The 72089-nt window shown below is 30.6% G+C and overlaps 4 protein-coding genes across 11 annotated transcripts; 3 read left to right on the top strand and 1 right to left on the bottom strand.

The window, feature by feature from the left end:
- The first annotated feature begins 32150 nt into the window (after positions 1-32150).
- On the top strand, positions 32151-39133 carry LOC118036892 (uncharacterized). Of its 5 annotated transcripts, XR_012170003.1 has the most exons (5): positions 32159-32715; positions 32807-33727; positions 33814-33933; positions 34648-34783; positions 38832-39133. XR_012170003.1 is itself a non-coding variant. In XM_035042746.2 (4 exons), exons 2-4 carry the CDS (start codon positions 32558-32560, stop codon positions 33914-33916), a joined length of 1182 nt encoding a protein of 393 aa, XP_034898637.1. In that variant the 5' UTR covers positions 32151-32306; positions 32553-32557; the 3' UTR covers positions 33917-34185. The 5 variants fall into 5 exon arrangements, 4 of the variants coding, with proteins under 4 accessions (XP_034898637.1, XP_073265705.1, XP_073265707.1 ...); XM_035042746.2 differs by lacking the exons at positions 34648-34783; positions 38832-39133 and having other exon boundaries at positions 32151-32306; positions 32553-32715; positions 33814-34185; XM_073409604.1 differs by lacking the exon at positions 38832-39133 and having other exon boundaries at positions 34648-34875.
- An 11324-nt stretch (positions 39134-50457) lies between these two features.
- On the top strand, positions 50458-53034 carry LOC118036937 (polygalacturonase At1g48100). The gene is made up of 7 exons (XM_035042804.2): positions 50458-50806; positions 51267-51398; positions 51490-51663; positions 51777-51815; positions 51904-52111; positions 52204-52394; positions 52485-53034. The coding sequence occupies exons 1-7, from the start codon at positions 50498-50500 to the stop codon at positions 52851-52853; spliced, it is 1422 nt and encodes a 473-aa protein (XP_034898695.1). The 5' UTR covers positions 50458-50497; the 3' UTR covers positions 52854-53034.
- Positions 53035-55009: 1975 nt separating this feature from the next.
- LOC118036929 (peptide deformylase 1B, chloroplastic/mitochondrial) lies at positions 55010-60017 on the bottom strand. Of its 4 annotated transcripts, none has more exons than XR_004685475.2 (7): positions 59786-60017; positions 59554-59692; positions 59171-59363; positions 58371-58481; positions 56584-56646; positions 55360-55541; positions 55010-55281 (listed from the first exon to the last, which is right to left on the bottom strand). XR_004685475.2 is itself a non-coding variant. In XM_035042790.2 (7 exons), the coding sequence occupies exons 1-6, from the start codon at positions 59985-59987 to the stop codon at positions 55440-55442; spliced, it is 810 nt and encodes a 269-aa protein (XP_034898681.1). In that variant the 5' UTR covers positions 59988-60016; the 3' UTR covers positions 55010-55281; positions 55408-55439. The 4 variants fall into 4 exon arrangements, 3 of the variants coding, with proteins under 3 accessions (XP_034898681.1, XP_034898682.1, XP_034898683.1); XM_035042790.2 differs by having other exon boundaries at positions 55408-55541; positions 59786-60016; XM_035042791.2 differs by having other exon boundaries at positions 55408-55541; positions 59554-59689; positions 59786-60014.
- Positions 60018-66663: 6646 nt separating this feature from the next.
- LOC118036928 (MYB-like transcription factor EOBII) lies at positions 66664-69538 on the top strand. The gene is made up of 3 exons (XM_035042789.2): positions 66664-66799; positions 67253-67382; positions 69086-69538. Exons 1-3 carry the CDS (start codon positions 66664-66666, stop codon positions 69390-69392), a joined length of 573 nt encoding a protein of 190 aa, XP_034898680.1. The 3' UTR covers positions 69393-69538.
- Positions 69539-72089: the final 2551 nt, after the last annotated feature.

Here is a 72089-nt window from a genome sequence, read left to right as displayed (position 1 = left end):
AACCCTGGAACAATAAACAATGCTCTCAAAATGCAAAGAATACTTTTTCATAAGATTCATGACATCAAGAAATAAACTATTCATTATTATTCATGCTGATAAAAATGAATGATTCAAAAAGAGACAAATTTTTCTCATATAAAACCTCGAGCTTTTTCTCGAGCCCTTCACTTTGAAACAAAAGGTCATCTCATGACTGAAGATCTCATTGCCAAACACAAGAGCAAATAACCTCTTTTTCCAAGAAAGAAAATAACCAAGGAGTTGTAAGATTTAAAAAGCAAATTGTTTTAGATTCACATCGAAATAATTTTTGTTTTCAAAATGCAAGATCAAGATTTCAAGATTCATTCAAGACCCATATTCCTTCACCAAAATGAACAAAAAGAGAAATGAGAAAATGGTCTTTTAAAACCATTATTTGTCTAAGTCGCTGGCAAAGTACACTTGGGGGCAATGACCAGTACAAGGGGGCAACATTGTATTTTCTCTTCTAGAAAAAAAGAGGAATATTTCCTACAACAAGACAAGGGGGCATTTTGGTTTACGAAAGACAATTTGATCCTTTCAGCAAGTGACACCGAATGTTTTTATCAGTGAAACGAGGGGCAATGAATAAGTCCTCTCAAATTATTTGACGAGTCAGAAATCTTCAGCAAATAAGTGGGTCACGATGGGCACCATAAATGATAAGTTGTGCAAATAAATCTGGAAATAGACATACATGGGCCAACTTGAGTGGGCTAAAAGCCAAGCGACAAAAATGACCCAAATCAGAGGTAGCAAGTCCTCATCAGTCAAGCAACAAGAAGACTAAGAAGAAATGGGGACCTATATTTCAAAACAGGTAAAGATGCATGCATATCATCTAAAATTTGAGACATTGGACAATGAGTTTTGCAAATCTCATTAGAGAAAATTCCAACGGAATCCATCGAGTGGAAGGCCAACTTGAAATGGCCAAAGATTGAAATTGTTGTTGAAAATTTTTCACTTTTGAGAATTTTTCATCCCGGGCAGGCCGCCCATGAGAATTAGGTCACCTAGAAAAATCTCCGTGCTCACCATCCTCCTCGAGTGCCTTTGAGCACTTGCATTCCTTTCAAGTGCCTTTGAGCATTCGTCTTCCTTCTCGAGCGCCTCTGAGCCCTCGCTTTCCTCTTTGAGTGCCTTTGAGCACTAGCGAGCGCCTCTGAGCCCTCGCCCTCCTCTTAGAGCGCCTTTGAGCGCTTTTCGCTTCTCTTCGAGTGCCTTTGAGCACTCGCCTTCCTCCTCGAAGGCCTCCGAGCCTTCGCTTTCCTCTTCGAGTGCCTTTGAGCACTCGCCTTCCTCTTCAAGTGCCTCCGAGCACTCATTTTTCCCTTCTAGTGCCTGTGAGCACTCGCTTTCGCCTTCAAGTGCCTTTGAGCACCAGTGCCTCTGAGCACTCGCTTTCGCCTTCAAGTGCCTTTGAGCACCAGTGCCTCTGAGCACTCACTAAACCCTTCAAGTGCCTTTGAGCACTAGTGCCTCTGACCACTCACTTTACCCTTCAAGTGCCTCTGAGCACTCGCTTTCCCCTTCAAGTGCCTCTGAGCACTCGCTTCACCCTTCAAGTGCCTCTGAGCACTTGCTTTACCCTTCAAGTGCCTTTGAGCACCAGTGCCTCTGAGCACTCCCTTTCCCTTCAAGTGCCTTTGAGCACTCACTTTTCCCTTCAAGTGCCTTTGAGCACCAGTGCCTCTGAGCACTCCCTTTCTCTTCAAGTGCCTTTGAGCACCAGTGCCTTTGAGCACTCATTTTTCCCTTCAAGTGCCTTTGAGCACCAGTGCCTCTGAGCACTTGCTTTTCCCTTCAAGTGCCTTTGAGCACCAGTGCCTCTGAGCACTCACTTTTCCCTTCAAGTGCCTTTGAGTACCAGTGCCTCTGAGCACTCGCTTCCCCTTGAAGTGCCTTTGAGCACCAGTGCCTCTGAGCACTCGCTTTTCTCTTCAAGTGCCTTTGAGCACCAGTGCCTCTGAGCACCAGTGCCTCTGAGCACTCGCTTTTCCCTTCAAGTGCCTCTGAGCACCAGTGCCTCTGAGCACTCGCTTTCGCCTTCAAGTGCCTGTGAGCACCAGTGCCTCTGAGCACTCGCTTTCGCCTTCAAGTGCCTCTAAGCACCAGTGCCTCTGAGCACTCGCTTTCGCCTTCAAGTGCCTCTGAGCACTCGCTTACCCCTTCAAGTGCCTCTGAGCACTCGCTTTTCCCTTCAAGTGCCTTTGAGCACTCATTTTCTTTTTGGAGCGCCTTTGAGCACTCATTTTTTTCTCGAAGTGCCTTTGAGCACTCGCTTTCCTTTTTCGAGCACCTTTGAGCGCTCACTTTCCTTTTTGAGTGCCTTTGAGCACTCATTTTTCTCTTTGAGTGCCTTTGAGCACTCGCTTTCCTTTTGGAGCGCCTTTGAGCACTCGTTTTTCTTTTCGAGTGCCTTTGAGCCCTCACATTCTTTTGAGTGCGCCTTTGAGCCCTCATTTTTATTATTTTTTTATTTATTTTTTTTACTTGGGTAGGTCACCCATCATAATGAGACCACTTCTAAAAAAAAAAAAAACAAAAAACAAAATAAAAAAAAAGTGGGTCGTCTTCCAAATGACTTGTTTCTGGATTTCTACATCTCTCTGTAAAGGTCATGTGTCAATCTACTGTTTTCTAAGTTTTCAAGAAAAAAAGAAAAAAAAAAAGGGTTCTTTCTCTATCTACTTTTCTTTATAAATTTACTACATAAAGATAAAAGAAAATGAAATTTTCCAATATCTTTGCATAGTAAATATTATAAAGAGGGGGCAACTGTCATAACCCAATTTTTTGATCATTTTTATTTTTATTATGATTATTATTTTATTTATTGAAAAGGATAAAAAAATTAAGGAAAAAATAATAATGATGATGAAAAAAGAAGTAAAATGAAATAAATGAAGAATGAATTAAAATTTGGGTTAAGGGCAATATGATTGGAAGTTTTTGGAGTTTAATTAAACTTTAGAATTAATCTAATTAAGCTTGGAATTAATTTATTTAATCTAATTAAGGGTTTAACTGGAGAATTGATAAATTTTTAGACTTAATTAAGCTTGAAATTAAGTTAATTCATCCAATCAAGGATTTAATTGGAGAATTAATAAGTTTTGAGACTTAATTAAGCTTGGAATTAATTTAATTAATCCAGTTAAGGGTTTAATTGAAGAATTGATAAGTTTGGAGACTTAATTAAGCTTGTAATTAATTTTATGAATTCAATCAGGGGTTTAATTAGAGAATGGATAAGTTTTAGACTTAATTGGACTTTGGATTTAATTAAATTAACTTATTCAGGGGCTTAATTGAAGAACTATTAAGGTTTGGGGTTCAAATTTCGAAATTAAAAATCCAAGGACTACATTGGAAAAGCGCCGAAATAAAGGGGTCCAAATTTAAATTTTATCCAGGGGCTTGATTGCACGATTTCAGAATTCCAAGGACCAAAATGCAAATGGCCATTGAACACAACACTGTTCATCTTCTTCAACGTTTCAGCTGCCGGCCGCCACCATTACTCCTGCAATAACAGTCGATTAATTACCTGGTAACGGTGGAATTCTGTGGCTATAAAACTAGAGAAAACAACGAAGAAAAGAGGAGGAGAAAACACATCAGAAAAAAAAAAAAGAAAAAACAAAGGGGGCGGCGAACCCTATACCAGCTGCCGCCCCCTTCAGGCTCTTTTTGGCTTTTCTTCTCCAGCCTCAATCTCTTCCCCCGTCAGACACTTTTCACTCCTCAATCTCAACCCCTAGGAGCTGCAACTCCTCGTCGAGAAAGAGCACATCACACGGGGAAAATCATTGTGCACAGCCACCTCATCCTCACACACAAAAAAAAAAAAGCATAGTGTTTCACCTTCTCCTTCCACCGTCATGTTTTCTCCGGTGTCGCCAGAAGAAACCCTCGTCTTCTCTTCCCCCATAGACTACATAATTGACAATCATCCATCAACAACGACATTCCCAGCCAGGGCAGCCGAAAGGGCATGTTTCCTTACAATTCACAGCTGATCAAACCGTCAGCTCTTCGTCACGTCAACAACAACATCTCATCCAGTGTACAAACTGCTTCTTCCTCAGGTTGACAGTTCTGCAAGCAGTCCACCAGCGCAGCTTTTGTTTCATTCGTTCTCCACAGCATCGTGACCCTCGCAAATTGATGGTCCTCTTTCAGCAATGCAAACAAACAGCTGCATGTTCATCTCCTGTGTGTTAGCTGCTATTTTCAGTAGCCGCGGACCACAGCCACAACAACAACTGCACCAGAACCTGAGCTCTCTAGAGGAGAACCACAATAGATGACCAAAACAGAGGAGAAAGAAGGGAAACGGAAGAAAACCGAGAGAACCAGCAGACTCACAGAGGGGAGGAAAACATACGGAAGAAAACTGAGAGAACCAGCGGATGAATAGAGGAAACCAGATAACAAAACAGGAGGAACAACACAGGGGGGCGAACGAAGAAGTACAAACACAGACATGAGAGAACAGGCGACCCAAGGAAGTTGAAAGAGGAGAAGAATCAGAGGAGGGAGGAGAAACCGAGGGATTGAAAGCAAGCCACTGTCTGTCTGTCTTCAACTTCGCCTCCTGCACAGGTAAGTTCTTCATTTCCCTTTCCTTTGCAATTATAATTGCATGGGTACTGTACATAGGCAAATTTAATTCACTTCTTACCTGTTTGTGCATGCACGTGTGAAGCTTGGTCCTTAAAAAAAAAAAACATCAAACATAAAAAAAAAGTATAGTTTTCTTTTCTTAGAAAATTCAATTTTTGTAAATTTATTCACTGATATCAGAATAAAAAAAAAAGAAGAAAATATACTGATTTTTTTTTATAGCTATGAATTTTTACCAACGCCAAAGTTGGAATTATTCGAGCTCGAATATTCACTGACGCCAGAGTCAGGAATATTATAAACAAATCATCATAGCATAAATTAATAAATATTTAGCAGTTTAAGACAAAACCAACAATGCAGTCTGCCTTAGGCAGAACGTTTAAGGGGTGATAATATCTTCCCTTTTACGTAACCAATCCCGAGTCATAGAATCTCTGTTGACCAGTTAGGGTTCCTAGTGACCATAATACTAGGTGGCGACTCCTCAAACAAGACATTTTTTCCTAAAAGAACCGGATGCCAGAATCTGTTCTTTTTTTCAATAATTCAAGAGAATTATTTTTAGGGCCGCCGCGATGTCGGGTGCGACAATGTTATTGCCACAATGTTATTATGGATTGAAGATACTAGTTTTCTTAGTGATAATTAACTATATTTTAATGTTAATATTATCTAAAACTTAATTTTTTATTTTAACAAGTTAAAAAATAAAAGTGAAAGAATAAAGTATTAAATTTTAGATGAACAAGACAATTAGGGAGATTAAGATGAATATACTCAAGTAGAGCCAACCATGGAGAGTTCTTAACATGTCATATCTATACATTGTTCATTTTAATGATAACAATATATTAAATGTATTTAATGTATATATCAAGATATTATTGTTGTAAAAATTATTCTACATCAAATTGCAATTTTAGACTCTTTGGAATGAAATATGACTTGAAGATTCTCAATCTTATATTTAATACAATCAAGTCTTTAAGGAATATAATTTGGCATCACAAAATGATTTTCATCAACCTACAATATTTTATTGTCATATTCATTCCAAAAATATTTTTAATGCATAAAATACTCCATAATGAAAAATATCTCATGAAAAAATATTGCATCATATATTTTGGTATTTTTTTACTAAAATGAAGAGCATGATACTTATTATGTGCTCTTACTATATAAAATATTATATAGTCCACTTGTAGTTAAAAATTTTATCACATTGGTTTTCACACCACTTGTTTATTATTAACTAAGGTAACAAACTTGTAATTTTAAAAGAAGTATGCTTGATACCCTTTTTGTTCTTGTAACAACTTTTTCTCTCTCGAAAGCTTCAATCTAGTTGTTTCTCACATCTTGGAAAATCACTTGGAAGAGCAAATGTTTTTTTTTCTTCTTCTTATTTTGTATAGCTAGTAACAACTAGTTTTTGAGTTTTTCTTATAAATACTCAATTGATTTCAATGTAAGATCTCTTTCACACCCCTACTCTTTTACAATCTTACATATTTGATGCCTTGAATTTCTTTTATTCTAAAAATCTTTTATTCATCTTTGTACTCTATTCTGAAGCTTTGAATCCTATATTGAATCAAATCATTTATCCACCCTCGTGAGTTAAATTACATTCTATAAAGACTTGAGCTTAATATTTGTAATCTTCTCTTTTAAAAAGTGAATATCTATTGCGAGATAAATATTATTTATAAAAGTATAAGTGGCACTTGAAACCACTTAAGTAATCTTTGGTTAAGAGTTATTTAATGATTGGTTTAATCTTGAGTCTTTAAAAAAATTATGATTGGTTTTCAATTTTGATCCTGTCAGGATATTTTGATAGATTTGATCTTATACCCGTAAAAAGATTGTGTAATGTTTAATTTTGAGCTCGTAAAAAGATTGAATTTGATCTTGAGCTTGAAAAACGGATTGTGTTAAATCCGAAACCCAAAAAGGATTAAAAAAATATTTTCAATCTTTGACATATGAAAAAGATTGTGTATAGATTTAGTCTCACATGAAAAAAGACTATGCATGATAGTGAATACTTGAATAGAGATTTAAGAAATGGAGTAAGCAGTTGTCTAAACCACTATAAAAATTTATGTATCTCTCTCTATTCTTATCTCTTAGATTTATGCTTAATGATATTGCTTTAGAATTTTGGCTATCTTGGTGTGTTAAGAGATAATTTATGTATTTTGGTATTAATTGTTGATTTGAGCATTATTAAAGAAATTAGGTGTAGTTTTGGCTATCTTGGTTTAATTGAAAATTAATTTTTAAAGTGCCATAAAATTAGATAGAGCCATAATTCACCTTTATCTTAAGCATTTTAAGTCTTTCAATTGGTATTAGAGCTTGGACTTCTTGTTTGAGGTAACCTAGGAGAAAAGATCATGGCACAAAAAGGTCAATGTTTAGCTAAGACTTCCTTATTTAAATTTTAAAATTATGCTTATTAGAAAGTTAGGATGCAAACTTTTCTTAAATTTGTTGATACTAAATAAAAAGATATTGTTGAGAGTGGATACACTTACCCCCACAATGGTAAATTTGGATGGATAGTTTGTTTCAAAACCTATTAATGAATGAAATGACAATATGAATACATTCTATAATGCTAAGGCTATGAATACTGACATGACCAAAAGATTGATGTCTTCTTCTAAGTGCAGGAGTGTCGAAGTAATAAATAGCCCGGCAAGACCGAGGTCGAACCACATGGAGGTTAAATATAATAATAATAATAATAATAATAATAATAATAATAATAATAATAATAATAATAATAAGTTAAAGAGGACTTTGAGATGTAAGATTAATGTGATGATTCAACAATGATAAAAACAAATGTCAAAGTTAGAGGATCCACTAATAGTATTAGAAATAAGTATAGTATAAACTTTTTTTTATTAATCAACTGGAAACCACACACAAAGGAGGTTCTAATCAGATAATTTATCCTTAATAGTTCATTATACATTTTTAACATGATCATATTAATTATCTTTTTTAAGTAACACCAAACTTTCAAATATTGTCAGAAATTCATGATACTAGCTTATGTTAACAACAAATCAAGTTCCTTTCATAGTACATATGTACGTTATACCATACGGTTGGCTATGAAAGTTCCAAGCATTTTTTGTACCAATTGTTATACAACACAAATCTAGATTAACCATTTAACAAGCAAGGTATTAAGAATTAGTAAGATAAAAAGATAAGACATATTAATAACAAACTTATTGGATATAAACATTGGAGTCCATGTTGAGTTTATATTATACCTATTCTAACACCATTAGTGAAACCTTTTCACCTTGACATAATAAACTTAGCTAAATATTATGAAGAAGAGAAACATAAATAAACAAGAGGAGAACATGATTGTATAAGTATAGTAAAGCAAATGAAAGACATAAATAAGATATTAATGAAAATATAACATGGAATAAAACTTGAACATTACAAAATATAAATAAAGAGAGCAAGAGCAAGATCTTGATTTGAACAATCTAAATACCTAAATGCATGGCAAATGCCTCATTTCATAGGCCAAAATTTGGAATTATTGATTTGATGAGTAATTGTTGAATGGGTGGCCATATTTTGACTTGGTGACAATCCTTATCTTCTTATCTAAACAAAACGTCATTGATAAGGTTAGAATTGGAACAGACTTAACTCATGAAAGTTTTAGGAAATTGTCTCAACTTTCCAGAAAAAAAAATAAAGGTCATTTGAACTTTTAAAACTCAAGATATGGGTTGAACACTGAACAGTGTTTGGGATGCAGGACAGATTCGGACTTCTCCATTATTGTTATAATTTGGACTTGAAAATGGCCTTTTTAAATCTTGGACTCCTCATGAAAGTTTTAGGCTTATGTCTTATCTTTCCATCAATATAGAGCAGACCTAAATCCAAGATCTATAGCTTCAGATATGACCCAATGACCGAACAGTGTTCCAGTTTGAACTGAACCAACATCTCTTTTCTAAATTTGGCCCTCTATTTGTGTTTTAAATTTCAGTAATTAAACTCATCAAACAATCCTTTGATTTATGTGATAGGCCTGCATTTAAGATGAACATTTACTATAAGTTAAAGGTATCGTATAGTATCATATTTGTTATTATAAAACATGCTTTTATTAAGAAGTTATCGATACTTCAAGTGCAAAATGATGATATAAAACCTTGATAAAAAATACACTTTTAAGTAATAATCAAATACATTCTTTTGTGCTTTAACAATATGGAGTTTACTAGGGTTAAGAATTGTATCACAACCTTTGAGATTTGAAAACTTTTGGAAGTCACCCATGAGAGAACAAGTCAAGTTAAAGACTCTAAATTGATTAACCTTACTAGAGAATATGGATTTTTAAAAATGGAGCCTAATGAAAGTATTTATAATATGTATTCTAAGTTCATCACTTTTGTTAGTGAACTTGTTAGTCTAGATAAAAAGATCACAAATGAGAAAATGGTTGGTAAATTTTTAAGATCTTTACCTAGAGCTAAGGAACCTAAATTCACAACTATGAAGAAGGCTAAAAATCTTAAAGCTCTTAACTTTGATGAGTTTATAGATTCATTTATTGCTAATTAAAATGCTTAAAATGGAAGATAATAACGTGAAAAGGAAATCCTTAACTCTAAAGGCTGTAAATGACAAAGAGGAGAAAAATATATATAATGGTGAAGAATATGAAGATAAAACCTTAGTAACCAAAATCTGTTCCAAATATTTGAGGCTTAAGAAGTATGGTGCAAATCAAAGAAGTTTTAGAAGAGAAAAAGGTGATAATGGAGAATCAAGCAATTGGGATGTTATTATTTTCTATGAATGTGAGAAGCCAAGTCATGTGAAATATGATTGCCCAAATATATATATATATATAAGATCAAGATTAAAGGCATTAACTTGAGATCACAAAGATGATAATGCAATCTCTTTGGAAGATGATGATGATGTTGAATTGGAGGAATTAGCAAACTTATGTCTAATGGCTAGTATTGACATCACCAAAGAAGAGATATACTTGATGGAAAATAACAATAGTAACATTGATAAGGTAAATGATCTTGAATCTCAATTTATTTTTGATGAATTGCAAGATGCTTTTGATGATCTTTATCATGAATACAAAAAGTCACATAAAAAGTATCTTACTTTAAAATAAATTAGAAGGTATCTCAAAAGATTTTGATATTTCATTGATTATGAATATTGACCTTAAAAGGCAAATATATTCTTTAAAAGAAGTATCTAAATTATTTATTTGCAATGAAAATTTAGTTAAGAAAAATGAGATTTTAAAAGCTCAAGTTATTGATTTAAATTTTACCTAAACTAGATTTACTAAAGGAAATGAGAACTTAAATATAGTTCTAGGTAATCAAAGATGTGTATTTGAGAAAAGTGGTATGTGATATAATCCAAAGAAAAATAAAAAAAATCTTTAAACTTATTTGTTAAAAGCATCAACATTTTTGAACTTGTACAATTCTTATGGTAAAAATGGTTTTCATGAAAAATAATGCATGCACAAGAATATCTTAACTAAAGTCAAACATATTTCGGTGTTAAAAAACACTTTTTCTAACCAAAATGGACCCATGAGATTATAGGTACCAAAACAAATTCTTGAGATTTTTCTTTGTAAGAAAAAAAGGACATGTGATATTTGGATGATGGATATTCAAGACATATGTTGGGTGATTAGTACTTAAAAGTGCATTTTTATCAAGGTTTTATATCATTATATTGCACTTAAAGTATCATTAAATTCCCTAACTTACACGTGTTTTATAATAACAAGTCTGATAACATAAGATATCTTTAATTTATGGTAAATGCTCATTTTGAATGCAGGCATATCTCACAATTTAAAGGATTGATTGATGTGTTTAACTATTGAAAGTGAAAAGACAAAGAGAGGGTTAATCTTAAAGAAGAGATGCTGGTTCAATTCAAACTAGAACACCATTTGGTTATTGGATCATATATAGAACATGGATTTAGATTTGGTTTATATGAATGGAAAGCTAAGACATAAGCCTAACATAAGATATACAATTTTTTGTTTTTTTATTGCTTATTGAGTCTGTATATTATTTTGGATTACACCATTAAGTAGTTAATTGTTTTGATTTGTTGTGAATTAGTTCCTTAAAGAACTAATTTTAGATTGAGTGGTAAAATACGAAAGGTGAGCTTACTATAGTGAAAAGCTAGAGATTTATGTGAAACGCGAAAGGTGTGACATCTATCGAGTGTAAATAAGTGAGGGTGTGTGTGATGGTATATTTCTCTTGCTAGTAACATGATTTTCAGATCTTGATAATATCAACTAAAAGTGGATCATCACCGTCAAAGAAAAGAAATAATCCAAAATAAAGTTATTTGTCTATGCAATAACAATTAGAGATGATAAACATGAGGTTTGGAAAGGTTATGAATGTGATGACTAGATTGAGAACTGAAATAGTTAGCCTTCAAGATAGGCCAATCCATAGAGGTCTCGATGGTAGAATCAATGTGAGATGAGCTATTTTATATACAAATGAATTTGTAGCTGTAAATACAGATAATGAGACTAAGAATTTTGATTATGAACATGGAGCCGGATTTTAGTAGCATAGGACCCACAAACATGGAGGAGTTCGACTATATGATTATTTTAACCATAAAAGAGTAGATAAAAAGGATGGTTTTTGTGATGGTTTGGATAGAACTTTAGGGAGTGTTAAGATGAAGATTCCAACTTGTCAGAGTAGAAACAATCTTAAAGCTTACTTAAAATGGAAGAAGAAAATAAAGTTGATTTTTTTTTATTATCACCATTACTCTAAGAAAAAAAAGGTAAAACTTGATGTTATTTAGTTTATTAACCATGCTATTATTTGGTGAGATCAAATTATTTTAGGTGGAAAAAGGAATGAAGAGAGACCTGTAGAAACTTAGAAATGAATGAAAGCAATCATTATAAAGAGGTTTGTTCTTGGATATTGTTATAGAAAATTGTTTCAGATATTATAGATTTTAACTCGAGGGTTTAAGATTCTGGAGGATTATACTAAAGAGATGAAAATTGCCATGATTAGATCTAATATTATGAAGAATGAGAGGCTACAATGGAAAGGTTTTTGAATGGTTTGAATAGAGAGATATCTAATATAGTATAACTATAACATTATATTAAGTTGATGATATGATTCATATGACTATCAAGGTAAAAAGACTATTGAAAAGAAATGGCATTACACACTAAACACAGAATTTTTGTTTTTTTTTTTTCTAGCTTAGAGGCTAAATTATAAAGGGGGGGTTGCCTTATCAAAGACAAATACAATGGGAAGTAAAGCCGAACCACCAAAAGCTATAAAAAAGGATTCAACCATTGTTATCCAAGGTAAAAATGAAATTTAAACTAATCATAACCATAATATTACATGTTTTAGGCACTTGGAAAATAAACATATAACTTCATAATATCTAAACATAAAAGTTATGGTTATAAAAGAACATGTGGAGATTGAATTTGAATGTGGCAAATTCAAGGACAATGATATGCCAACATTTAAGGATTGTAGTGATGTAAAGTAAATAGAGAACATCATCCATACTAGATTACACATTAATCACAAGGTATGTAGTATAATTATTGATAGTGAGAGTTCTATTATTATTGCTAGTATTATACTTGTTGTAAAATTGAATATTAACACTAATAAGCATGAAATGCCTTATAAACTTTAATGATTGACTAAATATGGTGAAATAAGAGTTATTAAATAGGTTTTGATTGCTTTTTTGGTTGAAAAATATAAAGTTAAAGTTTTATATGATGTGGTTTCTATGCATAGTACTTATCTATTATTTAGGCGTCTTTGGCAATTGAAAGGAAAACTAAGCATGATGAGTTTAAAAACATATATTCTTTTAAAAAGAATGAAAAAACTTTCATACTTGTATCATTATCACTTAGACATGTTTATGAAGATCGGTTGAAGTTGAAAAGGAAAGGTGAAACCTAAAGTAAAGAACAACTATGTGAGGATGTAAGAAAGAATGAATATAATGGAATTATTGAGAGAATAATTTTGACCAAAGTAGAGAAAAATATGTTTTTGGCTGAGAGAAAAGAGAAGAAAAAAAGGGTGAGAAAGAAAAGAGTGGAAAAAATAAAGAAACAAATTAGTTTTTATGCAAAAGAAATTAAATTAAGAATGTTTATTTTTCTAACATACTTGTGATTTTACTTGTATACAAAAATGCATATTTTAACACTTATGAACTTGATCTTTGTATTCCTAGTGTTTGTGTTTCTTTGTTCTAGGATTATGAGGATGTATTGCCTATAAATGATGTTTCTATTATTGATTCAATAACAAATCATTTTGAGAATTGGAAAAATGATGCGAATCAATGAGCATTACTAAAATATTTATTAGAGGTACCAATTAAGCCTATTACAAGGTCGGAAACTAAGAGAATTCGAGAGGAATTTATTTGGGCTAATTATGGATATTTAGGTTAACAAGTTGCTAATATGCCAGACTAAACCTTTGTGTTCTGTTTATGCCATATCTAGAGCTACATGTAGAGTTTTCCCATAATTCTAATTGGGATGGAAACTACACATCTTAATCTTTTCGTTCATATATGATAGGCTTAGTAATTTATCCTTACAAGAGAGAACGATGTGTTTAAAGTTAGGCTAGAAGTTATTATACGAGTTTTGCTACCTGTTTCTTTATAATTTATGGACTTCTTATTTAGTAAGAATTCCTTTTCTATAAGGACAATATATGTGACAATAATTGGGATCATTTTAGTAAGGGTTTCCCTTTCATCAACTTATGTTTCATTTTGTTTTATGGATTTGCTTATTGACAATGTTTCCTTATCATTCAAGGACATTAGATGTGGTTTTGAAATTATATTTCCTAATGCACAATTTTATACTGATAAGTATAATTTTTAATCCAACAATTAGATTAGGCTAAAATATTTCCAAAAGATTCTAGAGGCTTTGTTTATATAAGGTTAAAATTTTGTGATAAGGTCTAAAAGCTACTATACATGATTTGTGTTAATTTCCTAGTTGATTTATGATTATTTTTCTTATTTTATTTAGAACTTATTTTATTTTATTTTTTTAGCTTTTGTTAGGACTTTTTACCTATTATAAATTAGGTTTTTTTAGCTTATATTTAGATTTTTTTTATAGACTTTGATTTTAGAATAATCCATTGTGTGTGAGAGAAAATTCTTTTATTTTTGTTCTTCATTGAACTACTCTGACTTATCAAAAAATTAACCAAGCTTCATGGCATCTACTATACTTGTTGTTCATATCTTTCTATAGGCATTGAGTGAGGGTTTTGTTTTTATAGTCTTGGTTCCTCGTACATGTGATTGTTATGTCAAGTTCAATCACAAGTCTGAATTTAACTTTCATGGAAGTGATGGATTTGACTGTGAGTTTTTGGATCTTTATATTCATATGGTTTATATTAGTTTATAATTATAGAACTCTAGTTGTTAAAGAATCTATATATGTTGTATTTAATAAGTCCAACCCTTTTAATCTTCAAAATACAAAAGATGTTGGTGTAGATGTTATCCTTGACAGACTAAATATAAATGAAGATCATAATAACACCACTATTAAGGATGAAAAAAAATGGAAGATCCTTAAAAGATGACTCAATATTTAAATCAACATAACCAAAAGAAACCATCACAAAGTCTTCTCAAAGTTATCCAACGTCTAAGAAGGCTTTTGTAAGATGTAATCATAGGTAATATATCAAGTAGAGTTCAGAAAAGATCACTTATGATAAATCAAGTTGGTAATGTTGCTTTCATCTCAAAACTTGAACCTTATAATAATGATGATGAAACCTTGGGTGATGAGTATTTGATACTCTCAATGCAAGAAGAACTTGATTAATTTTAGAGAAATCAAGTATAGGAATTAGTCCCTTGGCCCAAAGGTCATTCCATTATTGGAACCAAATGGGTCTTTTGCAATAAACTTGATGAATAAGGATAAGTTATCCAAAATAGAGTTCGATTGGTTACACAAGGCTACAATAAAGAAAAAAAAAGTATATACTATGATGAGGCCTATACCCTTATAGCTAGAATAGAATCAATACGCATGTTTCTTACTTTTACATGCTTTAAAAAATTCAAAATTTTTCAAATTGATGTTTAAAGTGTATTTTTAAATGGTTTTATTGAAAATAAAATTTATATTGAGCTACCAGCTGGATTGGAAAGCTATAATTTTTCAAATCATGTTTTTAAACTTAAAAAAGTTTTGTATGATCTGAAGTAAGATCCTAGAGCTTGGTATGAAAGTTTGAGCAAAATTTTTATTTCATAATGCTTTAATATGGGAAAAATAGACTCAATATTATTTGTTAAGTACAAGCATGATGAGAGAATTGACCTTCTTCCTTAGATTTTAAATCAAGCAAGATAAAGATGGTTTATTCATAAGTCAAGTCAAATATGCCAAAGAGTTGATCAAGACATTTGATATGAAATTTGTGAGGTTAAGCCCAACGCCGATGAGAATCTTTACCATAATCGATAAAGACGAACATGGAAAAGAAGTGGATATGAAGAAATATCAAAGTATAACCAGAATGCCAAGCAATGTTGATAGGCTTATAACAATCCAAGGTATAATTGACAAAACTCATTAGTAAAAATATTTATTGTTTTGGTGTTTAAAGACTTAATTTTATTTTTAAAAAGGTCTAATTATTTAATTAAGGGTTTAATTGCAAGAGAAATCAATTTTTGGAGGTCAATTTTGAAACAATTGATGTTAGGGACTTGAAAGTTTGATTTAGTCAAATCAGGGGCTTAATTGCATAAAAAGTATGGTGAGAAAATATGGGCATAATTGAACTTTTTATGGGCCAATGATCAACTTGCTAGACACGCGCGACTTCAAGGACAGAAATCAGTGAGAAATTAGGGGTTAAATCAAAAAATTGAAAGTTTAATGGTCATTTAGGGGCATAATTGAACAAATTAGAAAGCAAAGAACAACTTATTAAAGACGCTCAAAATTAGGGGTGACAAATGAAGTTGACAGGGACACAATTACATGAAATTAGAAAAAGAGAGGGAAATTAAGGATAAAATAGAACGAAATCAAAAGATTAGGGATTGAATTGAAATTTTAGAAATCCTAAATCAAAAGAAAACCATAGTATATATGAATTAATCAAAATGACGTCCTTCAAGGTACCGTGCTCCTTTTTTAGTTTTTGGCTGATCTTAGAGGCACTTTCAAACGACTGAATGCTATATTTCTGACCACCTCAAAGGTCGAAAGCAACACCATTCAATCAAGAAACACCCCCTCTACAACCCTATGTTTGTAATATCAAATGTTTACGTCCCATTTTCTCTATGGATCTCCATAACATATTATCCCTAGTTAGTCAAAACCATAATTTCAAACATTATATTGTTTGCGTATATATTTTCAAACATTTGAATTTGAAGTTATAGATCTCCAAATCAAACAAGAATGGGTCCGATCAAAAGGCATGCATCCCCTCTACCAAATCCAGGTGGTTTTAGGGGATGTTGACATCGGAGATGCTCCAACGAAGTCCTGAAAGTTGTCAACCCAGTAAGCTTTGATAAGAACATTTAATTATAGAAGAACGTCTAGCCTTTTCGTTTGTTTCCACTTATAAGCCTTTAGAAGGGTTATATCATGGGTTTAAAACCTTTCTTTTAGGATTTAAGGGCAGGAAACACTCACCTTGGTCACCAAGCACCCTACAAAACCACCTACACTTAAAACCATCACCTCCATGGCAAAACCAACTAGGTTTTAGTTTGTTGGAACCCTAGACAACCCATCCAAAAGACCTAAACTTGTTTATAAAAAAGAGGTAGAAGAACACTAGAGAGGGAGAAAAATAAAAGAAAAAAAAACTGGGGAGAACACAAAAAGAAACACAGGGAGAGACAAGAAAAGAGAAGAGGAAATAAACTTAGGCTAAAGGGCAGGGGTAACAAGAAGAAAGGGAAGTAATATCAAGAACTAATCTAGATTTGGATTTTCAAAACTAAGAATGTATACACGTTCTTACCTTGAAAGTGGAGTCCATGAGGTTTGCTGAATTCTTTTTTTTTTCAATACCAAGTTTTAAATGCCATGACGTGCTTTTGATTGCTTTTTTGTCATTCCTTTACAAGAAACTTAGATTTAAAGAATGCCAAAGGTGGCAGCAAAGGGGCAGGGGTACTTTCTGTTACTGAAAGGTTAACCCTTACTTCTAAGTAGTTAATCTGACCATTTCAAGTGATAATGGTTATATTTTGAAGCTCTATCTATCAAAATTTAATTGCTTTTCTGAGTTGATAGTTATTTAGCTTTGGAATCAATGCATTTGTTTTTGTTTTTATGTTGTTTTGTTTGTCCATAATCATGTTCCTTATCAATAGTGTGGTTTGTGGAGATAGGAAAGCCATAATTTATAGGCTAGAAATGGCCTTTCTGAGCGCATTTGGTATTTGCCAGTTTTCTTGTCAGAATTTCTGCACTGAAGGCCGATTCATCCATTGAATCTTGCCTTAAGTGCTACTTTCAAACCTTATTTGGTTTAGTTTATGGTTTAGATAGGTTCGCTCATCATCTTTGATAAGTAATCTAGGAGTTTTTAGCATCAATAAAAGGTTTTAATGGTTTTAAATCCTAGGGTTTGGTTTCGAACTAAAACCCTTTTCGGGCAAAATCATGTGATTTTATTAATTATTAAGATAATTGAACCCTTGATACTTGATCTAGGGAGGATTATGAACATAAACATCCTCTAATCGGCTCGAAATCTGCTTAGTATTGAGAACCACGTATTATGAGGAGACAAAGAACATTCATCAGTTTTGTTTTGTTTTTCTGTTTTGATCCATTTTTGATTGAAAAAATTTGAGGTTTATATATATATATATGTGTGTGTGTGTGTGTGTTTTAACCCTTTTGATCTATTCGTCCTTATTTTCTTTCCTTCAATTCGTTTCTGAGTTGACTTGGCCGAGTTAACCCCAACAAGGTCAACCCTATTCGGCTTGACCCTACCACACAAAAAAGATAAAAAAAAAAATATATATAATAAAAAAAACATAAAAACAACTTTTTTAGTTTGTTTAGTATTTTCATATGAGAACAAAAATATATATGTGTTTTGGCATGCATTCTAGGATATAGTAATCAATTTATTAAATACATGAGAATTTAGCTAATATTTCAATAAACCATCCTTTTTTTTTAATTCAAGAGAATTAATGGTTAAAAATCCTGGTGTAGAATACTAGACCTACTAGTGAGGCTGATATTTGAAATATCAAAGGTGACCAGAAAATACTTAGAGTTCTTTTAAATATTCATCAATTTTAATTAGGAGTATTTTCACCATAAAATTCAAGTTATGAAGAACTTTTTTTTTTCTAAGAATTTATTTGGGTACACAGTCTATAATATATTCTTAAATGTCGGGTTTATTCATATTAGTAAATCTCAAATTCTAAACAACAGATAGATCACCAACCAGAAAACCATCAAAATCTCTAAACCACATCAAACTACAAAATAACTTACCTTAGGCAATGTTTGTTAGTGGTGCTAATACCTTTCTTAGCTGCAACTAGTCCCTTACCCTTGAATATTTAATAAGACTAGTATACCCAAGTTTTCTAGTGAACTTGAACCAAACAACTAGGTGGTGACTCCTTCAGCCCCTAAAATCCGTCTTTTGCCCATATACAACATGATTGTTAGCCTTTTTTTATTTAATGGTAAGTAAACCAGATATCATATTCAATGTCTATTTATGTTTTTGTTTTCAAGTTAGTCTTAAATAGTCACACCTTCGTGCTACCGAGCATATATTTAGATATTTAAAAGGCATAAATGATTTGGGTCTCTGGTACTTATAGATAGATATTTTTTAGTTGACTAGTTATTCAGATTCTGACATCGTGGATAAGAAAAACACTAATAGGACTTACCTATTACTAGGATATGTATTAGTTTCACGGTTTAACGAAAAGCAAAATCCAGTGGCAATTTCCACTATGAAAGATGAATATATTGATGTTGGATCATATTGTGACCAAACATTATGGATAAAACAAATCCTTGGACTTTGGTCATAAGTTAGAAAATGTTCCTATTTATTATGATAACACTAGTGCAATCAACTTGACCAAAAATACAACCCAACACTCTAGGACCAAGCATATTGAAATTAGGCATCATTTTATTCGAGACTATATGAAAAAAAGTGGTATATCTCTTGAGTTAGAGATTACAGATAAGCAAATTACATATATCTTTGCAAAGCCATTAAATAAACATCAATCATATGTTTTTTTTACTTGAAATAGGTATGGAAATTCCTCCTTGAATCTTATTTTACTATTTTTATCATGTGCTTATGTTGTTATGTTGTGAACAAGCATGCTTAAAATCCAAATTCTCTGCATAACTAGCATGTTTGCGCAAGCTTGTTTATATAATTGTATAAAGTGCATTCAATGTGTTCTACATGCATGTACATGTTGATGAAAATAAGCTTAGTTGGAAGGAAAACTTCATTTTGGTCTTTCAAAAAAGAGACAAATATTTGGATCATTAAGCTTTGATAAAATAAAGAGAATTTGGTTGGACTTATATGTTCTCTTTTGGGCTGAACATAAAAGAATATTTTTTGATATGAAGAGAAGATTTGGTTTACAATCTTTTGACCAATAGATATTGGTTTCAACTATGTATAGATGTTCTTTTCATTAAAGAGATGTGATTATGTAAAGCCAGACATTACCATTCATCTTTGTGTAACGATATATTCATTATCTCTTTTTTACTTCAAAAATTATTAGCACATTTCTTTGCCTTTTCAAATAGAGCACTTAATTGGTATCAACCATGCCTTTTTCATCTAATATTTTTTTTTTAAGTGGGATGAAGAAGCTAATGAGTTTGTCTACAAGAAGGTTACACCCTTAATTTCTTAGCTAACAATTTATTCCCTCAACCAACACATTAATGATCTTACATATATTATAAGAGGGAAACAAAAATATATATGGGATTTACAAGCATAAATGTTTCGTTCTTATCCAATTCCATTCAAGATTTTCCTTTGGGTTATAGTCCAAATACAACCATGGATAACGTTGAGGAGGAGGAGAATAGGGACGCCCTATATGAGTCATCATGTATTGTTCTTGCGAACCATTAAGCTTAAGTTCATAAATAAGTGCAATCATCATATCATGTATTATTATCATCTTTTTTTTATTTGCTTAAGCTAAATGTGATGTTGGTTGGTTATATGTATGATTTATTGTTTGTTATGACTATAAACATATATATTTTTTTATGAATATGTTTTTTGTGAGGGCATATACACTTTTTAATATTGATTGTGACATATGACTAAGATATGCTTATAACTGCATGGAAAATTGTTGAATTTTTTGAAATTCCATAAAATAGTTAGCCATATTTTTAGAAACAGTCAAATAGTTTCTCCAAAATAAACAGACCATTTTGGCTATGGGAAATTCTAGCCATTTTGCCCGTTTTGTTCTTTTCTTGGTCCTTTTATGATATTTTGTTTTTTCGATAGATTTGCATACATTTAAAACATGTTTTATATCATTATATATGCATTTTGGGTGGGGAACATATATTTTTATTCCATGCTTATGCCATTTGGCACTTAATGTTTTGGCTATGCTTATGATTATTCTCCATTCCTTTTTGATATGACAAAAGGGGAGATCTATGAGGAAAAAAATAAATAAACATATAGCATGTGATTGTGATGGAGGAGTTATTAATTGTCAAAGGAGAAAGTTATAGGAAGTTATTAAATAGCATTTGATTGAGAAGTTATTAATTGTCAAAGGAGGAAGTTATAGGAAGTTATTAAATAACAATTGATTGTGATGGTTTTGCATGAAAAATATGGATATTGTTATAATGTGTGCATGAATTTAATTAATCTTTATGACATGCTATTTTTTAAAACCATACACATACAAGGGAGAGTCATAATATACTGTGACACATATTGTTTATAATAGGGGGAGATTTTTTATTGCTTAATAATTTTTATTTCCTTATTATACATTATGGTTGCCATCATAGAAAAAAAAGAGATTATTAGCCTAAAGATCATTCTGTACCTATGAATTATTTGTTTGGATGATACTACATGTTAAATGCATTTAATGTGTATGTCTAATTATTATTGTTGTAAGAATTATTCTACTTCAAATTGAAGCTTTAGACTCTTTGCATGCAAACTTGACTTGAAGATTTTTAAACTTATACTTTATGTAATCAAGTCTTTATGAAATATAATTTGGCATAACAAATTGATTTTCATCAACCTAAAATATTTTATTTCCATCCAAAAATATTCTTAGTGCACAAAATATTATATAATGAAAAATATCTTATGAAAAATTATTTCATCATATATTTTGGTATTGTCACTAAAATAAAAAGATATTTATTATGTGCTCTTGCACTATAAAATATTTTATTGTTCACTTGTAGCTAAAAATCATTTTACCTTGGTTTTCACAACATTTGTTTATTATTAGCTAAGATAACAACCTAGTGATTCTAAGAGAAGTGTACTCAATACTTTTCTTGTTCTTGCAACAACTTTTTTTCTCTTAAAATCTTCAATCTAAACATTTCTCACATATTGTAAAATCACTTGGAAGAGTAAACTTTCTTCTCTTATTTTTGGATTGTTAGTAACAACTAGTTTTTGCGTTTTTCCTATAAATACCCAATTAATTTCAATGTAAGGTATCTCTTACACTCCAACTCTTTTACAATCTTATATACTTAACACTTTGAATTTCTCTTATTCTAAAAAGCTTTTATTCATCTTTGTATTCTCTTGAAAAGCTTTGAATCCTATATTAAGTCCAATCATTTTTTTTTAACCTTTGTGAGTTAGATTATATTCTATAAAAACCCGAACTTAATATTGGTAATCTTATCTTTTAAGGAGTGAATATCTCTTGTAAGATAAATATTATTTGTGAAAGTGTAAGTGGCATTTGAAACCACTTGGGTAATCTTTGGTTGAGAGCCATTTAGTGATAAGTTAAAAAAAATATTATGGGTTTTGAATCTTGATGTTGTAAAAAGGTTGTGTAAGGTTTAATTCTTAACTTGTAAAAGGATTGATTTTGATCTTGAATCTGAAAAAAGATTGGGTTAAATCTTGAACTTGAAAAATAATTAGGAAATCTTTTCAATCTTTGACCTATGAAAAAAATTGTGTATATGTTTGGTCTCACCCGCTAAAAAGATCATGTCTGATAGTGATTACTTGAACAAATATTCAAAGAATGGAGTAGGTGATTGTCCGAACCACTATAAAAATTAGTCTCTCTTTATTCTTATCTCTTAAATTTATGCTCATTGATATTGCTAGGGTGTTTTGGCTATCATGGTGTGTTAAGAGATAATTTGGGTCTTTGTATTAATTATTGATTTAGGCATTGATAAAGAAGTTGATATTAATTTAGAATATCTTGGTTTAATTGGAAATTAATTTTTAAAATGCTATAAAATTAAAGAAAGCCCTAATTCACCTTTTTCTTAGACTTTTTAAGTTTTTCAATAAGTTTTATATAATTTTCAATTTCTCCCCCATCCATTTTCATTTATTAAAATATCATAAATTTATTTAAGTTTCAAATTTATCCTAAATTTTACAAAATATATTAATATACAAATAATAAAAAATAAAATATTAAAACTAAATTGAGATTATAAAAAATAAAAATAAAAACAAAAAATAAAATGAAAAACATTTTCTCAGTGAAAAGGTTATATGAAAACTTAATAAGATTAAGTCGTATTTACTATCAAAAATATATTCCAATTTTTTATAAACTTTTTATAAGAAAAGAAGAATGATTGAAAAACTTGTTTACTAATAATAATAAATGAAGATAATTTTCTAATAAACCTCATTTTTTTAATTTTCCATTTCTTGTAGAAAACTAGAAAAATACTTTTCATCTTGTCTCCTCCAATTTAGAAAATTGAAAAAAAATCTCCTCTCTTTTTTTAACACTTTATGTATTTTAGTATTTCCTAGATTTATTTTTCCTCTTATTTTTTTAGTTCCTTTTTAACAGTCTTCTTTTCATCTCGATGTGGTGCCTCTTTTACTTAGTCATGATCAATCTCAATTTGTAAATTTTTATTTCTAAGTGATAATTTCTATTCTAGATTTACTAATATTAATTTTTTTAGTAGATTCTTAAGCTTTATTATTATTATTATTATTATTATTATTATTATTATTATTATTATTATTATTATACATAGTGCCTTTCTCAATCAAGGAAATAATATAAATTATTTTATTTCTCTAGTAATAAAAAGCAAATGTATATTATATTTGATAGTTTCAAGTATTTTTTTTCGGAAAATGGCTCCATGTATTTTTATATTTCAAATGTTGTATCCAATCTATTCCTAAATATTTAATTGCATCTAATATATCATTCAAAAGTTTTTTTAATTTTTAATTTATCTTTTTGCTAGATTTTCTCCATCCAAAAAAATAAATTATGATATATGACTTGCATTAAATGATGTTAAATTTTTATATATTCAAAATACCTCAAATCTTGAACTCATCAAAATAACTTAGGCTAGATTTTTTAATCAAAATATCCTACATTGAGAAGCTAAGCTTCCAAATGCGATTTTTATAAAAAAAATAAATAAATAAATAATTTGTAATAAATTTTATACATCACTTCTTTAATGTAAATTTTAGGCTTCTTAACAAGGTTAGTTTCTCTTTTATAAATAAAAAAAATAAGTATTAAACTTATACTTCACTTCATTCAAAAGTTTATAATGTTTATCTTGAATAATCACAGTAAATCTTCAAGGTGTTAACCATATACATCCTCATTCTAAAAATTCCAAACCTAGAATCTTATATTCATTTTAGGTCATATTAGACTTATTAATTTTATTTATTGTCCTCTCTTAAAAACTATTGCTAAAAAGCTTAAAACATATTCTTTAAAGCTGTTATAATCCATTTTTTACTCCTAATTTTTCCATGTATTTTGCAAAACAGATATTTTTTATAAAGTTCAATTAATTTTTGTTATTTTCTGAAATTTTGTTTTATTTTGTGTGATAAGATAGGTACAAAAAATAATACAAGATATTTAGGGGTTGAAATAAGAGGAAAGAAAGAAAAATAGACTATGATGAGGAGGGACTAAAAAATATAATGAGAAGATTGTACAAATAAGGAAAAAAAAATAAATTAGAAATAAACCGAAAGTTGTAGGAAAAGGCTCTACACATTAAAAAGAGAAAATTTTATTAATTGGGAATCCACAATCAATAAGGAAACAATTGGTGCGATGTCGCGGTCGCACAAATTAATTACCCTAACTTGAAACACAACACACAAGATAGTATAGAGCAAGCAAGGTATCAATCCCATGAGGAAGATTTAGTTCAGATTTTTATGTTATACGTTATGCAATTTTGGGGGGGGGGTTTGAATGTTATATAGGCTAAAGCAAAATAAAACAGAAAACTATCAAACATAATTTAATAAAATCAGAAAATTATCAAGAGAACAAACCTTGGTCGCAATCACACATCCACCTATAGAAATCAGAATTGATCCTTGAAACGAAACTCCAGCTTATATTCTGAATTTTTATCGTTTCTTAACATTGGTTAATTAACGGATCTGCCGTATAATTAACCCTAACCAACAAACAATCACAGTGTCCACACTAATGATTTAATCCAATGATAGCCTTAAGATCTAGATAAATTCATTAATCTTAACAACCAAGTTGTATGCTTGTGTTGCTTTGATCGAATGTTCTCCCTAAGTTTAATAACGTAGTTCCACTACAATTATCAAGCTTAGTTGCTTCACAAGTTTATATACCACAACTCCGGTTTTGATATCAAACTTAGCAATAGATTGTTCACAATAATAACTTAGAGTCCGCTCTAGCAAATTAAGATAAACAATAATAGGAAATATGCATAGGAAAACAAACATACTCATTCATAATACAAACTGAAAATAAATGGAAGAATAAATCTCACAGTTCTTAAAATCTGAAGGTTTTCGTGTCCTTGCAATCAAGAAAATGAGTTTAGCCTTGCATGTTTGTTGAATAATGATTAGTACTTAAAAGTGCATATTTATCAAGGTTTTATATCATCATTTTGCACTTAAAGTATCAATAACTCCTTAACTAAAGCATGTTTTATAATAACAAGTCTAATACTATAAAATGCCCTAATATATGGTAAATGTTTATCTTAAATGCAGGCCTATCACATAAATCAAAGGATTGATTAATGAATTCAACTACTGAAATTTGTGAAGATAAAGAGAGGGTGAAACTTAGAAAAAAGATGTTGGTGCATTCCAAACTGGAACACTGTTCGGTAATTGGGTCATATCTCAAGTTCTAGATGTCCAAATGACCTCACATTTTTACACAGATTCAGTAAAACATAGGCCTACAACTTTCATGTTTTCTTTAAGATCTAAGAAGGCCGTTTTCAAGTCCAAATTATAGCAACAACAGAGAAGTTTGAATCTGTCCCGCAGCCCAAACATTGTTCAGTGTTTGGCCCATATCTGGAGTTCTAGAAGTCCAAATCACCTCCATTTTTTTTCCTGGAAAGCTGAGTCAATTTCCTACAACTTTCATGTTTTCAAGTGGACCTAGTTCTGATGCTAGCATTTTCATTTTATTCAGACAAGAAGATAAGGATTTTCACAAAGTTAAAAGTTGGCCAACCACTCAACAATTAGTCATCAAATCAATAATTCTGAATTTTGGCCTATAAAAGGAGGTATTTGCCATGTATTTGGGAGCTTGGTTGTTCAGATCAAGTTCATGCTCTTTATTTCTCTCTTTATATTTTTTTGTAATTTTTAAGTTTTGCTTTCATTAATATCTTGTTTATGCTTTTTATTTCCTTTTCTTTACTTAGTTAACTTGTATTTTCTTTATGTTCTTGTTTTGTTTATTTATGTTTCTCTTCTTCATTATGTTTAGCTAAGTTTATTATATCAAGGTGAAAAGGTTGCACTAATGGTGTAAGAACAAGTATAGTGTAAACTCAATATGGACCTTAATGTTTAATATTAACATGTCTTATCTTTTTATCTTACTAATTCTTAATACCTTGCTTGTTAAATAGTTAATCTAGATTTGTGTTATATAATACTAGGTACAACAAATGCTTGGCACTCTCATAGCGCAACCGTATGGTATTACCTACACCTGGGTTATGAAAGGAACTTGATTTGTTGTTAACATCAGTTAACATCATGAATTCCTGACAACATTTAAAAGTTTGGTGTTATGTAAATAAGATAATTAATATGATCATGTTAATAATTTATAATGAGCTATTAATGACAAATTATCTGATTGGAACCTCTTCCGTGTGTGGTTTCCAAATTGAGTAATAAGAGTTTATACTATACTTATTTGAAATACCATTGGTGAATCCTCTAACCTTGACATTTGTTTTTATCATTGTTTAATCCTTACATTAATCTTCCATCTCAAAGTTCTCATTAATTTCTTCCTCCTCTTCTTTTTACTACTACTACTACTACTACTACTATTATTATTTACATTCTGTTTATATTATATAATATATCTCTTTGATCTTTTCATAAACCCAGTATATAGGCTGGAAACCTGTGACCCGATCTTTCTGATCATTCTCAGGTATAATAACGCCACGCACTGAGTATTATTATTATTATTCTTGTTGTTGTTGTTGTTGTTGTTGTTGTCTTATTATTTATAATTTATACAATTAACCTCTCTATGGTTCGACCCCGGTCTTGCTGGGTTATTTATTACTTCGACACTCCTGCACTTAGGAGAAGACATCAAGCTTTTGGTCGTGTCAAACAACTAATCAAAAAGATAGAAGAATACATGAGTTAGGGTTTCTTAAAGGAGGGGGGGCGTTTTTCTCTTGTTGGCTAGTTGCCCCCTTTCTCTTCCCTCATTCTTTTTATATGCTAGGAAACCCTAATCTCTATTTTATACAACAGTCCTCCCTTAAGTAGACAATTTATATTTAAGTAGTTCAATAACTATTTTTCTAAAAAAGGAGAAATAGCTTTGCATGAAATCTTCAAGCTCTGAATTAGAGGAGCTAAATTGCTGATATAAAAACTTGGATGATGATTTAGATACTTCGAAACGTAATTTGGACTTGTTTCTTCATAAAACCTGTTTGCTGGTAGAGTTCAGTTGTCATCTTTGAAAAATCATATCTCCCTCATATGACATCGTTTTTTGCTGACATTTGGAGCGTTTATATAGCTTTGAGTAAGGAATCCAAAATAATTGAGTTTGCATCAATTGGACTTCTGAAGCTCCAGATAGTTAATTTTGAATGGGCAAAGGTCAACATTGACAGACTGCAAGATTTGACTTTGAAGGATGTGATCTCTATGATCTTTCTCTTTTTATTTTTCTTGCATTACATTTCCAAAAAGGTATGGATGTTAGATTTTTAATGCCACTAGAATCACTTCATTTTGATCTCTAGAACTCATGCTCTGCACTAAATATCGACTGAACGTCAAATCTGCCAATTACCTCAAATTTACTCCTTTTTGCATCTTTCATCAAAAAATACCTTCAAAACATAAAATAAAGAATATCAAGGCATTTTATATATATCACATGGGCAAAACACTAGTTAAATGTGGGTGAAACTATCAAATAATATGGTTGCATTAACAATATAACATTTCCTAACGATACTATTTATAGTTTAGTTTTTCCTATTTTACAGAGGATTTTAGACAATATAAATAAAGGGGAGCTATGCATACATAGGAAAAAAAAAAAAAAAAGACTCTAACTAAACCAACAATAAAAGAGATAAAAAAAAACACAAACCCTAGCCCTAAAATTGCAATTGTCGATAGCCTTATCAAAATCTAGTAGCTTAGATCGCCATCATCTCCTCCACTGTGGTATCGACAACAACCTCTACAAGCTTCGATTGCCAGCACTTCTGCCTTTTCCAATATCAACGGTTTTAACATTTCATCATCTCTTTACCCGATCATCTACCTCGATAAACAATAATTATTCCTTCATTATGACACCCAAGTCAATCTCTATTATTATCAAGCACCATCCACAACAATAGTAGTCCCTAGCTGCCTCTAATCAAACTAATTTTTATAAGAGCAGTAGTTTTGCTACTAGTCCGTGCACTTCCTCGCCCAGCTAGCGTGGGCAACAAAGCCTTGCAATCTTACTAGATCATCTGCACATATATTCCACGCACCAACATTGCCACTTTTGATCCTAGATATTTTGGTCTAGTTCTAGGCAGCTCTTGCGATTCACAAAGGTCAATTTTAATATCCTGATGTGTTATTTACTAGTTTTTAGAATTGTTTATTATATTGATGTTGAATTTTAATATATGAACGCGTAATTGATTATTTGTCATGCTTTATTTATTTTGTTGTTTGCAATTTGTGATATATGTATGATGAATTAAAAAAAAAATGTTTAAACTAATATTGATGCTATTGGATTAATTTTGAATATATTGATGACCTCAAAGTTAATCTTCTTTCTATTAATGAGAGAAGGATCAAACTGTAAATGCTCAAAGTCAAAATCTTTAAACGAGTTTCATTTTTTTCATCATGCAATATCTATTTCAATATGGGTGCTAATGTGTTCTAGAACCAACATTGACTAAAAACTCACTTGGTCATCTATTTATCCATTGTCCTACAGTATACCTTAGTCTACCAGATATAATTGGATAAAGTGTTCTTTTGGCATATAGAAGTACACAACTTCTGATTTTGAACAACTAAAAAGAGAATCATACTTTGTGAGAATGAAGGTCAGATCTCCAATATTGAAGGTGAAACATTTGTATTCTAGGTCATAAAACCTTGTATAATTTGAAAAACTAAATGTTATACCTTGATTTTGAGTAGGTTCCATATTATTTTTGAAAGCCAATATGATATTGTAAAGATAACATCTCCTAATAGTATAATAATTGATTGACATCAAACATTTTATCTTCATGCTTTACTCGCATTGCTAATTTAGACTTAAATTTTATCGGTAGACAATCTCTCTCATCATATTGGCCTTCTGTAACCTAGTCCTTATGACCTCAATGGTAATCTTAATATGCCTGACATCTTACACTTTATGTAAAAATTGGTGAAGAAATAATAGGTTCACCATAAGCACTAATAAATATAATATGTCATGATATGATTCATGTCTTATCGAGGGTCAATCCTAGTAGATAAGATCTAGCTCATGTAAAGTCTGGCTTCACTTGTATATCCCTAAAGATTTTTTTTCAGTTCCTATATTTTTTAAATTACCAGTTGGGTAACTCGACCTCCTAACTTTATATAATATTAGTAAGGGAGGAACTCTAGAATATCCCGTGTATAGGGTAAGTTCTAATTTGAGTGGAAGTCTAAATGAGCATCAGTGGACATAAGTCATATTTGTCACCTAAATCTCCTTATCTAATCCTAAAAAATGATGAGCTTGGGTCTAGAGATTTTATTAGTTTTTGTGAAGTGCATGAAAACCTGAAAACTAATATACATATACATTCAACCCAACAAACTAAAATAAATGCAATAAATAATAAATTCAATTAAACAACATAAATAAGACAAATGACAATAAAGGTAGTAAAAGAAATAAACTGAAAAGAAAACACATACATATAGGCTTAACCTTGGTGCTTCTAAGTGAAGTCGCTATGTTATTGAACCTGGTATAAACAAGACCTTTAAAATTAAAGAGAATATAGAAAATAAAATCACCATCTAGTTCTTTAAAGAGACTAATAATTCTAAAATATGTACTAGTTTAAGAGATTTGAGAAAGGGATTGTTTATGTTTAAAGAAAGATTAAAATCACTCTTACCATATTATTCTAAGAAAAAAATTACCTTAACTCCTTATTTCTCCTAAATATATTTTGCACATGTCATTAATTATCCAAATGATTTTTTTAGCTTATTTGCAAGTCATTTACTATTGATGGATTCTCGTCTCAATAGCATTAAACCTTGAATCAAAAGTCTCTAACTGCATGATTTTTTTTTTGTTTTGTTTTCTTGTTTGCTTATATTTCTTGACCTTTTTTTTTTATTTTCTAAAAAAAAAAAAGTTGAAAAGAACACTAAGGCCTTTATTTTGAGAAGACTAGTTGACTTATTATTGACCTCGTTTTGTTATTAAAAATATTGTACTAACTTCATTGGTCCGTAAAATTAGAAGACACATCGACCTAACCATTAAAATTCAATTTTAATTAAGATATGATACTAGCTTGATGAAAACTCGTTGACTCATTATTAAACTCAATTCAAATTTGAAAATGTCATGTTAGGCCCACGCTAATATGTAAGAACTAAGAGACATGTCAAACTAATTGTTAAAACTTGAATATCTTTTAAGAAATTTCAAAACCATTTAGCTTTCTCTCGAGCTTTATCAAGAGCAATAAACTCTTATTCCATTATGGATCTTCTGATACACATTTGTTTAGAAAATTTTCAAGACACCACTAGTGAATTTCAGATCCTTATTATCATATATACAATTTGCATCAATAGACATCTCTAGTATCTCTGGGTAACTAGTGTAACCCTTAGTTCAGGGTACCTTAAATATTTAAGTACTTTATTTATTGCTTTAAAAAGATTCATACTTGGATTACTTGTAGATATGCTTAGTTATTACTAAGTATGCAATATCAGATCTCGTGTATGTTATCATATATATCAAAATTTTAATTATTTGAGAATATTTCAATTGGTGTATTCCCTCACTAATTTTTAGACATATGTTTACTTATATCCATTGTTGTTTTGACAATGCTATTGTAACATTTAGAAAACTTATCAATAAGTTTCTTAATATAATGATATTGAGATAATATCAACCCATCAGATGTCTTAAATTCTTTTTATTTCTAGAATGACATTTACGATATCCAAGCCTTTAATGTCAAAATTTATTAGTTAATATTGCTTAATCATATAATTATTGCTATCTAAAATTAGAATGTTATCCACATAAAAACACACAATGACATAACACTTCTTAATATAATGAGACTGGAACAATACCAATTTATTAAATGTCATATAAATTTTTTTCTTTCTAAAATGATATTTCTGATACTTAAGTTTTTCATGTCAAACTTATTAATTAATATTTGCTTGGTAGACTTAATTATATAATTATGACTCTTCAAAATTAGTATGTCATCCAAATAAAAACATATAATGACATAACCTTTATTTATATTTTTTTTACATAAATAAATTTACAAACATAATCTTATCAATATTTTCATTTCATTTTATTTTAAACCATGCAATGATTTTACAAGTTTTTTGAATTTTTTTTTAAAATAAAAGACAAAATAGTATTTAACTTTGAAGATCAATTTCAGAATATAACTGTGTTATAGCAAACATGAAAACATTAACATTAAAAGATAAAAGCATCTGAACTATGCAAAAAATTTTATTTTTCATTTATCATGTATCTCAAAGGTATTAAAAGACATGTATATTCTTCTTAGGCATCTCTAAAGATGTGTTAAATGGAAAGATATAAATAAAAAAAATATTAATTTGACTTTTCAATGCTTGTTTTACATGTTCCAAAAAAAAAAAATGCTAAAAAAAATGCCAAAATACTATTTTTCTTGCAAAATTACAATTTATTACAATTTTTTTTCCAGTATTTTTTTTTAAATCTATGTTTTTTTTCTCCATTTGTTTTCTATAATATTATTATGAAATTATGACATGTATCATGAGTTTGATAAGTTCACTCAAATTTATTTAAATTATTTTGTTTTTTTTTAATTGATTTTTTTAATATTAAATTGATGGCCGTTAATTAACTAGATCATATTCAGTTATTAAAATAATTATATATTAAATATATTAATATCCAATTAGCTCTTATGAATGACTTCTTACGATTTGAGTGCATACAAGTAAAACAAAGAAAAAACCTTATTTACACGTTCAAATAGCTTTATTAGCTATTTAATTATTCTAAATAACATCTCTGCTCTTATTGAAAAAAGCATTCTAGAAGATACTGTAAATGACAAACTCTTTTACCTAGGATTGCAAATCAAATTAAATAATCTCTTTAATTTAATAAAAACTAATTAATCAGTCCCTTTTCTAATTAATTGAATAGTCAAGGAGCTAATTAATTATGTTTTAAGAATAAGGGATTATTAAGCTCATTTAGCAAAACTAGAGGGAATACTTTATAATTTATTAGGGTAATAGAAAAATGGCGGGCATAGAGGAAACGCGCGCGCCCAAACATTTCAATTCTATCCATATTCTCTAACAAGGTCCAACAAATTAGAAACCCTAGCCACCACCCACCCACGCAGATCGGACACAGCAAAGGACTCGCTTGCTTTGGATTTAAGCTCTGTAAGTTTTTCATTGCTGGATTTGATTTGGATATCTTCAGTTCTAGATATAAAAAAAAAAGACTGCGCTTTTTCCTTTTCTTTTACTTCCCCTTATTTGATAATCAATGGCAAATATTTAGTAATCGCTGGCGGTGTAGGCAGCTAAGTAGAGAAACCCTAAACTAGTGACCCAAGAGAAGAATTTTTTCTTTTCTTGGAACATTTTTAGCGTTTCATTTCATTTTTATTTATTTATTCGAGGTAGAAATTATGGAAAAATCATCACGGTTAAAAGGAGCAGAATCGGTGTTAAATCTTGAACCAAACTCTTCGATTGCTATTGGGTATCACGCTCTCTTTGGTTCTCATGATGATCTGATGCTCCTTGAGATTGATGAGAAACTCCTCCCTGATATCCTCCACGAGAGGTATAAGTTCAATTTCGTTGTAGAAATTCATTGGACGTGTAGCTTTTTTTTTTTTTTTTTTTATAAAAAAAAAAAATTAATTTCTTTGTAGGGTGGCGTTAAGAGGCCAGCTGGATGAAGATTCAGTGCTTTGTACTCAGTCAAAAACTTATGCCATTAAGTTTGTTGGAAATTCTAATTCTCCATTCCTTATACCCCCGTCAGGTCAATTTGCACTCTGTGAAAATTCACAAGATTTTGATGGGGAAATTAATGATTTTGCACCTGTCATTAAAGTTGCACCTGGAAACATGGAGCTCGTTGAGGTTGCTCCCAAGCTTGACAGGCTTAAATTGCTTCTTTCAGAAAATCCTTACAGCTATGAGGATGTTTTAGAAATGGATTTCATGGAGGATGTGGAGAAAAATAAAGCAAGATTGTATAATTGGGATGATCTGGTTGAAAGGGTTCAGGCTAGTGATGAGGAGTTGAGGAATGGATTATGTGCTCTTTCAGCTGTGGAGATTGATGGGTTTTGGAGAATTGTTGATGAAAAATACATGGACATGATTCTGAGGATGCTTTTGCACAATTCAGTTTTGAATGACTGGTCACTGGATGCACTCAACGAAGATGATGTTGTGAGTGTGCTGGTGTCTGATGGATTTCCTGATAAGCTTGCTTGTCATTGTTTGCATGTTTATGGCAGTAAGGTGGATGGGGATGTGGGAAGGAGTTGTGTTTGGAGGTTGGATGAGAGTCGTGTATGTGTGCATTTTGCAAGACAAATCTTGAGCACAGGGAAGAAGAAGATGGAGACTTTTATGGCTGAATGGTTGCAGAGGATTCCGGGTAGGATGCAGGCAAGTTTCAACATGTTGGAAGGTGAAGTTTTGACGGAGAAGCTTGGCGTTGAGACATGGGTTTATTCCTTCAGTGTTTCTTCATTGCCCTTAACACCTGCTGAACGTTTCAATATGCTCTTTAGAGAGCGGTCAAAATGGGAGTGGAAGGATTTACAGCCATATATAAGGTTTGATCCTATTTCTTTCTTTTCTCTTTTCTCTGGATCTGACATTTGATGTAATTCAATTTCCCTTAATGAAATTTATTTTTCAGAGATCTACAAGTACCTGGCCTTTCTTCAGAAGGTTTGCTGCTCAAGTACACTCGAAGAACACAACCAACCTTAGATGCAGAACCTGTTTTCAGTTCAAGATAGTGCACAAATTTATTTCTGTCAGGCATTATCCTTGTAACCTAAGTGTATCATTTTATGTGGTCCAAGATGTGCATGTGTTATTTGTGCATACCCTTCTTTGTCAAAGTGTTGCATGTCGTCTTTGTACAGGAAAACACAAATGCTTCTGCATAATATGTTGACTGCAAACGCTCTTAAGTTAACCTCCAGTTCACCAACTTTATGCAAGAGTCTGATTTCCACCGCGTAATTGCACCTCTGAGAATCTATAAATGCAATTTTCTTGCTTATTGAGTAGTTCGTTTGCAATCTTTCTTTCTGACTGGTTAAATGAATCTGGAAACTCATGAACTTACCAGATTAGTGAAAAATCTAGATGTTTGGTTCCCACCACAGGAAATTACCAAAGTTTAAATCATAATATAGCCGTGACCTGTTGTAATTGTGTACCCGATTGATTTCTCTTTAAATGTCTAACATGTGATTTGTTGTTTATGCTCTTGTTTCAAGCTCATACTAATTAATCTATTGTTTTGGAAGGCTTAAAGCATTTTTACTTCTCCATGCTTGCTCTTAGGTTTCATGTTTATATTTCTTGACTTAACCACCTCTCGCTACTGTTATCATTCCTTCTCAAAACGTAGTTATAACCAGTACTAGGTTGTGCTCTTTTTTCACCTGGCTTTGAATTTCGTTCACTTGCTGAGAATAAAGCTTAGCAGCTAACTTTCTGATGCCAATTTTGAGTATAGGAGCTACTTGTGACACGCAGCGCTTTAAAATCATCTTTTTCGTCATATGATTAAAAAAGATGATGCAGCCAGAGGCGGAACTAAGGGTTGGCGCCGCATCGTACGAGCTATGCTGAGTATACACACTATTTTTCCGGTAAAATATTTACTTGTCGCTTTTTTTTTATAAAAAAAATTCTAATTACTTTGTTATAGTAATGATCAATTAATAAAGTTGGATTTATTTCAGTCATGTGAAAAAAAAAAGATGTAAAAAAAAAAGACATTGATAATAAACTTAGGATAAAACAAGGTAAAAAAAAGGATAAAAAAATTGTTGTGAGTTTAAGGGGCGAGTTACAGTTACAGTTCAGTAGAAAAATTAAGTTACAGTTCAGTAGAAAAATTAAAGATAACTATGAAGTTTTTTATTTAAAAAAATACAATGTTAAATGATAATATTAAAAAAAAATATATATATAAAAATTAATTCTCGTTAATTTTTTAAACTCATGATTTAAGTTATCATATAAAAAAATATTATATATGAGAAAAATCATAAGACCCAATCATTATAAAATGAAATGTTACATTACTTGAAAAAAAAATAGATATATTTTTTTAAGAAAAGCAATTAAAAGAATGAGAGTTAAAATCAAAAGAAAAAATAATTCAAAAAAGGCAACAATAAATTTTTAATTTTTAAGTTAAATTGAAAGGAATAAAAACATTAAAAAAAATCAAAAGAATGAGAACTAATAAAAAAAAAATCAATTTAGATTGAAGGGTGAAATTAAAAATAATAAAAGTTTTATAAAATGGTCAAGAAAAAAAAATAAAATATTAAAAGAATAAGGATCAAATTAAAAACACCAATATATGATAAACAAAATTAAACATGTAGAATTTTTTAACGTGTTTTTTTTTTACATAAAAAATCTTAAATATAAATTGAAAAACTTATGAACGAATCTAATTACATAAATTATAAACTATTTTGTAAATAAATAAATAAAAGCCATTAATGATAAATAAAAATCTAATTGGAAAAATTGAGTGACAAATATAAATCAAGATATTTAATATTATAATACGGGTCATTTATCTGTTTGTGTTTAATGAATTTATTTATGAAAGTAAATCTGTAATAGAAATCGACACGCATAAAATTTATTGAATAAAATAAAAGAAAAAAAATAATTCTATGCAAGGCTGCACATGATAAAAATATTATAGAAAAATAAATCTCTTTTATTTTTAAAAATAAGTTTAATATATAAACTATATGTGAATCACACTAATCTCATAAAAATAAATAAACAACCTCGATATAATTAAAAAATAATCGTTATTTAAAAAATAATCATTATTTAAAAAAGATTAAATAAGATAAAAAACCACAAAAGAGATGTTAATCCAAACATAAATACAAAAATTATTTTTAAAAATACATATAAAAAGAAGTAATTAAAAAAAAAAAGAATCAGGCTAGGTGCTAGGTGTTGTGGGCATGATAAGCCAGGTCTAGTATCGAGCCCATAAAAAAAGGGCTTATGCGCGATTTGGAAGTCCAAGCTTATATGTGCAGATCTTTATTTTTTTTTTTCTTGAAGTTAATTGGGCTGATGATGTGTCATTTGACCCATTTTTTACCAAAAAAATAGACAACGTGTTGTCTATAATTGCCTAGATTCTGACCATTGTTGTGGCCGTATAAACATGACTCTTGTTTTTTCAATCTAAAAACTTATTTTCAATCCATTCTTGATCTAAAACATCTAGGAAATGTTTTTAGAACCTTGTTTAATCAATCCATGGCCTTTAAAAACGCAACCACACATAAAATTTTTGGGTTTATTGGATTATTATTATTATTTATTAGATTTATCCATATCAATTAGGGATATCATATTAGACTTGTGATTCTTTATAGTATAAATACTCTTTTGTAGAGACTTTTTAAGGTTAGACTATTAGACTATTTTTAAAGAGATCGGCATCCTTGTTATCTTTTGTGTGATTGGGTGATTCTCGTACTAAGTTCTTGATTGATTTCTTTCATTTTGAAAGACCTTTATACTTTTTATGAAGGATCCTAAAAAAATAATAATTTCAAAAGTATTAGTGTCATTAAGACCTTTTGCTTGTACTTGACAAAAAATTTTAGAAACTATTTTATTGCTATTGTCTTTTGTATTTTTACCATGGAATCTGCATTGCTTTATTTGTCATGAAAAAATCTTGTTGGAAAAAAACTATCTTATTATTAAGGCGTCATATTAATCATTTAAACAAGGAAAATCAAGCAAAAAAATATAAGGTCACTTTATGACCTAATAGGGATGTCATCATCATGGTACTGGCTTTGGTTTTGGTCTTGGATCCATCAAGCCACAATGCCATGATAATGTTGATTTATGCCTCTTATAATTCAATTTAACTTTTAGTTTGTGATGTATTTTCTCAGTTTCAACATGAATATGTCTTTAATTTTTCTATTTGTGTATAATGTTATTGGACTGAATATTTATTATTAATTTTTTTTATGTCTATGTATTACAAATTATAATAAATTTATATTCTAATTACATATCAAAGTTGCAATTTTTTTTTCAATTTTTTCCTCCAACTGTTTTTTTTTTTGTTACCAATTTAATGTCTTATTGTTAGAATCTTTAGTATTTTTTTTTTTAAACAAAGGACCAAACAGTAAAACAAGGAAAAACCATATGGCCATTATCAAACCATGGAAAAAAATGTTTTTTATTCCACCTATTTTTTTTCTTTTTGCTTTACTATCCTCAAACCTTTTTTTTTTTTTTTTTAATTCAATTGCACCATTTTATGACCAATTGAGTATTGTTTGAATTTATAGTAGAGAAACAAAATTAAAAGATAGATAACCAAACTATAAACAAGGAAAAACTACTTGGCCATTACCAAATTTATGAAAAAGTGCATTTTAGTCTATCAATTTCCTTCTTTTTTTTTTTCTTCTTTACAGTCTTTATAGACTGTGGAATTTTAGTTTTAGTATAAAAACTTTTTTTTCTGTTTATTTTTCAATATCTAGGTGCGAGGGAGAGACAAAATTGCTAAAAAATATCAATATTCCAACCACAAAAATGATCTTTTTGTCAATAGGTTCGATATTTTAAAGGGAGATCAATGGAGGAGGACTTTCCCACTCAGAATACCAAAAAGAATAGAATAAATCATTAATGTTTTTTTTTTTTTTTTTTTTTGTAATATTTTGTTTTTTTAGTGAGATTAGACTTTCTTGTCATTTCAAATAAGTTTTTAAAGGTTTATAGAGTGTTTTTTTTAGATGTTTTCAAGTGAAAACATGTTAAATCCAAAACTTAAAACTCATTAAAAGCTTATTTGACTAATATAGCGTTGCAATATGCTATTAAGTGAAATATAAAGAATTAACATGAACATTAAAAAAGATGAGAGCATTTCATTATTATAATAATTCATAACTATATATAAAAAAGCATGAAGTCTTTAAATATTTTTTATTGATTATTATATTCTTAATACAATACTAAAATTATAAAGATCTCCAATACAAATATATAAATTGCACTCCACCTCTAATCAAGGAGAAAAAAAACCAACATTGACGAAATCTTAAAAACAAATCTAAAAAAATAAGTTAATATGATCTTTCTATTATTTTCATATTTATTGATAGCATAAAACTATAAATAAAGTAATTAAACTTCTTCTTAAAATGGTTGTGATATGGATCCAATGTTTCCTGTTGTAGAGAATGTGATTTAGGTTGAAAATTAATAAACATAATCAAAGACCAAATCCAATACTTGTTATACATTACCATGGATTTTTTATTTTTCTTATTTGAACTTTCACTTGCAGTAAATGGCCTACAACCCACATATAATTAATAAAAAACTAAGAGCCGTGAGCCTCTCATAAATCATCTTAGAGTGAAGTAATGCATTTTTTGTTCTTCTTTTTTTTATTTTTATTTTGGTGTATGGTTTTTATTTTCTCTTTAATTTGATTCTTTTAAGGTTCAATTATTCTAATTTGTTTAAAAATGACAATATTGAAAGAGTAAGGGTCAAATTGATAAAGGTGGAGAAAAATAGGTTTTTTAAAATTTGTGCGAAAGGTTAACTTTGGTCGACTCCTACTTTCAATTGATAAATTTTTGGTCCTTATCTTTTTTTCAGTTTCTGATTTCAAAGAGGAGAGACTGTCATCAGATTACGGTGGTAGAGAAAGAAATCTTAATTGACACTGTTCTAACCATCAAAATGGTTGATCTTGGTGTCAACGAGTTCCATTCAATGAGAGGAACTAATGGCGTCAATGTAATTGACTACCAGGATATTTAATTGGTTGGCTGTCCTAAGTGGAACTATGGCGTCAATGTGATTGACTGTCTAGATATTTAATTGAGTAGTTGTCTTGAGTGGAGCTAGTGGAGTCAATGTGATTGACTATTGTGATATTTGATTGACTAAGCTGCTTATAGTGGAGTTGGTGACATAAGTACGACTAACTTGTCAGTTATTAATGGATTATTAGATGGAATTAGATAGTCGACTAATAATATAAAATTAGATATTTATGTTAAAGTGTTAATTATAGATTAAGGAAATAAAAATAGAGGTTTATATGTTTTGTTATACTAGTGCTGAATTTTATGCTTGATTAGTGATATAATGGTAATGGTCTAGAATGGTTGGATCATGAATTTGTTTGGAATGTTTGTTGATTGTGATGTCAACATTTGGGATTGTGTAATTTTTTGGGTAGATTCTGCCAAGATTTCATTAGACTATTAAACAACTAAAAATGAGAGTAACATGTAATCATGAATGATGGATTATGAAATTAAAATTAAAATTATATCTAGGGTTTTTAATGATTCATGACCAGCGAATTGTTTGAAACATGTTTTCAAAGTTGGGGTTGTTACATGAACCTACTCGTGTGATGATGATGTTAGAATTTTATGACGTGTTTTATATAAAAAATGGCAGGATGAAAATTGAATAGAGTTTTTGTATAAGAGAAACTCAATTGAAATTTCATTAAATTGAGAAAGTTTCCATTTGAAAATAATAAGTCAAGTTTAATTGCAAGTCTTAATTTTTTTTGAAAAAGGTAAAAAACAATGTGAATGATAATAGTGATATGAATCTAGTCAGGTTCAAATTTCTTTTTAAAATGTCTACTAACCAGTTTTGCAAGATCGGATATATCTCTCAAACTGTAGATCAGAATGAGCTGAAATTTTACAAGAAGATACTAGATACATGAAACTATATTATAAAACATTTTCAAGTCAAATGAAGTTTGAGAGAATATTATTTCATAGGGTCGAAGTTACTAGACAAATCTTGTCAAATCTACCAAACTAAATCTTTGTGTACTGTTTGGAATATATTTGAAGCTACAGTTGGAATATTGCTACCATTCAAGTTAGGATGAAAACTAGGCATCTCAAGCTTTCCAACCATATATGATAGGCTCGATAATTCATCCATAAAAGAGAGAATGACGTGTTTGAAATCAAGACTGAAAATCTACCAAGAATGTGTGAAAATTAGAGATTCGAGCTACTTAGAGGAATTTTAGCATGAAAATTTTGTTTATATTATTCTATTTTATTTATTTATTTTATTTTAAATAATTATTTTTAATTTGGGTTTGTTCTGGCCTATTATACATTATTTAGGGGTTTATTTTTTTATTGGATTTATGTTAATTGATTATTAGTTTAGATCCATTTGCTTGGAATCCAAAATGGGCCCATTAGAGTTAGTTAAAGGAGACTATATCATGTTTATTTTTTTTCTGCAAATTTAAGCATCAAGTTGGAGAATAAATATGAGTTTTTTTTGTTTGTTTATATGTGGTAAAACAACCTTTCATTGCATGGACAGATTGTACATCGTCTTTTAAAGATTAAATGGTTTCATGATGTCAATCACATACTTAATGTTTTTAAATACAAGGTTATTTCTGGATCAAAGTTTTTTTTTCCAAATACCTTTAGGTTTTAGGTTCATGGTCATCTCTATGTTAATATTTTATCAAACCTGATTTTCAGCTTTACAATTTGTTATTTATTTTGTTGAGAGTTGTTTGTTCACATGATTAAGTGATCCACATCAAATAACATGATTTATATGAGACCACAAGAGATTAAACTAGACAAATAATCAAATAAAAAGCTAAAATAACATATATAGAACATAATTATGTATCCCAAATGAATTCATAAATTAAAAGCTAGAATGGTACATGATGACTTAAAATAACATAAATATTTGATTAGAATAAATTGAATATTTAAAAAACAAAAGGTCATTAACATATTTATAAAATGAAATATGATATAAATTAAATGAATTATAAATCAAAACAATGGTGTGAACGATTGCCGAGCTACTTAGGTTAAATTCCAATATTGAAGAAGTATTAGTGTGGGCTGACATGACTTTTTTTATATATAAATTAAAGTCATCAGTTCATTTGTCCGATTGACATCCTTAAGTTATTATCATCTGACATGACTTTTTTTTATTATTTTTTTTTATTTTTTATAACTAATTCTCTACAAGCGATCGACAATCACGGTACTAAAATTCTCAAGACATAAAATCTTATATTAATTTGAAATCTGCGAGTACGGCATGACGTCATTATTAATTTATTATTTTAATATATTTATAAAATATTAAATATTGTGTAATTAATACGCATCCGTGGTGCAATATAGATCGTCATGCATCTGGAAGGAGGATATCTTGGAGAGAGTGGAATTATATTTCTATATAAATATATATAAAGATTAGCTGTCTAACGATTGTAAATACATCTTGTGAGTTGAAACGATAAAACTCACATGCCTAACAGCTAGGAGTCTTGATACGTTGAACCAAGAGAAGGGGTAACATTGAATTATTGGGCTAAAAAAATATAAATTTATTACTAAAACATTGATAAATATAAATAAAAATATGATTAATTTTTTTTTAATAAATTACAATAAATTTTACTAACATAATAAGTCCCTCAAAATTTTTATTAATAAATAGTAATAAAAATATTTCATTAAATATTTTATATGATCAATAAAATAACCGATAGAATAAAAATGATAAAAGAAAGTTTTTTTAATAAACAGTAATTATTTATATCTATTTGGCATTGTATTTTAAAAGCGTTTTAAAAAAAAATTAATTTTTTTTATTATTTTACTTTAAATTAATATATTTTTGATTTTTTAAATTATTTTGATATACTGATGTTAAAAATAATTTTTTAAAAATAAAAAATACTTTTAAAAAAATCACAATTACATCTCTAATTAAGCAAGCTATGTCTTGTTATCTGCAGAATACCCTGCAAGTAAAATGTAAGATTATGATAGCGATACGTGTGGCTGGCTTATGTTTCTTCTGCAACAACGTTTTAAATTTAAACATAGAGATTTAAATTGGTAAGGGTTAGGTCATAATGTGCAAATATATTTCTAGCTATAACGGTGGATCCATCATTGTGCTCGACATGTTCGGTGACCATGGCTTGCTATTTCAACCATTACGTGTCCATGGAGTTTGATTTCCTTTCCATTTTTTTGTTGCAGTCATGATAACGTCTTAGAAAAAACACATTTCGTCAAGAAAATTAATCCCACGAAGATTATTCAGCATAGTACACGAAGATTATGTTTTCTTCTTCCACATTTTTATAATAAATCCCATGTTTTTACAAAAGGAAAGGATACTATTGTTGGCATATTTGGTTGAAACCAAGCCCTAGAGAGAGAGGATCGGTCCCAGAAAGCGTAGCTCGACCAGGTTACTCGAGCGGCGGACCACAATCCCTTGAGCCAAGGCACGATATCTGGGATTAACTGACTTAACTGTTTTCTCTTGTCTGTATTACTTATCCGACCAGCAACAGCTGATCACTTCCATTCTTCGAGTAGAATATGGATGATCCTATTGGTCGTCAGTACATTCTCGCAAGAAATGGGGACAGTAGATTGACGACAAATTCAAAGATCTTGCCATGTCTGTAGCCTCCTTCCATGACTTTAACCATATTTTGCACGCATCTTTCTTTATCAAGAATGACCTGGGCACGTTGTGCTTAAACTATTAAATACGTGAAATGTTTTGCTGATAGCTAGCTGGTGTTGACAGCCATGACTTTCTCGTATCACGGGAGGAGAAAAATACAAGGATTTGGCTCGTGATCTGAAGGTGTTATACACGTTAAGTGTTTCTGGCACGGGCTGCTCTATGATCTTCCAGTTATGGCTACTTGACGGCAACGCCGATCTCATCCACTGAATATTAATTAATAATACAATTTGGAACTTTGTATTGGTTCTTGAGGGGTTTTGGATCGATTAATAATGACAGTATATTTTATATTATTGGTCTCTGTACTTCGAATATTTCCTTGAAATGATTCATTAACACTTCTTATTTATTTATCTATGTAGTTAGTTAGTTATTTGGTTTCGTTTCAAGAATTGTTTTTCAGTAGCTTGCAATGTGCGTTTCTGGTTGCGTCAATCTTGAACTTTTAAATTAAACTTGTTTGGTTTTGCTCTTGGATTATATGTTTTGTGGATTCTGTTTTTTATTTAGCGCATGTTTGTTCTCTGTTCATGCCGTTGTTTTGCAAAAAACCCTTTTTGGGATCTTTAAGATTTGTTTTTGAAATTAGGTTTGTGAGCATTGTCACATAATATTATGTTTTGAATAAAAGTTGCAATTTTAAATTTTAGTTTTCACGTGAAAATCGATTTTTCAAAAGAAGGGAATTTTCAATTCTAAACTGCCCAGTTTTTTTTTTTTTTTATGAAATAGGAGAGATTCATTAATTAATTATTATAGCCATTAAAAACATAGCTTAATAGAGAAGAAAATACAAAATCTTGGAAGAGTTTGAAAATTTACTTAATTACAAAGTTAAAATCTCTTATCATAATCATACCTAAAAAGTCATTGAATAGAAAAACTATATCCATACAACTAAATCAGTTGTTTAAGAATTTTTTGTTTGACCAAATGATCTATAACATTATTTTTCTTTCCATAGACATGCTTAAAAAACATATAAAAAAACAAATTGCATGCAGTAAAAGTATCATTAAGTTCACCTTGCAAGCACCATCATAGCATGATGTTTTTTTTTTCACATTATAAAAAATAGATTCCATAACCTTTTAATTTGAAAAAGCATAGCTTCAATTAGTACTTAAAAGTAGTGCCTTTTAAATTGTCAAAACCTCAACTTTATTGGAGCCCATTTTGGTTGTAGAAAAGGGACAATATAAAGAAATTTCCCTTCATGATCTCTTAAGACCCAACAATTCTTGAAAGTTCTAGATTTTTTTATTTGTAGGCACATCAATAATATTCCATTTCAGCATGCCCATAGCTAAGAGGAGCTATCTAAAATGAATCACTTCTCATTTTTTATCCTATTAGTCCATATAAAAAGATCATTTTATGAATGAAATAAATCCAACACAGTATAACAGAAACTCCCATCATTATATTTGGTCCAAAATTGCAACTTAATGAGAAAGTAAGTAAAACACATGATCTTAGTAAGTATCTTCCTCATTAAAAATCATATTATGTTTAGCATTCCAAATCAGCTAGCATATACCAAAAAGAATAAACATCATGCATTGTTTTTCCATATATCCAATTACCATGCCATTTCAAAAAAAAAAAAAAATCATCTAGAAATTGAGGCAAGATATATTGTTGCCCCAACCAATTTTCCGATCAAAACCATCACTTCCAAACCATATCGATATACAGTAAAATACGTTTTATAGTTTCAATCTTGTTTTACAAAACAAGCAAATTAGATTATTACCTTCTAACATACCTTTTCAATGGAGAAAGTATTTTGTAGATTGTTTATTCAAGATAGCAAGCCTTAAATGCGACTCTACCTTTGATGCTGCATAATAGTACCAAATATCTTATCAAAATGATTTTTTTCCCTACCAAAAGAATTGATTCAAGAAAAGAAGTACAACTCTTAACCGAGAAAAACCTATTCGGGTTTGGTCTTCAAACCTTTCTATTTGCAATATTTTTGCTTAAAGAGACCCCTCCTCTTTCTTTACCTTTTTTGATTCCCGAATGCTTTGTCTCCATGATAAGGACCATTTCCATTTTTTTACAATCTAGGTTTCCATTTCTAAAATCTTTGCATTTGGATTTCCACAAACTATATAAAGACTTGAAAAATCTAAGCATGAGAGTAGAATCTCCTAATCATTTTGAAGTCCAAAATTGAATGTGATTCCAATTTCTTATAGCCATTGATATTGCATTTTACAATCCTAGAAAACAATACTTCACACCATTGATAGTTCGACAAACACTACTCTAAATAGCTAAAATGTTGCTATAAACTATTTATATCTACATGAGTTTTCTATGTAGTCCAAGCTAAAGTGTGATTCCTGTTACTTGTGATTTGTCTTTGATTTTGTTATTTATATGTGTTTTGTAGTGTTTAGTATTTCGTTACTACATATATTTGACATTATATAAAAAAATTGAAAATTTCAAAAAAGACATTCAAATAAAAATATAAAAAACTCCCCACACAAAATAATATATAATGATCTTAACAAAAAATAAAAAAAAAAATTACCTCTTCTAAGTCTTGAAAATAATTTCAAATAGAAAAAAACTATCCTTGGTGTTTGTGCTTCACTGTGGGGTTGAACTATTTTTTTTGTGTAAAAAATAATGTTCGGGTGTTTAAATGGGATAAAAAAAGACATAAACAATAGCTCATGGCAAACATGTAACCATGCTAATTAGAGTTGAGCTAACTCAAGATATCCTGCCAAACACACGTCTCAAATCATGTGATTGGAATAACCCAATAAAAAAATAAACCGTGTTAACTTTTTAAAACCATAACTCAAGACATTAGACACGAAGTATTCAATCTAGAAAAACCATAAAGTTCAATTTCCAACCAATTAAATATCAAAGGATAAAATTAAAAAAAAAATTCAATTATTTAGAAGGATTTTAAAAAATAACAATTAAAAAAATAGGGGTCAAGATTCAAATACAAAATAAATTTTATATTTAATTGAAGGGTGAAATAAAATAAATAAATTAGTATAAGGACAAAAAAAATAAAAAGAATAAAAATAAAAATTGATATAAAAAATAAAAACAATGTTATAATTAAAAGATGAAATTGAAAGAAATAATAACTTTTACAAAGGGGCCAAGAAGAAAAAATAGAAATCAAAATAATGAGGACCAAATTGGAAAATATAATATCATCAATTTGAATTAAATGATGTAATTAAAAACCATAAAAACTTATACAAAAGGACCAAGAAAAAAATTAGAAATTAAAAAAATAAGGACCACGTTAGAGAATATAATATTTGGTAAATTAGGATTAAAGAATGAAATTGAAAACAAAAAAAGACTTCTACAAAAGGGCTAAGACAAAAAATTAGAATTCAAAAGAATATGAATTAAAGATTTAATATTAATAACTAAAAGGGTTAAGCTGCGATTTTTTAGGGAGAAAATAGACAACAACAAGAAAAAAAGGTCTACGGGCACCAAATTAGACTATCACTAGAGACACACTTCACATCAACATGAAGAGATCAAAGCGATACTTCCAATGACACAATGAAAGGGGTTTTTTAGATATCAAAATGTGTCAAATGTTCCACCTAAAGTGCACATGTGTCTCTCATGTGCCTTCAAATATGCTACATGTGCACATCTTTGTTTTTTAATCAAATATATAATTATCTTGAGTTGACTTTGAAATTAAAAAAAAAAAAACTTTTTGTAAAGTGAAAAATACCCCTTGTCTCAAGGTTTAATTTTTATTATTTATTTTAAGGGTATATTTCATTGTTTAACCATGCATTTTATTTTTTATTATTTTTTATGTTTGTTAAAATATCAAATTGGCCCTTAATTTAAATTATAATAACAAAAAACCATTATGAAAATACAAAAATACCTCTTTATTTTAGTTTTTTTTTTGTTTCCAAGGGCATTCTTATAATTTCACTCTACAATCAAGATAAAAAGTATTTATTTGTTTCCGCTCTATTTGAAAATAATAAATGGACCACACGAAAAAAAAACTTCAATGCCCTTAGAACCTAGGGTTAAGTCTTTTGGTTAGAAAAATAAAACATTATTAAATTTTAGTGAACAATGTCAATAAATCTAAGTTACAGTGATCTCCTAAGGCCAATAGGTTATTTTTAGTTATATTAAATATAAACTTTAATATTTTAATAGTATTCTATTGTTTTTTAATTTAATCATATTTTAGATTAGAATAATAAACATGATGAAGTCTACATGATTTCTAAAATACCAATGGTAAAGTAAGAAAATAACGTAAATCCCTTAAATTAAATATTCAATTTTATGTTTTTTTTTTCATGGTAAGTATTTTTTTTTTTCATTAGTTGATTTCTTAAACCTGGGTCTTTGGAGGGACCCATTAACGGGTCAAGTAAGCTACTCATTTCAGATTTCCAGTAAAGAAAATTAAGGAGGTCGTGCAAGTAGTTGCTAATTAATTATAGCACTGTTCTAGCACAAGAATTAAATTGCATATAAATTACATGAAACTATACGGTAAAAACACAAACCTTATTGTTTGGACAAAAATACCGTTAATTTTTTTTTTATATAAATTAATGCGCAAACAAAATAAAGAAAACTTCCACCGTGTTTAATATATATAAATAAACTACTCATGTCTGGCTTTATTGCCATCGAACTTCCCTCTTCTTTAGTCACCTGATTTTTAAAAAAAAATTAAAAAGAAAAGAAAAGGAAGGAGCTGAATTTAGATTTATATTTAAATCTTATAATCATCACTCAGGAAAATTTATTAAAGTTCTCTAAATGCACAATGTGTGCCTTAAAATTGTTAGAAAGTAGACTTTATTATAAGTTGATGTTATAGTTGGTATATATGAATACTCTTAATTTATGGTTGAATAATAAAAAAAAGATGGTTTCTTTTATTTCTTTCAAAATTAAATATATTATAATAGCTGTGTTTGAAAACGCGGGCCAATAAATACATTTTTTGTTTTTGTAAGAAAATAAATTTTTTTTTATGTTTTAAATCGTTTTAATTCGCTGATTTTTAAAAAATAAAAACAATATTATTTTATTGTATTTCAACATGAAAAACACTTTAAAAAGCAACCCCAATTATATTCTCAAACATGATTCTTGTTCGGGTTTTCTTACTTTTATTGATTAATCTTATAATATTGAGATAATTAAGCTTAACCTATTTTTATGTACGTTATCTAATCTATTATTATATTCTTAATTGAGTCTATCGTGTCCTGTAAAATAAATGAGATAGTTTAATTAATTACCTTGAGGTAAAATATAAATTAGCTCAATTTATCATTTTATTTTATATCTAGTTTCTAATATGTTCTTATAAGTTTAATTATCCAAAATTTGTACCTGAATATAGTTTATTTTCATATATGTACTTTTATTAGATGTTTTAATTCAAATTGATAAAAATAGTGCACAAACCAAACTTAATTTATTAAAAGAATAGCCATGAAAAGAAACAAATTTTAACCCCACATGAGAATTCATTTTTTTTTTAATAAATTAGGTGAGGTTTGAGAGCTTCTTAAACGATGATATTTTTATTAATTTACATGAAAATTTTGAAAATAAAATAGGACGGGATTTTACTGTCTCCTTTATCATAAAATACTATTTATTAGAATGTTTTTATTTAATTTTTTTTGGCAAATTATGTTTTTTTTTTTAATTTCAATTAAATACTTTAACATTAGATTTATAGGGATTTGAGTTTTATATTTTTTTTTTCAATTTACTTTTTATAAAGTTATTCCAGTTTCATGACCTGAACTATGAGTTTGATGAGTTTACTCGAGTTTTTTTTTATTCTATTTTTTTTATTAATCTTTTTATATAATTCATCATTTTAATATTGGGTTAATTAAAAATTATATTTCATGATTTGTTTTACTTTCTATTAAGTTATCTCAGTTTAATGACCTAAGTCGGAGGTTTGACATATTAACCCGAGTTGACTTGGATTATTTTTTTGTTATTTTTAATTGATTTTTTTAACTTCTTTTTTTAACATTGAGTTTATTAGAAAATGAATTTCTTAATTTATTTTGATTTACTTTTATAGCGCTATTATAATCTCATGACCTGACATGCGAATTGACAAGTTAACCCATCATTTTGATTAAATGATAACCAAGGGCAGAATTGGAAGTTTGTTAATCTACTATGTTTTTACTGGTTATCTAGTTTGCTTTTGAGTTTACTAAGTCATTAGAGTCATATCAAGTCAATCTTTACATAATTTTTTTTTTCTATTAGAATGTTTTTTTGAATATTATGTTTTTTTTTTTAAATTTCAATTAAATATTTTAACATTAAGTTTATGGAGAATTGAGTTTTTATAATTTTTTATTTTATTTTTTTATGAGGTTATTCCAGTTTCATGACCTGGATCGAGGACTTGACAAGTTTACTCAAGTTTTTTCCATCCTATTTTTCTAATTAATCTTTTTATATATATAATTCATTCTTTAATATTAGGTTAAATTGAAAATTAGATTTCGTGATTTGTTTTACTTTAACTTTTATAAGGTGATCCTTGTTTCATGATCCGGGTTACAAGTTTAGTAAGTTATCGGGTTGAGTCGAGTTATTTTTATATTTGTTTTTTAATTGATTTTTTTTTCAATTTCATCTTTCAACATTGCGTTGATTTATATTGAAGCTTTATAATTTGTTTCAATTTGTTTTTTATTGAGTTATTTCAATCTAATGATCTAAGTTGAAGGTTTGATAGATTAACTCAAGTTGACTTGGATTATTTTTTTGTTATTTTTTAATTGATTTTTTTTTTAATTTTTTTCTTTCAACATTGCGTTTATTGAAAAATAAACTCTTAATTTATTTTGATTTGCTTCTATAAGGTTAATATAATTTTATGACCTGACATGTGGATTGACAAGTTAACCTGTCATTTTGATAATTGATAACCAAATGTCAAATTGAAAGCTTCTTAATCAACTATGTTTTTATTAGTTATTCAAGTTGCTTTTAAATTCACCAAGTTATTAGGGTCATATCAAGTCAATCTCTAAATAGGTTTTTTTTTTTTTTTTTACTAGAAATTTTTTTCACAACACCTAGATTTTTTTTTTCATGTTAAAAGTAAAATTGATTTAACCCCATAATAGAGCGGGAGCCAAAAATCTAATGTTTACTGTAAGGATATATTAAAAAATAATATAAAATATAATTACAAATTAAGAGTAATTGGTCTTTTAATGATGGATTGGAAACTTAGCTTAAAATATAATAAAAAAAAAGTTGAGATAATTCCCCTTTTACCTCAGGTCAATTTTGGTACAATATTAAGTCTTCGTTATATAATATTAAACTGAATTATTTCCTCTATAATCTTAATATACATGTGTTGAATCCGTGAATCTATTACGGCTTATGGAATATTCTGATTCGATGAAAAAGTGGAAGCACCAAATTCAAACGGCTTAAAAGATTTATTAATCTCCAAAGAAATTAATCCCATTTTCCATTAGTTTTTTATTTATACATAAAAAAATTAAAATAAACTTAATTATTAAATCACTCCTAATCTATACATATTATTTATTTTGCTTTTTAAAAAAGCATAGTAGCTTGATCTTCCTATAAATATGTCCACCATCTCCTCACTAACAAATAAAGAAATCCACCCGCATCTCCTCTGTCTTTCACCTTTTCACTGGAAGATGAAGTTTTTCAATCTCAAAAACTACTCACTCATCATCCTCAACATTGTTCTGTTTCTTTGGTCTTCAAGATTTGAGACTTGCCATGCTAGAGAAGGCCATCAGTGGAGGTTAAAAAGCAAATTCCCCCATGGTAGCACTGCTGGTAGCAGCCATCAGCACCCTGCTCGCAGCACCATGTCGAAGTTTCCTGGTAATAACTACATGTGGGCTGGCGAAACCATGTCAACACAGAAAGAAGGGAGCTCTAAAGCTTTTAATGTGTTGGAATTTGGGGCCAAAGGTGATGGAAAGACAGATGACTCAGAGGTGATCTGTTTCTTTAAGCTTTCGTTTTCATTTTTGCTTATGTTGAGAAATTTTGCTGGCCACGCTTAACAGTTGAAGTTGCAGGTGGATTCATTAAGGGAAGTGCATGCTCTTTCTCGGAGTGGCACTTCATCCGGTTTCCAGTTCGTAATCATTAGCTTCTCGAGATTGTTGAAAAAAAAATTTAATTTTAATTAATGCACGAACAAGTTCAGGAGTTGGAGGCCATGGCAGCAAATTAAAATCAGAAGTCAATCTCAAATATACTCCATTAAATTTATAATAATAGAAGAAATTATACCACGTCGTTGGCCCCCACGTTTCATGTTCCCAAGAGCTAATTAATGAACCAAGAACCAAATCTATCTTCTAATCAAGCATCTGCTACATGCATTGAATATTTTTATGTATTATTCTGTTCGTCAAAACCATCTGAAACTATTGTTAAAATGCGAGCCAGGCATTTGGGGCAACGTGGGCAGCTGCTTGTAAAGTGGAGGCGTCGACGATGATAGTTCCATCTGGTAATGTTTTCCTTCTCCATTCGATATCTTTTTCAGGTACTGGTTGTGGAGCTGACATTGTATTTCAGGTATTCTTCCACCATATGAGCACTTCTCTTTTTCTCTTTTTTTCCAATTCTGATGTTTGATTTACCGAAAATAAACACTTGTTTCACGCAGTTGGATGGTAAGATCATAGCTCCTACTACTCCTGGAGCTTGGAAATCCGGGCTCTTACAATGGATTGAGTTCACAAAACTTAATGGAATTACTATTCAAGGTAAAGGCATTATTGATGGACAGGGTTCAGTCTGGTGGAACAACTTGCCAACATATGATCCTGAAGACTCAGAGGTAAGAGATGAAATCAAGCCATAGCTCTCAATCCCATCAAAGAAACTGTGTTCACAGCAGTTTCCATTTAAAGTTCTGACAAAAACTAACCTTTCCTCGTCTCCTGTAAATAGGGTGTTGTGAGTGCAAAAATGCCAGGAACCAAGCCAACGGTACTCACACCTCTCTCTAAGCCTTGTCAATGTATAAAATTAATGTTGAAACAAAGATGCCGATGTCACTCTTAACAATGCACTGCAGGCTCTAAGATTTTATGGAAGTACTCGTGTGATCGTTACCGGCATCACAATCCAAAACAGTCCTCAAACCCACCTCAAGTTCGACGGTTGCACAACTGTTCAAGTTTCTGATTTCAGAGCAGCATCACCTGAGAACAGCCCTAACACAGACGGAATCCATCTGGAGAACTCCCATGACGTGCTCATTTACAGTTCCGATCTTTCTTGTGGTAATTCTGGAACTTCAAATTACCCGCTCCACAAATTGCATCATGAATCAACAATTCTGCTAAACTGTCATATATCTTGCTCCACTCTTCAGGGGACGACTGTGTATCTATACAGACAGGATGCTCACAGGTGTACATACACAATGTTAACTGCGGACCTGGACATGGAATTAGTATTGGAGGGCTGGGAAGAGATAACAGCAAGGCCTGCGTTTCAAACGTCACTGTCCGAGACGTAGCAATGCTCAATACTTTAACTGGTGTCAGAATAAAGACATGGCAGGTATAATAGAATCCTTCCTTCGCTAGTAATTTGTTCTCCAGGGACATGATATTTTGGAACCACATACCTAGCTAACAGTTTTTTATGCAGGGAGGCTCTGGCTCAGTACAAGGAGTCACTTTCTCAAACATACAAGTCAGTGGAGTTAAGACACCAATCATGATTGACCAGTTCTACTGTGACAGGAGCAAATGCCAGAATGAATCCTCAGCTGTGGCTGTGTCAGACATAAACTACATAAATATAAAAGGCACATACGCATCAAATCCTGTACACTTAGCATGCAGTGATAACCTGCCATGCACTGGAATATCGTTTTCTGCCATAGAACTAAATCCAGTTCAAGAAGACAGACAGCCTTTCTGCTGGAACACATTCGGGGAACTGAGAAGCACCACTGTTCCGCCAATTAACTGCTTACAAATGGGCAAATCAAGAAAACCCGTTGTCACTTGCTGAGGACTATATATATAGGGATACTGTGAGGACAAGGAGGAGGTGATGATGCAGTATAATTCTGTGATATTATTAAATGCTATAGTCTTCCGTTTGATAATAAGATTAGCGAGGCACTAAAAGATAAAAAGCTCAAGACATGAAATCCAATTTTTAGCTGCAAGACAAGTTCATTTTAGCCAAATTCGAAACAGAATGCGTTGGATCCTTAACGTACGGTCCATCTATTCCACTAAGGATTCCTTGATACGATCAATACTCATGAAAGATGGGGTAGTCGTACACATCTGAAGAAATGATCCAAGAAAGACCAGATTTTGAGATGCATTCTATGTTTAATTTAAAAGTAAATCTCGAAAGAAAAACCCGCTGTATCTGAATGTTTAAGCACCCGAAATGTTTTATTGCCAAAATACGCATAAAATTAAGAAGCATAGTGAATAACTTCGGAGGCAGTCAAAGAAAAACATTAAGCCAGTCAAAGAATCCCAGAATAGAACAGAGAACAAGTAACCAGCAAAATAGTCTGATATTTCTGAATCTGCAGAAAACACCATATTTGTAGATAGGATTCTAATGTTGAGAAGCAAGATTCCTGGGAAGCAGGAATAATACAATCACGTTTTTCGAACTATCAAGAAGTTAAGCTTTTAAAGACCCGCCTCTTGTGACAATCTGTAAAACAAATGAAGAGCATGGAAGCTGAAGGGAGCCATTCATTTCAGAAACTTGAAGTCAGAGTAAGTTCTCGGATTCAATTCCATAGAGTTTCCACGAGATGAATCATGTAGAAATAACATATATAGCAGGTTTCTTGATAATAGAAGCCTGAATCTGTGATCATTGATTTTCAAAAACCAGCAGCAACATTCTTCACTCGTGTTTCCATTGCTTCAGGGCTTAGGAGAACTCCTCAATCTTAATATTGTCATACTTCTTTTCTATGGCCGTTAGTCAACACCAACCTGAAAATCATGAAAAACCAAAGTGAAGACCATGCATACAGAATGCAACTGAATCCAGATTTCAATAGAAGCGAGTCTTTTGTAATTGCGAATGGATGGAAAATTCTATAGCATTTGGATCAATGGCAGAAGCTACAAACATAGTTTTTGTAGCAATGAAATGTTTTTGCACGCTGCCTGCCTTTTTCTCCCATTCTTTTATATGTTTTCAGATTCCAAGATGAATTCGAGAACAGATTAAACCACAAAATTACTAGAGAACTATGGGTCCTAATATCTAATATAATCATCGAGATTTGTAGATATAACGGATTCCTCTTAAGTTAGTTTGGGACTAGTTTAGTTGCTTTGAGTTGAGTGACAAGTTGTGGCTTCTAGCCTTTGGTATAAGTCCTGAGAACGCCTTTTTTGTAATCCGGCAAATAAACATGAGACTTTTAATCGTTCTTGAGCAAATCCCCACCTTTCCAAAAAAAAAAGAAAGAAAGAAAGAAAGAAGAAAGATAATGATGCAAGGGCTTTTAATAATTTCATTACTAATATTAATTTTATTACTTAATTTAGGAGTCGTTATATTATAGATTATTTGAGTTTTACCAATTGCTAGGGTTATTTCATCAAGTATATTCATATTCTAGAGATTTTTTTAGATATGTTAAAATTATGATAATAATAAATGTAGTAATGATATAAATATGTTAAAAATAACACAAATTTTACGAAGTTGATTGTGAAGAGATATAAAAGTTGCTCAGTAAAACAAATTTGTTGATTATACCATTTTTTTTTTATTATTATTATCAATGGAAGGAATACAAGTATAAGTAGCATTTATATGTTTTTTATACAAGCTTCATCATGGAAGAAATAATTGTAGTGATATCAAAAATTGCTATACAATTGAAACAAAGAGATAAAAAAAGACGGGAGCTCTTAGTTGGACATCTGCAAAAACAAAAACGTCAAGGACGAGTTTCTCCAGCTAAAGAGAATGATCCAGGAACCTTTCGACAAGTACACAAAATCAGCATTTGACATCTTGTTAGGGTTTCTTATGAACCCAAAATTCTATTATCTTGTTCCAACATAAATTCTATCTTAATTTTAGCCATCATTATGCTATAATTTATGTTTTCTATAGTTTTCCCCTTCGAGAAACTGGGTGAGGTAAAGAGAAAAGCGAAACCCACTTCAGGTAAGAAAGTAGCTGCATCAATAAGTTGAGCGCACTTGAATATATAGACAGATGGGGGGGTCATCCCAGTAAACAATACAAGCTACGAAATCCCTAGCACCATTAGTTGCTAAAATGCAAGTGCAATACAAATATTTCTGCTGTAAATAACTTTGTAAGCAAACCATCTATTGCCACCGCCACACCATGTAGCTTGCGGTTCTTGTGTTCAAAATTGCACAGCGCTTGCCCCAGCATATGATGATATGAGCAGCATCAGCCTAAATTTCATCTGTTATAGCAATGGCATATTTGTAAAACAGAAGAATCCAGGGGGAATTGAAATGTAGAAAACTAGATCATTGTGTACCTATGTGCCTGTGGGAACAGACATGTTTATATATACTTTCCACAATACCTCATGAAGTAAACAGAAGCTCATGTCTACATTTATAATTTTCCAAAACCTGCGGCAACCTTCTTCAATCTGCGTGTTTCTATTCTTTCAGGGCTTGGGAATCCAGTCTTATCCTCGTACTTCTTTTCCAAGGCCTATTAAAATTAGATCAGGATTAAGAAAATTAGTATTATGTCCACACCATCAAATGGCGAGCTGGTTATTATATAAATACATTTAGCATTTCTTCTGCGAACCACCAAGAAGAAGAATAAATAGAGCAGAAAGTCGAACAGAGGTGATTTTGAATATGATCGCGATAGAAGTTAAGACTTTTGTACATGGTTGGGAAAATGGCATGGCTAGCTGCAACAGCTGAAATTATAGTTATCTAGGTGTAAAGAAAGGCCAGCAACAATTTGATCAGCCTACCTCGTCAGATGTTGACTGAGTGATAGAGGGACTATTGCAATACCAACTATATCATGACTTTCAGTATGACACTCGTACTATCAAAGGCAATGATATAGCCATGCTTTCCTTTGTCCCAATCAACAAAAAAATAATTCGTTGAAAACAAGCAACCTTTCTCCTTAAGTCCATCAACTTGTGCATAATTACCATATTAACATTTGTAAATTGAGGGTTGGAAAGTGAGAAAAGACATACGGCACCTCCTAAGCTCATTTTTAAATCCAAGAAATGTTCTTTCACATGGAATGGGCCTTTTTTCCCTTTATTTTATGTGTTTGCCCTTCCCAAGTCAGACTAGAAAACACTCGAAAAGGAAATCGGATGAATTCATGAACAAACTATCTACAAATCATTAAGACATATGGGTTTAAAATCACTACAGTCTATAACCCTTGGGTGAATCAGATTCCTTTGTGCTCCTAAGTAAATCAAGGGAAGATAATACACATGAAGTTTGATTTACCACATTATACTCGTTTGCATTTGCCTGTTGTTCTGACCAGGATACTAGTAGGTCAGCAGCAAATATGGACATTAGTATTTGTAATTTCTCATAGCTTGTCTCATGATATGGTTATAATTTCCTATGAAACAAAAAAATTCCCTATGTAACTATAAACAAGCCCTGTTGCATTGACTCCAGACAAATATTTCCTAAAGAAGAAAAAGGGAATCCTTCTCAAGGTTAGTGGAAAACAAATTAGTTTTGGCATGCTTACTCACCTGTAGCCCTGGACGAATACTATCAAGAACTTCTTCAGTCATTCTATCAAAGAACAGAATCCCCTGCAAGACCATGAGCAATCTTTGTAAGAAGGCTTACCACTCGGATAATAATTAAGCACAAGACACAATAGTATTAAAATAGCAAGTTTCCCAGGGTTTCTTGAAGTCATCAGTGATTCCAATTTCTGTGGAGGATCGAAGGATCTTTTATTGAGATTTTCTGGATATTATCTGTGGGAAAGTTATATAAGATTCGGTGAAGTTGGCCATCTTTCCGGTTGTGTGGAGAATATGAAAGGAAAGAAATTCAAGAATGTTATTGAACTTCCTTTGCTCAAGTGATTATTGTAGGGAAAATATGTTTTGTTTGTTTTTTCACCTCATTTCTGAGTATAGCATCAAGGACCAATAGAGGATTCCCTTTAGCTAATATGCACCTGGAATGGAATGCCTAGATTTGTCGACTTATTTCTTCTCCTACAGTGATGAATGTCTCATTCTCCTTTGTATATCTGCATATTCTTATTCCTTTAACAAAACACTTCCTAAAGTCTTCAATTACAAAACTACTTGTCTGTGTTGGACAAGATCTCTCTGGTATTATAGGACCTTCAACATGCATATCAGCTAAAAGAATTGTCATAATTCTGGCTTACAATGCAATATTGTGACGGTAGGATCATAGAAAATTTTGAGGATTCAAGGTGACAATTACATGTCTCAAGAACACTACAAGCACAAAACATTTTTTTTTTCATAAATATAGTTAACTGGAGACCATAACCCCATATATAAAAACACAAACTCCTTTAAAACTTTTGCTTGATTGTTATACCCTTAATATACTATTAATATTATAACATCAATATTAATATCTAAATCCTAACCCACCTCTAATATATAAAAAAAAAAAAAAGGACATCTTCTTTCTTTCACATGAACAAGACATTTTAAAAAGTTATTGAATTCCTAAAAAAATAGATTAATCCTGTTTTTTCATTATTTTCCAATTTATAAACCACCCAAAACCCTGAAAAAAATAAAATAAGCTTTTTTAAATTATTCATAATCTATATATTACTTTAATGAAACTTTATTTTGACCATCAAAACTCTAAAAAAATTTAAAATTTCTAAAATTATAGTAACTTAATATTTTTTCAATGTCTAACAATAAATACATAAAAATAAATTAGTGCAAATTTTTTTGTGGTTATTTCTTAGCATTTTTATCCCAACAACCAGCTGTCAAATATTCAAAGATAATACAAATTTATGTTACTAATTTCATATTTTAAATTCAAACAAACAGATTTTATACTTACAAACTTTATATGAAATAATTCAAATTTTAAAAATGAAATATTTTAATATAATAACTATTCAACCTTATTCATCTGTAAATAATTCCAAACAATCTATTAGAGATTATAAAAAATACTATAAAATAGTTTAGTATACATGCAAAGCATGTGTCAAGAAAACTAGCAGCTATAAAAAAAAAGCTGGACCTGGACACATTATTCTTCATCAAATGAAAAGAAAACTGGTCATGTATTAATCCCAAACCTCCTGAAATTTCACTTCAATTCAGAAATATATTCTTGCAAGCACATGAAGAAATATTTTGGATAAAGCATCTCTATGATCCATAGGTAACTTCATGTATACTAGCAACTATATACAACTCAGGCTTATTTGTAAAACTTCCAAATGCAACACTCATATATGATCTTGTCATCAAAAAAAGAAAAAGAAAAAGTAGAATGTTATTGAAGAAAAGACCTGTAAATGGTCGAATTCATGCTGGAAAACCCGTGCAGGAAGACCGGACAAGTTGACAGTAAACCTTGCACCATTAATGTCCCTTGCATCAATCTTTACAGATTCTGGTCTCTGAAAGTATAGATTTCAGTTGAAATAAAGTCTATTAAAAAATCTTTATAAAGAATCACCTTGTTAGCTAAAATATCATAAATCAAAAAGCTTTCACACATTATCAGTTGATTTGGCTCAGATAAGCAAACAAGACAAAAAAATCCAACGCAGCTCAACATTCAGCTAAATATAACTAGGAATTACAATATATTAAAAGAAGGTTAACTTGTATCTAAATATTTTTTTGAGCTGTCACAAGAATGTATCATGAACATACATAATGGGAAAACAGAGTTCATGAAATAGTATTTAGTTACAACTTAACCATTGTGTCCTTTCATCAGATATTCATGTCACAACTTTTTTTCGACAAATATCATTACTAGTCCCACCACCACCCAACCAGAAAGTCAAAATTAAGCAATAAAACATCCAACAAGGCGGAATTTTTTTTTACGAAATCAGACCATGTCAAATCACTATTTGCTCAAGTTTTTTAGGTTTGGTTTAATCCATAAAGGTTAAGGATTATATCTCTTAAGCGATGAAGACAACTGAATAATTACACTCATTCAGACTTTGATTACTGGAATTCTTTACACTGACCAAATTCTACGTTCCACTGTGTACTATAGGAGTCCTTTTTATCTTATAGCCCTACTCAATACTTCAGTTTGAACTTGACACTCAAAGCAGAACATCAATACCTTAACATCGGCGTATATCCCAGGAAAGGATAGGCAACCTTCATTAAAGAGCACAGTTTTCTTCGAATACTTATTAACTCTGGGATTAACAAGAACAATTTCGTCTCCTTCTCCATGCTCATCAGCTGGATTGAATACCATAAGTTGAACATTAATTCCTACTTGCGGGGCGGAGAGTCCAATACCATCAGTTCTGTTCAAAATCAAGCCAACAAATATTTGTTTACTAAAATGTAAATAAATAAACAATTTTTTTTCTAGAAGCATCCAACAATAAATTATGCAAATATTCTTTTAACAAAACTTCCCTCCACAAACATCTGAAAACAAGAATCAGTAACAAATTAAACAAAAAAAGCATAAGAAAATAATTGGGTTCTTACTTGTACATGACATCGAACATTTCATCAACTAACTTCTTTAAATTGTCATCAAAACTATCAATTCGCTTGTTTTTGGCTCTGAGTATAGGGTCTGGATATTCCACGATTTTTAATGGTGCCTCGAATTCAAGATCACCTGCTAGTAACAGTCTATTTAATTCAATGGAATTAACGCATGCATAAACACAAATTATGATCAATTTTTTCTTGTTTTTTTTCTTTTTTTGCTTACTAGTTGCTGCTACTTGGTCTTGTTTGAGAAAAGGTCCACGCTTGGCCTGACTGCAAACGAATAGTGAGGGAGGTCTGGGTTGCTTCATGGTTGAACTGAACCGGGCGATTCTGATGGGCTCGCATAAGGTTTGTGTTCGGCTATGGAGATAAGGAAGGAGGAGAGCACGAGATAGCGAAGAGCTGCGAGTGCAAGTCGCCATATGAGTTACGACCCCACTCCTAGTGTCTGGTGCTATTTATTTGTACTGTTTTTTCAATTATTTATTAAATTAAAAATCTGAATATTAACAGAACATATAAAACTACCTTAGAGTTTACTGTCTGAAACACTATTCATTGTGACATTAAAATTACACTTTCATATTTTAAAGAAAAATTTGTTTGCCTTGTTTTATCGAATGATTTCGTCTTTTTTAAATGTCAATTAGTCATTAAAAATTTGTGAGTTATTTTTATCTTTTCAATTTTTTTTTTTTATGAACAACACAAATACTTATTTACCTCCACATTAAAAAAAAAATTGAACTATGGGCGAAAAGTATTTATATTTTTATACTTTTTACAAAATTATGCATTGATTTTTATGCCCTTGGAATTGGGGAAAAAAAGAGGCAAGAGTTCTTGTGCGATTTTTCTTTTCCCATGAGTTTTTTTGTTAATATAAAAAACATGAAGAGTGTTTTGCATGTTTTACTCTTAATAATTAATTTTTTAATCAAAAAACTATAGGGATATGCATCTTGTCTTTTCTAAACGGTGCGTGTGATGTATCTTGATAGTCATTTTGCCATCTCATTAGAAGTGTTGCCTCTTTCTCTTCCTCATGATATGAAGCGTGATGACTAGTTTGTAATTGGGGGTTGTTTCTTTTTTTTTTTTCTTTTTTTTCCTCTCTCTTCCTCCTGATACCTCTATGTTTTATACTCTCTAATGTGTATGAAATTTAACCGAGATGAGGACTTGGAAAAAATCTTTTCAGATTGATCAAACTATGAATTTTTGCCCATATTAAAAAAAAGTTATGGATTAGCTCTTTGAATATGTTAATCCATATTCGATATACGTGTACATGCACTTGCATTCATGAACATACATTCATGTTTAAATTTCATGCATGCATGCATACAAAGTTTGAAATATAGGTCATTGACAAGCCCAAGTCCACAAAGTGTACAACACCTGACTCCAACAAAAAAATATGGAAGATGAACAACATGCTTACCATGATGCTCACTTCTAAAAGAAGTTGGATTCCCTGAAAGGTAACATGGCCCACATCATTAGCCTGCTTGAACAAACGTTCAATAACATCTCTGGTGAAGGCCCGTCCAATAAACCTATGACTTTTGTTAGACTCTAACAACAATTCAACCTAAAATAGATGGGAGGACATTACTTAGGATCCCTAGTGTAACATAGTCTTTGTGCAATCAACAATACTTGCACAAGTCTTAGTAGTTGGGATGCATTCGCTAATGAATCTCACAAGACAAAATGCTTTGAGGGCATTAGTAATGATAAAATAACAATGTTAGAAGCTAGGTCAGGATTATCAAAGGAGTGGACTTGTATAATCTTATTCAAGCTGTCGAGATATGTCTAGCCTCGAATAAGGTTGTACCAAAGAAGCTCCATGTACCTAAGTTCATAAAGTGCATCGAAACTCAATGTCATGTTACCTCAAGTCTTATTGTAATAAGATGGAAGAAGTAATGTAAGATGAAAAATTACTAATGCATTTCTTTTAGGACATGTTTGAATGGGAAAAATTAGATTGGTACATGACGTTGGAAACATGAAAATCCAAAAATGAAAAGACCTCATCAAGTAGTAAAGTACAACATGGATGTTATTTCAAACTGATTTAGCCTGTAAGGTATGAAAATGGGTGATAGGGTATTTATTCGAGAATACATCTAAACATGGTTTGGTGTAGCTACTTAAATGGGTCTTTTATTGCTAGAAATGGAGATGGCCAGCTTGCTCAAAACGCCTTACTTTAAGTTCTTAATTGAAAGAGCAGCCAAACGCTTTACGGACCTAGTGGTTGTGGTCGAAATAATTGAATGAGCTATCAAGATAGTAACCATAAACTCTAAAATCATGAGGAAAAGAGAGAAAACCAAAACTTTGAAAGGTCAGATCTTTTTCCTTAAGCAATGGTAGACATCACCACCAATCCACTAGTGAAGATAAGACTAAGGAGCATCAGATCCATTAGACCACACACTCCATTAGCAGCGGCGATGCATAAATCAACGTGCCGATAGTGGTTGTGACACGTGGTACACACGCTACTACTGTTCTAATGATCTTCTAATGTCGACTTAAGTATATCCTAGGCACTTTAAATGCCTCAGAAGGTCCTCCAAATCTGGTTTTCCCTTATCAGGTTAAGAGTTACCAACATTTGACGATGTTAAGAATAATCTACTTATCTCCAATCCTAAAACATCATTTGTGGTTTTCTACAAGTTAGTAACAAGAACCTCTGCTATTCTATAAACTCAGTTTGTGACCTATATGAAGTTCTAACACTTTCATCAATGAAGACTATAAGAAATTTAGGTTTCTTTCTAAGGAATGTAATAGGTTCACGTATGAATCTACTTCCACAAAGCTACACAGCCAATGAACCAATATTGCCTCCAATTGCTTAACACAAGCATGATAAAAAATGCATTTCATGTTTCCTTTGTTTCAACTAACACTCTAAAGCTTCATCCTGAAATATCATTTGATTTTTTTCTTGACCATACGGAGATTGTGGCATCAACAATTCAATGAGTTTTACTCTACCACACATATAATGGACCATGTTATTATATGTGCAACCCTACTACCAAACAATGACAAAAGATCCTGAATCCAAAGGCACAATATGATACTATAAGATTTGGCATGATGGTTGAAAGATCAAAGCCTTTACACTATAAGATTGTGAGATTCTCAAAGCCCAAGTGTCGCTCGCATGATAAAGAATTTTATATGTACCACTACATTAGAGTCGAGTTGTTTGAATCAACAATTTGAAAATGAAAGCTATTAGATGAAATAAAGTTGCCACAAAAGGAGTCTCTTTGTCATCTAAAAAAAGTATCCTTGAATAATTCATTTCATTGGCTTACTTGGAAGAGAAACATGTTTGTATTTTATATGAAAAATGAGAGTTATTGCATACTTTCATTTCCTCTATTAGTATATAGAGGTAATGATAGCAAATATATCGGGTTGTTGAATACAAAGAAAAACTTTTCATGACTTGTATTGATAGAAAGGGAGATTTCATGGAGGTATGGATTATGGAGAGTTACAACAAAAAATAATAGAATAAAAGACATTCAATAAAAATATAGGTTTTAACAAGGAAAAAACCCTATGTAAGTCATTTGGCCTTCCACAATGTTGACATTTTCCTGATAGGAAAATATTTTTCTAACATGACATTCTTTAACCTCAAGACCAGAAGTATTGATGTGTTGTGATTAAAGAAAGGTTTACTTCGTGGATGCTTCCCATTTCGATTCACTTTTATTGCCAAGGAAAAAACATAGTCATACATAAAAATTGAAATTGCCCAGCCTTTAAGAACAATTGCCTTAAGCTACCATTCTTTAGTTGGCACACCAAAACATCCTTAACATAACAAGTGATAAAAAATACTCAACAAAATATAGATATTGCCAGAGAAACTGATCTAATAAAAGTGTTAAATTGTTAATCAAATTGCTATGAAATTTTGTTATTATGCACAAATCATCTTTTCTATAAAATATGTCTTTTCTAACACGCGAGTTAAGGCTAGTCAATTCTGAAAGATTAAAAGTGCTTTGATTGTAGAAATGATTCAATGTTTGTTAAAATAACATGATAAATAATATGGGGTGACCAAAAAAATTTTGAGCTCATATACAAATTTGATCCACACATTATGTAGTTAAGTTTTAATAGTATGCATAATGACATGTAATGGATTTAGTAGTTATGGACTAGTGAATCATGATTCTCTGCAAGTCCAAATCGTTATGCTGGACGAGGTTAAATTTTATCAGTTTTAACTGACCTTGCTTGAAATGAAAAAAAATTCCTTTCACAATTCTTAAAATATATATCCCTTGCAATCTCATTTTAAGCCTGGTGGAATATTTTTTCAATAAAAAAACCCTGACATAGATCATACCCTATAATGGGGTAAACAAGGGATTTTTTGTTAAAAAGATGAAGATAATGTTAGAATCAATGGTAAAAAGAAATGCTAAGAACAAAAGCCTAACGATTGATAAAGGGCTAAAAGTAAAAAAGCCCTAGACTCGAAGTAAACTTTGAGGAAGGTTGTGTGAAAGCCAAAAGCAGATATTGTCCGAACTTAAAGGTAAATGAAATTGTGATGATAAAATGCCATGATAAGGTTAAAATTAGGAAAATTCCTATCAAGTCTAGGAGTGGAAAAAAAGTTTTAATTGAGAAAAGATACAACAAATGCTAAAAGTCAATTTCGAGGGTAAGACAAAAAAAAAATACTTAATTACAAACATGTCTTTTGATATTTATAATAAAACCTTTTGTGTCTTCAAATGATTAGTTTGGTTATCCATCAAATGAAAAAGTTGGATTTTACTGTATGGCCTCTGTGAAGAGAATTTTGATCTTTTAGGTAAACATAATTATATGCCATTCTTTTACAAAGATAGTGAAATAGAAAAAAGGAAATGACGAGGCTAAGGATAATTCGGTGGACCCGATAGAAATCGGGTCTACAGATTCTCTAACATTACTACCGGAATTTGTGGATGACCTATAGTGTTTCAACCATTAGATGTTTACAATTAGCCCTTGAGCACTCAAGTCTTCTAGAGTTCACAACCTTGTTAGATCAAGGAATGTAAGAACATATAACTCATCTCAATGAAAAATATAAACAATTCTCTGCAGATTATGAAGAACTCTATCGAATGGTCATGTATATGAAATCATAGATAGGTTGTACATGTGTACCTTTTTATTGGCCCCACAGTCCCGAGGATGACCAACCTCCTCCTTTAACGCCTATATTCTAATTTCATTGAATTTGAACGCATATAAATTTGTAATAAATGTTTAGTTTTTATATTAATATAATTGATTTTTAAATACTTGAATTTTTATAAATTTAATTTTTTAATTTTTTGTATATTTCTGTTCAATATATATTTTTTTAAATATGTTTTTAAATTATTATTGATGGGGCTATTTATAAAATAATTTCATCAATATATTCGAAGAGTTAGAATAGAATTATAATAAATACCCCTGCAACTATTATACAACTATTATAGAGAAATGAGATTTTAGGTCACGTGGGTTTTAAGCTTAAACCACATGTGCGCTCTTATTAGAATTAGTTTAGCATGATATGGGCTTGGGTTAAAGTCTAAGTTTAGGTTGGATTTATAGTAAATAATAATTATTTTTTTATCTCATTAAGATTAATTTTTTAATCCGGTTCATAAGTAAGATATTTAATTTAGTAACATTTTACTACTTGAATAATTTATTTTTTAATAGAAAAATCTGGTTTAAAAAATATAAGGTTTTATTTTATTTTATGGAAGGTAATTAAGTGCTAAAATGATAGGAATTAATTCTAATAATTATTAAAATTAAATCAGTAATAATTTTGGTTCCAATAGTCATTATAAAAAATGGCTTGAAGTGGGGTAGTACGTACTATTCTGCACAATAAGCTATTATGTCTTCTCCTCCTCTGTTTTCTAGCATTGTTCTACTTATTTATTGTTTTATTTTAAAAAAAAAAATTCTAAAAGCTTAGGTTTGGGTACTTCATAGAGAGATTCTAAGTCTGTTTTTCTTTATTTGTGAATTTTAATCATCAGTGCAATTACTCATATGGTGTTAATTTTTAGAATTCTCAGAGAGGCTAATGACATGCAATTTGCGCATAATATAATTTTAAAGACAAAATATATAATTATTTGCATCTCTTTATAGAAATGTAAGTACACAAGTAAATAAACCAAATATTCTTATAAAACTTAGTTTTAGTATACATTTTATTTCTGAAATAGATATAGTTTGTTGTATGCTTATTTTGTCTTTGAGTATTTGTTATTTAATTGTTATAATACAATGTTAAGTTTATAAAATTAATAAAATAAGAATTTGAGCTTTATATTCATGCAAATATATACATAAAATATTAACATACACTTTTATCCTACGGACAATGCATTAGCTATTAAAGACATGTTTATTTTTATATTTTAAAATTTTTTTTGAAAAAGATTATTATTTTTTTATTTTAAATTAATATATTTTTAGTATTTTTAGATCATTTTAATGCGCTGATATTAAAAATAATTTTTAATAAATAAAAAAATTTTATTTTGATATATTTTAAAGTAAAAAACATTTTGAAAAACAACCGTAACTATATTTTCAAACAAGTTCTAGAGGTTGTTTGAAAATATGATTGTGGTTGCTTTTCAAAGTGTTTTTCACTCGAAAATGCATCAAAATAATATTTTTTTTATTTTTAAAAAATTAGTTTTGACATAAGATCATCAAAATAATCTAAAAATATTATATATATATATATAGAAAAAAAATTTAAAATTTTTCTACCTCATTTTTAAAATACAAAAACAAAAAATACCAAGAACATACTTATATCAACGGATCTCATCTGTGACACAGATTAATGTCGATTACCAGCTAGATAATATTATATTATCTTAGATTTCCTCTACAAAAACCCATAGCAACCCTCCTTATCTCATTATATCACTCTCTCCCCTCCCCCTCCCCCTCCCCCTCCCCTCTCTCTTTCTCTTTCAAACCTTTTCTACTTCTCTCTCTCTCCCTCTCCAAGAGAAAGAAATGGATAAAAGTCCATGCAACTCTCAGGATGTTGAAGTGAGAAAAGGGCCATGGACCTTGGAAGAAGACTTGATCTTAACCAACTACATCGCGAACCATGGTGAAGGTGTATGGAACTCGCTTGCAAAAGCTGCAGGTAATCTATTGCACCATTTCTTCTCTGTCAGCCTTTTTTCCTTGTGAAAATGAGATCATAATTTTATCAAGAGTAATAAAAAAAAAAATTACACAAGATGGTCAGAAAATGGCTATCTAAAACGACAGAAAAGATTCAATTGAAAAAAAAAAAAAAACACAATGATCAGGAAGAGAGAAAACTGATGAGGCAAGCAGAACAAAAACCAGAAAAAGATAGGGGCAGTAAGTAGGGAAGATGAAGGAGCACAACGATAAATTTTGCAAATGTTTCTAACTGAAAAAATTGTACTATAAGGAATTACCATGATATTGTAAGATAGGGCCAACCACAATAAACTTGTATGATCAGTACGTTGCACCAATATTTCTAATATTATCATCCAAAATTATTTTTGTTATTATATTGGTCAGCAAGCAACACAAGCTATCTTTTTGTTTGATTACCTTGTAGGTTTGAAACGTACCGGAAAGAGTTGCAGGCTCCGTTGGCTCAACTACTTGCGGCCTGACCTTCGAAGAGGGAATATTACTCCTGAAGAACAGCTCTTGATCATGGAGCTGCATGCTAAGTTGGGAAACAGGTTCAAGAAATATATACATATATATGTGTGTGTGGCTTTACTTACTTTTCCTTTCTCCACCATGCTCTAGCAGTAAAAAAGTATTGCATTGTATGTTTGTCGATACTGGAAGACGTAGAAGAGATTCAATTCCCTGATTTCTTAGCTATACTTGTTGTTATCGAGGAAAGCACCGTTCTTAAAGTCCCTAGTTTCTTCGGACAGCCTCAATGTACATGAGGAGGAGAAATAAATGTTGCTAGCTAGGTAGGGTCTGAGCTGTTCCTAGCAAGAATTTGAATTCAACACATGGGGATTTACAACATGTGGCTAGCAAAACTTTTCAGCTTTAAAATATTCTCTAATTTTAGTTGTTATATGATAAGATGGAGCTGGGGGATCATCACTTTTTAATGAAATCTAGCAAACATATATATATATGGAAAATCATCAAATTAATCAGCTCTTGAAGGTCAAGAAGACCAAAGTATTTGAAGAGATCACGCACGATTTTTTCTTCTTTTATATATCAAATCCCTGACCCCAAAACTATAACAACAACATATATATATATGTATATATTTCACCCAAGATAGTCACCAAAATCATTAGGAGATTGCGGCTACTTGTGTGCTGGATGCATGAAGGATGATGGATCCCCGCTCAACGGTGTAAAAGTATTACTCAAAAAATAAAAAGGTAATTTTTTTTTCTCTCTTCAACACACACAAAAAGGAGTCTTTCACACCGAGGGTAATCGGGTCCGAAGTCCTGAAAGGGTTCTAAAAATATATCAGAATCTAATATTAAAGCTATATTTTTTATACTGGCCACTTGTGGGCAACGTGAATGAAATCCATACAGAATTGGCAACAAAAGTTTCTGGTTTCTTATTTTCTATATATTTGAAGGTTTTTTTTTCTTCCAAGTTGTCATATGGGAATCCCTCCTTTTCCGAGAAAGAGAAGCTGTTTTGAATGGATTGACGTAGACATTAACCATATTGTTCTAACTCTTTTCTTGTGGTAAAGTGTTTATTTCCTTTTATTGTCTGGTTTTTTTACTGTGGTTGTAGGTACTGTATATGTGATTGCGAGTTTGATATATTTTCTACTCAAAATTGTTGGATATCACTACATATTTGTATGGATTTTTTTTTTTTTTGGTTAATAACATTTCCTATATGAATGATTAGAGATCTAAACACTTATAAAAGCATAGAAACTTCAAATTAAATCTTTGGCTTTTGATGTACAAATGCCTTTTCCATTGCAGATTCTGATTTGTAAAACCTTTTTTTTCTAGAAAATGTAGTGCGAAGATTTCCTACCACTGTAATTCCGCATCTCAAAAGTCAGCCATCCTGTAAATCTAACACATTCAACAATTCATGGGTCTGGTAATTATTATTTACACCAACTATTCCTCTACCATTTCATATGAACTTTAGCTCAAGGGAGAGGGGACCTCACAAAGCTATCTTGGTTTAATTGTGAGATTTATGCGTCTTGTCCCTGAAAGAAAACAAAATGTGGTGTCTTGTGTGGTCATGTCAATAGTCTTATAATGTCATCTGTTTACATACTGGTCGAACAATTTCTGGAAACAAGTTCGTCCTCACACTTGATTTCTTGAGCTTTTTTTTTTTTCAAATTCCTCCTCAAACATGGATCATATGCATATCGTAAAAGAACTGACCGGAAGGAAATTCTTGGCACGTGTAGGTGGTCGAAAATTGCAAAGCATCTTCCAGGGAGGACCGACAACGAGATAAAGAATTACTGGAGAACTAGAATCAAGAAGCATACTAAGCAAACTGAACCATTTGCGGCGGGGAGTTCTGAGACTAATGAACATGGGAGCAGTACTTGCCAAGTTTCCAGCGCAACCGACCAAATGGAGACGTATTGTCCGCCATTATATCAAGGAGACGTGGGGGCCTTTTCTGGTGGGAATATACCTCAAGAACTGAACGAAAACTATTGGAGCATGGAGGATCTCTGGTCCATGCAACTGCTTAATGGCGATTAAATATATATAAACATCTCGGGTTGATCCTATTTTGGATCAATATTTAGGTTTGTCTATAGTTGCCTCTCCGTAGTATTCTCTATACGCTAAAACTCATTATGCATTTACGCACGGTTTGTAATATATATACATATATATAGTATGCTATAAATACTTTGCATCCGTTTATATATATTTCATGGCAAATGATCTTGACAGCTTTCGGTTACCTTGTTATATATATATATATATCAATTTGAATCTTTTAGCTAATAGTCTTCAACTAACATTAAGGCTATCATAGAGAAAGATCGATATGTTAATCTCTTCCATAACTCACAAAAAAATAAAATAAAATTAGTGTAATGTACCGCATTTATCGCGATAAGATCAATATTTTTAAAATGTAAAAGTGAATGTTAAGAACGCAAAGAGCTTTTTTTGATAATATCATTAAATATGGCTAAGTGGGTTGATTTTATGGATCTAAAAGTAATCTAAATGACCGGTAAAAACATGATTTAAATTTTAAAAAAAATTTAAGATGATAGTTTTTTTTAAAAAAATCAAGATAATGACGTGAATCAGGTGGGTGAAATTCAATTGGTGGGTAACCCATTAAACCTGTGAATAAGATAACTTAGGTTAGCATGCCAAACATGTGAATCAAGTTATAGACTTCACTAAGATTATAGCTTTTTTTAAAACTATTTTTTTATTTAACTATATGATACTAAAAACAGACAATCACAAAATTGAATACCAACCTTATAGAAAATGAAATGAAACCAATTATAAAATTAAATTTTCAATTAACTAGATATCTATAAATGAAATTAAAAAAAAAAAAAGTTAACAAGTCAGACCCGTGAACCATGTCAACCAGCCAAATCTATGAAGAGATCCATGTACTTTATAAAGTTTAATAACATGGAACTATATTAGAAAAAATAGACGATATATAACAAAGTCAGGTTCAATGAAAAAGAAAAAAGAAATACCCTATCAAACCCATAAACCGAAGCAACTTGAATTACTTTGATAAACCTGCAAACCACTTTGACCCTATAAAAAAGCAAAAATAAATAAATACAAAACTCGATTCTCAATTACTTTAATATTGAAAGATGGAATAGAAAAATATGAATTTTAAAAAAAATAACAATAAAAATTCAAAAATGAAAAGAAAAGAAAAACAATATACTATTGTAATACACATTACAATGAGTGTGAGTGATTAATAGTTTCTCTCCCACCCTTTAGCTTTTCTGTTAATGTTAATGTTAATGTTAATGTACTTTGATCACTTATATGATAACCTTAAAAACATGGTTTAGATAGGGCAAATCTTTAAGGTTTCGCTACATTTCTAGGGCTTTACTAGTAGCTTATTTAACATTGAAACGGACAAGTGTTGTGGGGAGTATTAGATTGATACACAGTTTAGAATCGGCTAGAGTCCAACATCTTGGCAAACCAAGAACATGGGATAATAAATGCATGAAGACAAAACGGGTCCATTCATAGGATATAAAGAAATTCAAAAGAAATCAAGAATAAAATAAAATAAAACAAAGCCACTCAATGAATTATTATCCATATCCATGTACTTAATATCCTGTCTAATAAACTCAACCCAACTCAATTATAAGTCTCGACCCATGATTCCATGTTTATTATAAATCTAAACCTGGTGGCCTGGTCGATGAAATGGGCATTGCATTTCCTCTAGAGAATTGACTCGCCACAATCTACATCCGAACTATTTTTAGAAAATGTTAGCTTTGCTTTTGATTAATACTTGTCCATTTTCATGAATTCCTTTACAAAATTGACGAACGACATTGGCCTAACTCTTGCAGTTGAAGCAAGGAAATCTTCACATGCTCTTTATAAATTCCCTACCCACTTTCTGACTTTTGTCTTCGTTTTTTCATCGAAATTTTGATATTTAATTCCACTACTAACAATTAAGATAATTGAGTGCTAATAAAGTTTTGAAAACCTAACAGAGCTCTGCCCTAGCGTTCCATACATAACTCTTATTCGATCATAGGAATACGTGCGGGCATGCAAAATTGAGCATATGTATTAGCTTGATGGATTTGTTTTCTTTTGTTTTTCTTTGTTATTTTTTTTTTAATTAACCGGGATATCTGGGCCAGCTTATGTGTACCATAACTAATTCCCGGAATCCACTAAACATCCTACAAGCCTAGTAAACCTGTAAGGCACCGCGGGGATGACAAACATGCATAGTAAAATTCGAACCCATTTACAGAAAAAGAGAACAGGTCCCTTTCTACCGCTGAGCCACAACATCATGTGCTTCTTTGTTTTTTTTTGTTCTTTGATTATGTTGCTGGTTGTTTTCTTCGTTATATATGTTCGAAACTTGAACTCTTGTTGATTAGCTTTAGTAACCCTAAACTCCACGGCTAAGCAAGGTTGGCATTTGCTTCTCTAGAAAAGAATGGAGTTTTTTAAAGATGAACAGACAGAAGTCAGGCCAAGTGATAACTACAGGACTAGTTTTTCAAGAGTTTGCATTTACCGTTCACCAACCTTTAACTTTAGCAACAAACTCTTTTCTAAATTAAGAGTTTTGGATATAACGCCAAGCCCCATTTCCTCTGTTTTTGCACTGCCTTGTATAGGAAAGATGGTAAAGGACGTCAAATAATTGATTGAGCTTTCATTGCTGCCTTATATCACACG

The sequence above is a fragment of the Populus alba genome, chromosome 1, assembly GCF_005239225.2.
Source record: "Populus alba chromosome 1, ASM523922v2, whole genome shotgun sequence".
NCBI classification, from domain to species: domain Eukaryota; kingdom Viridiplantae; phylum Streptophyta; class Magnoliopsida; order Malpighiales; family Salicaceae; genus Populus; species Populus alba.
This window is presented reverse-complemented; position numbering and strand designations above follow the sequence as displayed.

Bases quoted from the DNA above. Each gene is read 5' to 3' on its own strand.
- LOC118036892 (XM_073409604.1), top strand. From the start codon at position 32,558: ATGGAAAAATCATCACGGTTAAAAGGAGCAGAATCGGTGTTAAATCTT. The intron at 32,716-32,806 runs GTATAAGTTCAA...ATTTCTTTGTAG, and splicing joins CCTGATATCCTCCACGAGAG to GGTGGCGTTAAGAGGCCAGC. The intron at 33,728-33,813 runs GTTTGATCCTAT...TTTATTTTTCAG, and splicing joins GATTTACAGCCATATATAAG to AGATCTACAAGTACCTGGCC.
- LOC118036937 (XM_035042804.2), top strand. From the start codon at position 50,498: ATGAAGTTTTTCAATCTCAAAAACTACTCACTCATCATCCTCAACATT. The intron at 51,399-51,489 runs GTATTCTTCCAC...TGTTTCACGCAG, and splicing joins GAGCTGACATTGTATTTCAG to TTGGATGGTAAGATCATAGC. The intron at 51,816-51,903 runs GTACTCACACCT...AATGCACTGCAG, and splicing joins TGCCAGGAACCAAGCCAACG to GCTCTAAGATTTTATGGAAG.
- LOC118036929 (XM_035042790.2), bottom strand. From the start codon at position 59,987: ATGGCGACTTGCACTCGCAGCTCTTCGCTATCTCGTGCTCTCCTCCTT. The intron at 59,693-59,785 runs GTAAGCAAAAAA...GACTGTTACTAG, and splicing joins AGACCAAGTAGCAGCAACTA to CAGGTGATCTTGAATTCGAG. The intron at 59,364-59,553 runs GTAAGAACCCAA...GATTTTGAACAG, and splicing joins ATGTTCGATGTCATGTACAA to AACTGATGGTATTGGACTCT.
- LOC118036928 (XM_035042789.2), top strand. From the start codon at position 66,664: ATGGATAAAAGTCCATGCAACTCTCAGGATGTTGAAGTGAGAAAAGGG. The intron at 66,800-67,252 runs GTAATCTATTGC...ATTACCTTGTAG, and splicing joins CTCGCTTGCAAAAGCTGCAG to GTTTGAAACGTACCGGAAAG. The intron at 67,383-69,085 runs GTTCAAGAAATA...TGGCACGTGTAG, and splicing joins CATGCTAAGTTGGGAAACAG to GTGGTCGAAAATTGCAAAGC.